Here is a 65563-nt window from a genome sequence, read left to right as displayed (position 1 = left end):
ACAATGGAAGGGCTTATACCTTTGATATTAGCCATGGTCCAACCTAGGGCTTCCTTATTATCTTTTAACACTTTAAGTAACTCCTCTTCCTGGCTAGAAGTCAAATTTGAAGAAATTATTACAGGAAGAGTCTGGTCAGGCCCTAGGAAAGCATATCTCAAATTAGATGGCAACTCCTTAAGATCTAGCTTAGGGGCCTCAACTATGGAAGGTTTGGGAATGGAATTGGAAAGGGGTCCTAAGGGCTCCACAAGTGTGTGAAGACTCAAGACTTCAGAAAAGAAATTTTTACTATCATCATCCAACTCATCCATACACTCTTGGAATTCTGAATCAAAATCAATATCAAAGTTGGTAACTAAATCATCAGAAAAATCCAAAAAATCCTCAAGCATATTGATCTCTTCTTCCATATGTGGTTACTTGCCAATCCTAAACATGTTAAACTCAATAGTTTGGTTACCAAAAGATAATCTTAGGAAACCATTCCGGCAATTGATTAATGCATTACTGGTAGCCAAGAATGGTCTTCCTAGAATTATCGGGATCTCATCCTTGGTTGAGAATGGCTTAGTATCTAACACAATGAAATCAACAGGGAAAATAAATTCCCCCACCTTTAGTAAGACATCCTCAACCATCCCTTTAGGAATCTTAACAGACCTATCTTCCAACTGAAGAGTAGTTCCAGTGGCTTTCAATTCTCCCAATCCTAGTTGCTTGTACACATGGTAAGGTAAAAGATTCACACTTGCGCCAAGGTCAAGTAAGGCATGCTCAATATAGGTGTTGCCTATGACACAAGATATGGTAGGGCTCCCTGGATCCTTATACTTGGCTGCTATAGGCTGAGTAATTATGAAACTAATGTTACCTGCCAAGAACGCCTTTTTGGGCACACTAGTGATACGTTTGTGAGTACACAAATCTTTCAGTACCTTTGCATAGGCGGGGATCTGGGATATGGCATCCAAAAGAGGGATGTTTACTTCTACATTTTTGAAGACTTCTAAAATTTTGTCCATGGAAGCAGTCTTCTTTTTGTTTACCAAGCGATTAGGAAATGGGACAGGATGAACATAAGGACTGTTAGGGATTTGCCCCTGTTCAGAAGAATCATTTTTTGTTTCCTCAACCAAATCATCTTTAGTTTCAGAAAAATCTTTAGGTTCATCAGACGAACCTGGAACAAGAGGCACATTTGTGTCCTCAACTGAAGAAGAGTTAACAGGAGTAATAGATGGGGAAGATTTAGGAACGCTCTGTAGGTACTCTCTACCACTGCTAAGGGCATAAACAACATTACATTGGTTAGAGGGCCCTTTTTGAGTCTGACCTTGTACTATATTCAGTGGTGCATTAGTTGGTCCTTGTGAACTAACAGGTTGATGATGCCTAGGGTTAGGCTCTGGTTGACTGGGTAAAGTTCCCTTCTCCCTCTCACGCATAATTGAGACAACTTGAGTAAGTTCTCTCGTAAGATTTTGATGGCTTGTCATGAGAAGGGCCATATTTTTTTTCAAGTCACTAATTCTACTTGCCTCTCCAGTGTTAGTAAACCCAGGGGGTTGTTGATAAGATGATAGGAGAGGGGCCCTAGGAAAACTCGCCTGAGGTCCTACATTTGACCTAGGAAAATTATTTTGAGAAAAAGATTGTTGTGCAAAGGGAGGCCTTTGGGGTCCAGGTTGACCTTGATTATAGAAATTGGAAGGTCCTGCTTGGTTGCCCTGATTCCAAGAGAAATTTGGATGATTTCTCCATCCTGGATTGTATGTGTTACTATATGGATTATTCTGGTATAAGGCATTAACACTATCATTAGAAGTGCCCCCAGAGGTGTTGGGGCATTCTTCTATGACATGTCCAGGGGACTGGCACCAAGCACAAATCTTAACCAAATTGACTAATGATGGCTCTCTAGGAACAATAGCCTCAATCCTCTTGATTAGGCTATCCAAATGGGCTTCCTTGGCTACTATCCCATCCACAAAATATCCTTTTCCTCCTATGGTTCTTTCACTCTCTTGGGTTGATTCCCACTCACAGGTTTTGTCAGCTAAGTCAAATAAAAATTCCCATGCTTTTCCTTCATCTGTAAAGGATGTGAATCCCTCAGGGCACATAGACTCTATCATTTGTTTAGTTGGGTAATCAATACCCTCATAAATTATTTGACATAAATGCCATAGGTCTAGGCCATGGTGATGGCATTTTTGGAGTAGATCCTTGAATCTCTCCATAAGCTTGGAAAATGACTCACTAGGCTTTTGCCTAAACTGAAGGATATCACTTCTAAGCTTATTGGTCTTGTGAGTTGGGAAAAACTTCTTAAGGAAGACAACTGTGAACTGTTCCCATGAGGCTATGGAATTTGTGGGTAAACCATACAACCACTTCTTAGTTTGGTCTTTCAATGCAAAAGTGATAAACCTAAGCTTAACAGCATCATCAGAAAGCTGTTGGATCTTAATTAGAACACATACCTCTTCAAATTCCCTTAGAAATAGGTATGCATCCTCAGAGGTCAACCCATGGAAGTGGGGCAACATAGTGATGTATTGAGATTTGAGTTCAAAATTATTGCCCTGGGCTTGTGGTAGAACTATGCAGGAAGGTTGGGCTGTTCTAGCAGGGTAGAACCTATCTTTCAGAGATTTAGGTGAAGGGTTTTGCTGTTGGTCTCCCATATTGAAGGGTTTTAAAGAGAGCAAACGTATAGGGTCACTACTTGTTGGATCTCTTCTTTCTAACCGATTCTTAGTATTACGTACCCACCTAACACTCATGCAACAGAAAACTACCCGCAACTAAAGTAAGACAAGCACAAAAGAATGGATAGCAAAACTTTTTTTTTAATGATTTCTTTTTATTTTTTTTTGATTTTTTTTTGGCTTTTTGGGAGCTTACCGGCAGGGATCCGGGGTTGCTTAGGTCAATTCCTGAGGTACTGCTACAGGGCGAAACCTGTCTTTATCATACTGTGAGGCATGGCGACCTCCACTGATACAACTATTATTGCAAGTTGTTCTTCTCAGGAATTCAATAAAGGAAAAGGAAAAATATAAAACAAAGCAAACAAAGCACTCCGATTTACCAAAAGAAAGTGAAAAATAACATGGAACTGTCTCCCCGGCAACGGCGCTAAAAACTTGTTTGAGATTTAAAATGTAACCGCAAGCGTACGGATCAGTGTAGCTACGGGTCGAACACAGGGAGAGCAGCCACTTTATTTTTTATTTCTTTTAATTATGCGAAAGTGAATTGATTAATGGTTGTGATCTAATTCTAATTACCATCCTAAAAATAACGTCCTAACCATTCGTCATCTAAGAATTTAAAGACGCAAGCCACGCAATTAAAATTAAATAAATAAATAACTAAAAATAAACAACCCACGTAATTTAAAAAAATAAATAAATAAATAAAGGAAAAAATGCTGAAATAAAAATAAAGTAAAAGAAAGAGGATAAAGCTAGAGAGAGACTCACAAGTAGGTTTCTCTACTTAGCCCGAGGGATGCATCATAATATGAGCTTCCCTACTTGATCAAAGAGTCACTCTTACAAGGGTTTCTCTACTTGGCTTTAGGAAAAGGGAGACAATTAAAATAAAAGTAATAAATTGATGGTTTTATGGCTAGGAGGGGCAAAGCCAACACATACACTAGCCATGAACCTTGGGGGAAAGGGATAGCAATAATGTAATGACTGAATAAAAATCCTAAATTAAGAAAGAAATGGTAGTCAGAAGAGGGAATGAGAGGGGGGAGAGAAGACTACTGAAGGAGCCTACTTACTTGAATCAATGCTTGAACTTGAAAAAAAAAAATTGCTCCACGGCTCGTGATCTTGTCACCTAGATCTAAGCCTAGAACTATAACTTAAAAAATTACAACTCAATTGCATAAATCATAAACATAAAAAGAACTGAATAAAAATAAAAGAGTACTTGCATTAATTGACATAAAAAAAAATATTACAAAAGTGATTAAAGCAAAAATAGAGAAGAACTAGAACTAAAGAGAGAAAGAGAAAGAGAGAGCAACTAAAAAAACTAGAAGAAGAATGAATTGTGTCTCTTCCTCTTACATGAGTTGTATTTATAGGGAATGGAGAGGTAGGGTAACAATTTTCTCTTTCCTAAAAGAGAGAAACCCACAATTGATTGTGAGATCTTTTGAGTCAAAAAGTGCTAAGATGGAGGAGAGAGAAGAGAGAAATAAATTTTGAGAAATTTCCTATAATTTTTTGCTTATTTTCTTTCCTTTTTTTTTTCTAATTTATTTTTCTTCTTTTTTTTCTCTCTCCTAGGGACGATTTTTTTTTCTTCCTTTGTGTGATTTGGACAATCTTTGGTGATGATGTGGAGGAGAGAGAAGATTTGGACAATTTTTGGTTCTCCCCTTTTTTTCTCTTTCCTTTTTTTTTTTCTTCTCTTCTTGCTTCCACGATTTTGCTTGCTTCTAACTTGATGTGGAAATCCCCTCCATGCCCTTAGTGCTTTAAGTGAGTGAAAAGCAGGAAATCTTCAACAAAATCTTCTAAAAAAAACAACCATAAAATTCGAACTTGAGACCTCTTGGTGAGCAAGGGAATTTTGTACATCATAGCTCACCAACTAAGCTAGGTAGTTGTTGTTACCAAAAACAAATCTTTAATCACTTAAAGATGTGGTCCATCGATCCTTGTTGGCATTTGGAGTATTCCTTGTACCTCTGGGACAATTGCAAACGGGCTGGTTCTGCATCTCGGTTCAGTTCTGATCCATTATTCTTTGGGTAATTTACAACGCCACCCCCTGGAGAATGCCAATATTAGAGGGACACCCCCTCTCTTTCACCAAATTGGACTTGGACCCCCTACCGTCAGTCAACGTTACATAATATACCAAGAATGCTGATATCAGCAGTTAATATTTTTTCTGAATTCCATTTTGCCCTTCAAAATAATGGAGTACCAAAATTTCCCTTAATGGTTCTATTCCCAAGTCAGCCTCAATGAGTTGAGAAGAAGAACGGGTAGGCTTGCAGATCGGCGGCTGCGAACACTCTTTCGACGACGGCGACTACGGCAGCGAACCCCCTCCAGCGACTACGGCGGCGAACCCCCTCCAGCGACTACAGCGGTTGAGGTGGAAGCATAAGCAGGAGTGGGACGATGGGAAACGAAGCGATCTTCATGGAAGAAGCAAATAAATGGTTAGAAGAGCTTGGGCGGAGACGCTTCAGCCAAGATATCCAATACACATCGCTTAAAGGTCTCCAGATCGTGCAAGCCCAGAAGGATTCTTTACTCCTCAATCACATCCTTCACAAAGAATTTGCAGTAAATCTCATATCATCTCACCCTTCTTCTCTCTCTGAGCTCTGTAATTTATTGTGGGTGACCTTATTTCTTCTTAATTTGATTCATTTTTTGGTGGGTTTGGGGTGGGGGTTTCACAATCTGCAGGATAGAACAGGGAATTGCCATGTGGGAGCGATAGCTTGCATAATCGATGCAGTTGGGGCGGAAGCTATAGCTACTTACACAGGCGACCTCAAAGTCTCTGTTGATTTCAACATTTCTTACTTCTCAACTGTTAAAATTGAGGTTTGAATTCAATTGAACTGTGGTGCCCAATTGATTTTTTTTCTGAGTATGATGGGGCTAGACTTTTGATTGAAACCCATAACCCAATTGATTTCGTACTAAATGCAGGAAGAGGTGGAGATTGAAGCTAAGGTAGTAGCACACAGAGGGAAGCTTTCATTGACGACAGTGGAGTTTCGGAGGAAGAAGGATGGAGTGGTGGTTGCTTTGGGTAAGCAATGGATGTCTCAAGTAAATGCCTAATTTATCAGTTTTTATTCATAAGGGCAAAAACGTCATTTCAAAGCATCATATAACGTTGACTGACGGTAGGGGGTCTGAGTCCAATTTGGTGAAAGAGAGGGGGTGTCCCTCTAATATTGGCATTCTCCAAGGGGTGGCGTTGTAAATTACCCTTATTCTTTTTCTGACCCGAAAAAGAATAATCATTCGTACGGGTGACCAAACGAATGTGTACTTTTAATTGAACACGTCCATCTTGCTCAGAATTTCGTCCTCTTCGCAACCATGGAAAGAAATAGGACCTCTTTACGTGTAAAATTGAAGATATAGCACCTGATAATCCTTAAGGCCTTGAAAATATAAAACTTGCAAAAAGAGAGTAAAACCCAAGGTAGCTCCATTCTAAATATGTAAAATGCATGTTTTACTACCCTAGATTTCACACATAAATGTGCTCATCAGTTCCACAGTCATTGGTGATAGGATTTTAGTATCCTAAGATGCGAGGTAATTCGCAGTCTATCAGGGGTGGAGAAGGCGAAGAGTATGAGAATAAGGGGAAATCCGAGAGAGGGAGGGATAGGGACAATTGTGGTGCGATGGTGTGTGTGAGAGAGAGAGAGAGAGATGTAAGGGTTTGTGGTTCGATGGTGAGCGAGATATAGCAGAGAGAGACGTATTACAGCAAATAATAAAGGAATTAAATTTATAAAGTATTTAATTGAAAAAGGATGATCGAGATTTACTTCTGGTATTTGGAATTCTGCTCAAAAGAATTACAATACCATCAAAAAGGAAATTTTATCAATTGTTCTCTGCATTCAAAAATTTCAAAATACATTATTAAATAAACCATTTTTAGTTCGTGTTGATTGTAGCGCAGCTAAATATGTTTTACAAAATGATGTTTCAAATCTTGCATCAAAACAAATTTTTGCCCGATGGCAAGCTTTATTATCAATTTTTGAATTTCAAATAGAATATATTAAAGGAGAATCCAATTCAGTCCCTGACTTTCTTACCCGTGAATTCTTACAGGGCCAGACTCCTCAAACTAACCTTATTCGGATGGCTCCCCCTAAGGAGTCCATTTCCTCAAATTCTGTTGTCAAAACCAAATCTAGCTATGGTGCTGCTGCTGCCTCTGCTGCACCATCTCACCAAATTGTTACCCGTAGCCAGACCCAAATGGCTACCACCAAAACACCTTATTCCCATGCTGTGGTAGTAGGCTCTACCGCAGGATCCATCCAACCCACAAATAAGGCTAGTTCCAGCCTCCAAACTACACAAGCCAAACCTCTTCAAACAGCACAAGGTTCCAAACTCAAAAGCCAATATTATGAAAAGCCCTGCAAAGAAGACCTTTTCACTATTGAAGAGCCCTTATACAAATATCTTGACTCGCCAATCATGATGGCACAAGCAGTTTTCTACAAAGGATGGAATCACTATTCCAACTCCCAGGCAAAACATCAAGAATATTACGAGTACATTCTCGTAGAAACTGATTCTGTCAGATTCAAACTCAATTATGACAGGACCGACCCAACTCTGGTTACACATACAACTGTAACCATCTGTAAAATCCTGTCTCTCCAAGACTGGGGGACTCATCCCCTAAACCAAAGAAGCTTTTCAAATACTTTTTCCCCACAAAATTATACATACATGGATTACCAGGAAGCCTGGTTCAAAGCTTTCACTTTTCAAAATAGAACCAACCGCCACTCTTGGTTCTTCTGTTTTGAATACAAATTTAACAACCAAACTCCCAATTGGTTTCCCAAATGGTGGGACCAATATGGTCCTATGGAGGAAATCCTACCTCCTCAAATCCAAGATTCCTTCCAAACAGACTGTAGGCACCATCACTGGAGCCTTCATTGTCTTCATTGTCTGAGTCGGAACCGAGTTCTGCTAGACGAGCACGAAGGGCTTCCTTCTCACTTTTGGTGCTTGATTTGGAGGAGCTTTGAATTTTTGGAACAGGCTGGAGACCTGTGAGGCTTTTGATTAAATATGAAGTCTGGTTTCTGGCAGATCCAAATCCATGATAAGGATCGTTATAAAACCGCCTTCACAACCCCCTTTGGCCTATATGAATGGAACGTAATGCCATTCGGCCTCAAAAATGCTCCCAGTGAATTTCAGAAAATCATGAATGACATATTCAATCCCTATGGACAATTTACTATTGTCTATATTGATGATGTCCTGGTTTTCTCAAATTCTGTTGAACAACACTTCAAACACCTAAGAACATTTTATCAAATCATTAGATCAAATGGTCTTGTTTTATCAAAGAGGAAAATGGAATTCTTTCTTACCAAGGTTAGATTTCTTGGGCATTTAATTGAAAAGGGTACTCTTACCCCTATTGATCGTGCCATTACCTTTGGTGAAAAATTCCCTGACCAAATCCTTGATAAAACTCAATTACAAAGATTTTTAGGAAGTTTAAATTACGTTCGTGATTTTCTTCCCCAAATCAGTAAGATCGCCGAACCTCTTTATCTTCGGCTATCGAATTTGAAAAAGATTTTTGCTTGGTAAATTCTTTGTAAAAGGTCCTTTTGATTTGGGATTGGATATCTGACCCATTGGAGGGCATCATTTAAGGGTTTGTAATTAACTACTAGTCGAGGAGTACCTCTTTCTATTTCAGCAGCCTTATTGACATAGAAGGCTGTGCAACTCCAAGGTGAGGTACTGGGTCGGATAAGTTTTTTGGCTAAGAGATCATTAATCTCTTCTTTGCAAGTCTCAAGAAGAGTTTGATTCATTTGGGCAGGTCTTGCCTTAGTGGGGATTTGAAGATCTGAGAACCCAGTAGCATAAGGTAAGGAAACCAGATGCTGCTTACGGTGCCAAAAGGCATCAGGAACATCAGAACAAAGATTGGATTCAAATTTTGATTTAATTTGATTAATCTGTTGGACGGTTTTTGGATTTTTAAGATGATCAGAGATTCTTTCATGAAGAAGCTCATCTTTGAGAAAATTTAATTGTCTAATTTTCCTAATACTTTGGTCATTGGAATTTTGGGCTTGTAAGAATGGGAAGACAATTTTTTGTCCTTAAAACTTAGTAGAAATCCCATCTTGGGTTATTTTGAATGGTTTGATTTTTTCTAAAAATGGTTGACCGAGGATTATGGTTTGGTCAAGATCTTTAGCAAGGATAAAAGTTTGGGGAAGGCAAAGGCCTTGGTTACAAACATGGGTGTTTGAAAGTTTATATTGAACATTTAACCCAGATCCATTAGCCGTGTTAAGGCGTTGGGTAGTTCTTTCGTAGAACTGGGTAGGAATAGCACCTTCGTTGATGCAATTGGCATTTGCACCAGAATCAACTAAGGCAATAGCTGAAAATTTGAATGAAGCATTAATAACTAAGGTTATGCGTATGTACCAATTTTGATAGGTTATGGTAGCCACAATTTTGATATGTTTAAAATACTTAAAGTTGAGGGAAGGTTTTATAATGCTTCACACTCAACTTTGGCATAAAACAAAACACTATTATTTAATTATGTGATAATCAATATAGACTTATAGAAATAATGAAGCATCAACAGACATGGGACTGATAATTCTTAGGCTCCGTTTGGTATCGTTTCTGTTCCAGAAACTCTATTTCGTGTCAAAAATGGAAATTTCAGTTTCTGTGTCGAAACGTCGTTTTTAAACAATTTAAGACTGTTTGGTGAATCTATTTCTGGAACAGTTTTAGAACAGAAAACCGACAGTTCTGCCATTTGGTAATGCTTGTTTCAGAAACCTTTTTTTTTTTTTTTTTTTTTTTTTTTTTTTTTTTTTTTTTTAAGTCAATAATTACAGAAATAACATTAAAATAGGTTTAGAAATTACTAATCCTTTGGGACAATAAATTATTATATACCAAATAGAAAAAAATGGTTTCAAAGGACGAATAAAGTACATAATTAACAATGCCTTGTCCAAGTTAATTATTACATAATTCCCCAAATTTTCACTTTTTATCCAAGTCTAAGGACTTGAATGCATGGAGGATGTCTTTCATCTTATTTGTTTTGTCCTCTAATCCTTTAAGTGTCATTTCCAGATATCCTTTCATGTACTCGTTCCAAGTGGACGATAGTGTGGGATATTGATGTTGAGCTTTCTGAACATAATGTATGTTGTATGGTAGAGATATGTGTTTCATCTTTCAACCATACAAACATACAACATCCATGGTTATCAGCCTATATCAAATAATAGATGTGATTAGGGTCGTTGAAATTTAACATCGAATTAAAAAAAATCTAAAATTATCTATAGGTATAGATCAATCGTAGAAATAAATTACCCCATTTGAATTTGGGCAACATAAAAAATATTGTCCCTTGTTTGGACCTTTCTTTGCAGTTCGTACATTGCATTGACCTTTACCACGTCTACATAGATGTAGTTGGTCTACCTACATGAAAAAATTACATGAATCTTGATACTTGAAAAATTCTCTACTAATATTTTTACCCGACTTGGTTATATATTTAGCACAACTCTTCTCGCAAATTTCACAATTTGCTATGAGTGGGGGTATAGAAGAAGTCATCTATAACAATAATTTAAATATCAAAGAAGTTAATATAGCATCCAAATATATGACATTCATAATAATATATCAACTTGTACCACATACATAAATGTAATATAAAACAAGTACTACATCACTTCCAACATCAATTTAGGTTTTCAGTTTTGTCAAAATAGTTATCAGTTTTAGTTTTCAACTACTTCAGGCATCCTTTGCTATTTAACCATTGCATTTGTAATTCTTAGCCTAGTGGAATTCATCTCTTTTGCCCTATTCTGTTGACTTGATTATGTTGTAGAATGATCAACGAAATCTTCATGTGGCGGATTCAAGTCATCTTCTGAAATTTTTAAATCATCACTGCCCACGAATTCAACATCAACAATATGCTCTTCTCGAATATAGTTGTGTAGCCACAACATGCCAGTATGATTGATGCCTAAACTTTAACTAGAAGCTAGTGCATTAGCCTTAAAATTTGAAATTTGTTCTTCAATACCCCAAATATACGTTCAATGACATTCCGAAGTGATGAACAGAGTCAAGCAGAGATGAGCAGCGGAGTTCTCCCTTGAGAAGAACGATACAAGAACCTTCTGATTTGTAAAAAACCCAAAAAATGTTAGGGTTTGTGTGAAATAGAGAAAAGCAAAGAAGAAGAAGAAGAATGAAGGTCAAGAACAAAGAAGAAGAACAAAGAAATCGTACCTACTGTGTCAAGGATTGAAGGTCGAGTTGCTTCTTCTCCTCCAATGATCAGTGTTCTTCTTCTCCAGCTCTGTGTGCGCAAAGGTGAAAGGGAGAGGTGTAAGGAGGCTGCAACACAAAGTGGGTGTTGGGGACATAGTTTGAGGAATCGGATCTGATGGATTGAAATCAATTAGATTGAGGAAAAATTCTCTTTTATCAAAAAAAAAAAAAAAAAGAGGTTGCTGATGCGATCATGGTAGGGGAGGGAATCTTCTACATTATATTAATCAAATGTAGAAAATGATTTCAATAATAGAGGACCCACATGATCAAGGAGGAAAAAGAATGTAAGAATATGAAAGAGACTAGAAAATCATAACCACATTGATAGTGTGTTGGACTTTCACTAAAAAAAATATCTTTATAATATTTTCTTAGGAATGATATACAAACTTGAAAAAAAAAAAAAAAAAAAAAAAAAAAAAAAAAAAAAGGTCACACATTGTATGAAATCTTATTTTACAGGAGATTTAATTTTTTTTTTCCTTGCTATAGACTATGTTTGGTTATAAGGGGAATTAAAAGGAAGGGAAGTGAAATTTTCATACTTAAAAAAGAAATATATGTAATCATTACCCATCTGATTTTAACATTAACTTCAAATCATTCTATATTTGATTATAAAATTTCACTTTTTTTTCTTAATAGGTAGGGAAGGAAAGTAGGTTACAGCCTGGAGACTCGAACTATGTTAGGTAGTTGTTGTTTATAAAATTTGACTTTACTTTGCATCCAAAACCCTTTACTATAACATGTAAAATATATCATTACTAAATATGGTTAAGAAAAGTAAGTGGTTTATTGATGAGCACATTTATGTGTGAAATCTAGGGTAGTAAAACATGCATTTTACATATTTAGAATGGAGCTACCTTGGGTTTTACTCTCTTTTTGCAGGTTTTATATTTTCAAGGCCTTAAGGACTATCGGGCGCTATATCTCTAATTTTACACATAAAAAGGTCCTATTTCTTTCCATGGTTGCGAAGAGGACAAAATTCTGAGCAAGATGGACATATCCAATTAAAAGTACGTATTTATTTGGTTACTCGTACAAGTGATTATTTTTTTCAGGCCAGAAAAAGAACAATGGATCAGAACTTAACCGAGATGCAGAACCAGCCCATTTGCAATTGTCTCAGAGGCACAAGGAATACTCCAAATGCCAACAAGGATCAATGGACCACATCCTTAAGTGATTGAAGATTCGTTTTTGGTAACAATAACTACCTAGTGTAGTTGGTGAGCTATGGTGTGCAAAATTCCCTTGCTCACCAAGAGGTCTCAAGTTCGAATCTCATGGTTGTTTTTTTTAGAGAATTTTGTTGAAGATTTCCTGCTTTTCACTCACTTTAAGCACTAAGGGCATGGAGGGGATTTCCACATCAAATTAGAAGCAAGGAAAATCGTGGAAGCAAGAAGAGAAGAAAAAAAAAAGGAAAGAGAAAAAAAGGGGAGAAATAAAGATTGTCCAAATCTTCTCTCTCCTCCACATCATCACCAAAGATTGTCCAAATCACACAAAGCAAGAAGAAAATCGTCCCTAGGAGAGAGAAAAAGAAGAAAAATAAATTAGAAAAAAAAAGGAAAGAAAATAAGTAAAAAAATTATAGGAAATTTCTCCAAGTTTATTTCTCTCTTCTCTCTCCTCCATCTTAGCACTTTTGGACTCAAAAGATCTCACAATCAATTGTGGGTTTCTCCCTTTTAGGAAAGAGAAAATTGTTACTCTACCTCCCCATTCCCTATAAATACAATTCATGTAAGAGGAGGGGAGACAATTCATTCTTCTTCTAGTTTTTTTTTTAGTTGCTCTCTCTTTCTCTTGTCTCTCTTTAGTTTTAGTTCTTCTCTATTTTTGCTTTAATCACTTTTGTAATAGTTTTTTATGTCAATTAATGCAAGCACTCTTTTATTTTTATTCAGCCTTTTTATGTTTATGATTTATGCAATTGAGTTGTGATTTTTTAAGTTATAGTTCTAGGCTTAGATCTAGGTGACAAGATCACGAGCCGTGGAGCAATTGTTTTTCAAGTTCAAACATTGATTCAAGTAAGTAGGCTCCTTCAGTAGTCTTCTCTCCCCCATCTCATTCCCTCTTCTGACTACCTTTTCTTTCTTAATTTAGGATTTTTATTTTCAGTCGTTACATTATTGCTATCCCTTTCCCCCAAGGTTCATGGCTAGTGTATGTGTTGGCTTTGCCCCTCCTAGCCATAGAACCATCAATTTATTGTTTTTATTTTAATCGTCTCCCTTTCCCTAAAGCCAAGTAGAGTAACCCTTGTAAGAGTGACTCTCTGGTCAAGTAGGGAAGCTCATATTATGATGCATCCCTTGGGCTAAGTAGAGAAACCTACTTGTGAGTCTCTCTCTAGCTTTATCCCCTTTCTTTTACTTTATTTTTATTTCAGTATTTTTTTTCTATTTATTTATTTATTTATTTTTAATTGCGTGGGTTGTTTATTTTCAGTTATTTATTTATTTAATTTTAATTGCGTGGCTTGCGTCTTTAAATTCTTAGATGACGAATGGTTAGGACGTTATTTTAGATACATATGTTTAGGACGGTAATTAGAATTAGATCACAACCATTAATCGGTTCACTTTCGCATTATTAAAAGAAATAAAAAAATAAAGTGGCTGTTCTCCCTGTGTTCGACCCGTAGCTACACTAATCCGTACGCTTGCGGTTACATTTTAAATCTCAAACAGTCACCCTTCACCACTAAGTTGGTTAGAGATTTATTTCCTGATGAGCAATTATTTATGATTTCTCATATACCTTCTCCTTGGTTTGCACATATATTGAACTACCTAGCTGTTGGGAAGCTTCCTGATGGTTGGAGTAAGCAAGAGAAAGATACATCTTCTCATAGCTGAAGTTCTATTATTGGGAGGATCTAGAGTTGTTTAGGTATTGTCCTTACCAGATTATTCGACATTGTATCCCAAAGAGTGAGTTTCATAGTATCCTTACCTTTTGTCACACTCTTGCATGTGGGGGACATTTTAGTGGCAAGAAAACTACTGCCAAGGTTTTACAGAGTGGTTTCTTTTGACCTACTATCTTTAAAGACACCCATGAGTTTTGTCATAATTGTGTTTAGTGTTAGAAAGTCAAAAATATGTCTCGTAGAGACATGATGCCCCTTAATCCTATTCTTGTTGTTGAGATCTTTGATATGCAGGGCATAGATTTCATGGGACCTTTCCCTTCATCTTTCGGCTTTGAGTACATTTTAGTTGCAGTAGATTATGTATCCAAATGGGTAGAAGCAGTGGCCACGAGAACCAATGATCACAAGGTGGTAGTTAAGTTTGTATAGAGTCACATTTTCAGTCGCTTTGGATTTCCACGAGCCATCATTAGTGATGGTGGCTCCTATTTTAAGCACTGAAATTTTGGGGCTCTACTATCATCCGCAGACTAGTTGTCAAATAGAGGTGTCTAATAGGGAGATCAAGCACATTCTTAAGAAAACAGTTAAGCCTGATAGGAAAGACTGGTCTATGAGACTAGATGATGCATTGTGGGCCTACCGTACTGCTTATAAGACTCCCATTGGCATGTCCCCTTACCGATTGGTATTTGGGAAAGCTTGTCACTTACCTATTGAGTTGGAACACCATGCTTTGTGGGCCATTAAAACATTTTAACTTTGATATGGTCAAAGCTGGTTCCAACCGTTGTCTTCAACTCTTGGAGTTGGAAGAAATACGCAATGATGCGTATAAGAGCGCACATATTTATAAGGCTATGAGAAAGGATTTTCATGATAAACATATTGTCTGGAAGTCTTTCGAAGTTAACCAGAAAGTTTGGCTTTTCAATTCCAACCTACCCCTCTTTCCTTGTAAGCTTCGCTCTTGATGGGATGGCCCTTTGTGGTCACTAAAGTGTCGAACCATGGTGCTATTACAATTGAAGATCCTAAAACGGCGCATACTTTTCAGGTTAATGGGCAATGCCTTAAACTTTATGTGGATGGTATTACTGATGGCCAAGTTGTTTAGTCTATTGATTTGATTGATCCGGTTTATGATTTATTTTGAGTTCCACTGTTTGTCTGGCTGATGACGGTAAACTTAGCGCTTGTGGGAGGCAACCCACCATTTTACTTCATATTTTTATTTAGTTGTGTTTTTCAAGTTTAGTAGTGGAGCGTAGCCATGTTGGTGCAGATGATAGTAGTAGCACTTTACTACTTCTCTTTGCTTTGTTCCCCTTGCTTTATTATGCTTTATTCTTTCACATGCCATTGGGAACAATGTTATTTAAGTTGGGGAGTGAGGGTGAATTTTTATTGAATGAATAATTTGAACTTGAATTCTGGTATTGGTTGCATATTTCTGCTTAATTTTTCTACTCTAGAACTTTTAAGGTCTTTGTCAAAGAGTTATAGCATGTGATTTTTAAGTGTGTTGATGTATATAACAGTTAGTTAAACTTAGAACAATATTACTCTTCCATGTTGGTTAAGTTTTTTCTTTAAATCTAGAATTGCCATTTTAGTGAATGTTTATGATGATCTTTGTGTAACTATGCAAGCCTTATGTGTTAAAAATGTTTAAATCATACATTATGACTTCCTTCCTAGTAACCAGGTTTCTTTGCCACAAGCATAGAGTGTCACATAAAAAGGTTGAACCGTTTGAGTAAAATTTGAGAACTTTGATCTAGTCTTGGCTTGTAGTCTATTTGGGTTAAGTAAGTCCGAGGGGTATTCTACACCTAGTTCCTTAAAGCCATCTGGCTTGAGAGCAACTGATAGAAAGCTTGCTACATAGCCCATTTAGCAAGCTTCACTACATACCCCATTTACCAAGCTTCACTACATAGCCCATTTTGCAAGCTTAATAGGTCAGGACATTGCACGGATCAGAGTAATTGTGAAAAAAAGAAAAAAAAAAAAGCATGATCTTAGTTGCATGACAAAAGTGGTGGCTTGTATAGCACTTGGACTTCATAACTTAGTTATGATGGTTGATTTTGAATGTAAGAGTAAAAGTTGCATAGAGTGGACGAGGATGTTGTTCTTTGTTTAACTTTATGTTGAATTGTTGGCATATTTAGAATTCGTGTTATTGATTCATTGATGATGCTCTTACTTGTTTATGAGTGGTTACATTAAGCTAATGGCATGATAATCAGAGTAGTTTTTATTGTCTTTTACTCGAGGACGAGCAAATGTGTAAGTTGGGGAGTGTGATCGGACTGTAATTATTCATGAAATTAATATTTAATTGTTAATTTTAATATGAGTTTCATGATTAATTTAACTATATAATGTGATATTGTATGTTTACAGGGTTTTCAAGAGATGTGCATAGTTTGATGCTAAATGGACGGATATGGTTCAGTTTAGAAGCAAGGGCAAAGGGTCAAAGATAGAGTTGGAATTTCCAAGAAAATAAGAGAATATAAAAAATAAAAAAAATAAAAAAAGGGAAATTTAGGGAGAGAGAAAACCCCATGGTTCTCCCTCTCTCCCTATTCCACACATTCTCTTCTCCCTCTCCTACTTTCTCTCATGTTTTTCTCTCTCCTTGTCCTAACCATCTCCTAAATGCCCTCATATAGCCGATCTCTATCACTTTCTCTTTCCTAATCCCACACAATCTCTACCATTCCACGCACCTCTCTCTCTCCTAATGTCCTTTACCACGGTATCCCTATTTTGTCTCCCTATCGGCTAGCATGCACCCTTATATATCCGATCCCACATTCTTCTAAAGGGGCCCCATCTCCCATGCACCATGGTTCCCTCTCCCTCTTGGAACTTGCTACACATACTCATTCTCTAGGACAGGATTTTCAAGGACAACATTGCACACGGAGGATTACCATGACGCCAAGGGTTCATCGCCATCATCATCATTGCTGCCATGAGGATTACCATGAGCGGCTATGTTCCTTTCTATCTTTAGATTTAAATGAAGTTTTGAGTTATTGTTATTTTATTTTTTGTTTAAGTTCATACTTGGTTGTTTGATTTCAAAGACCCCTTCCCATTGTGAATGATTTTTAATAGTTAAATTAATTTAAGATAATTGTTTCTGTGATTCAATTATTTTATTTAAGCAATAGTATTTCATGTGATTTTTGGTATATACTAATGATAGCCTTTAACCAATCAAACTAAGCGTGCTAAGCGAAAGCGATAGACGATAGTGTTTGACAAGATGGGTTATGCTTAGTGTAGTCAAAGATTATCTTTTTGTGGTTTCATTGGAACTTATAGTTTCAGTGAACCGAAGTATGAACCAGAAATTGGTAATAATACTAAAACAAATTCAAGACCTTGGGATAGCTTCTCATTAATTCTTATTCTTGTTACTTTAAATTCTGAATTTTACAAAATTGGTTTTCAAAAACAACGTTCAACTCAATTTTAGTAGATTTAGCCTTCTAGTTCTCTGTGGGTTCGACCCCTTTCTTACCACTATCTCATAGTTTAGTTAGAGTTTATTTTGATTTGTTCACGATAGCGATCAGAATCTCTAAAAGCATGGACAAAAAAAACTCCTTTCTTACCACTAGTAGCCACACCTCCTTGTACCACATAGCCCTCACTATAATCATCTCTAGAAAGCTGCAAAGCCGACATGGATGAAGAAGAAGGACCAATAGCCGAAGCTATTGGCCATGCATTCCCCCCACTAACCCAAATTCTACTCCCCACCCCCAATAAAAAGCAGAAATGCTACCTCGACGTCAATATTAAGCTTATTCCATCTTAGACCTTGGTTCAGGTCTTAACCACTTTTAACTCGTGAACATATAGAGGAGGTACTAGAGATGACTTTATAATAATCTTTAGTCTTTTTGCTAGAAGGAAGTCCTCCGTTGGTTTTGATTCCGTAGGCATAAGCACAACTGCATCCTTGAGATCCTTTGAAACGTTAACTGATTTGAAAACTAACTCAAACCATCTTCAAATAAGGCACACTTTATTATTCTCTAAGACAGCGAAGACCTAGATGCAAAAAGGGATCCCCTTTGCCTCCATCTCATCAATCGAAAACTTGTAGGCATAAGAGAGAAGATGACACATTTGCCATGTTGAAAGTAGCAGCTAGGAACCACCTCTACCGCCTTAAACTCATGATTGTTCATTTGTCACTAAAATGGTGAAGTGTAAAGTTGTGTCTTTTTTCTTCTTCTTCTTCTTTCTTTCTTTCTTTCTTTCTTTCTTTTCTTTTCTTTTCTTTTCTTTTCTTTTTTTTTTTTTTTTTTTTTTATAGGATTCTCAAAATAATTTGAACGTAATTTATCTTTAGAAGAAACAATGCTTCTATACTGCGTGTTGCATGCTAGCGTTTCCTTTTGTCTCTCTATTTTTCCCTCCTATAAAATGGCATATATTCCTCCTATTATTGGAGAAGCTAGATAGATACATGGAGCCACTAACGTATTGTTATAACCTTTTTCCACGATATGTATTTGATCTATTTCTTTTTTCTTTTTCTCTTTTTTTCCCAATGTGTAGGGCACAAATGGCAAAACATAGTGTCAATCAGGGTTAGCCCAACCCTAGCAAAATTTAGGGATAACCAAGCCCAATCAAAGTGAATTAGGGTTGGATTGGGTTGGCATAAGGCAAGTAGGGTTGGGCCTAGGCATGGGCTACCAGGTTTGGGTTAGGGCTAGGGTTAAGTTTTGGGGACTCAAGGTCGCCAACCCGATCCTATTTCTAGGGATGTCAATTGGTTGGGTCAGGCCGATACCCTTGCACCATGACATGACTATTTAAGAAATGAGTCGATTTCAATCGGTCACGTGTCGAGCTCAGTCAGGCTCCGGGCTTTAACCAGGCTAATCGGGCCTAAACAATGCAATGTATCAAAAATGCCTTAACCGTGCCTTAAACGGTATTTCATTATCTTAGATTTAAGAAATTCTAATATATTTTATTATATGATCAGCAATTTACAAAAAGATACGCTTAGCTACATTCAAAAATTGATAAAAATATCAATATATACCCTATTCTATCCTTAAAAAAAAAAACAAAATATACATATATATGGTCGGGCTAAACATGTCGAGCCATGTTAGGCTTCTTGTAAATGAGCCAGGCTAGTCGGACATCTGTCCTTCTTACCCTTTACACTGTATACTACATGTTTATAAACGAGCTGAGCCTGAGCCCGAAAAATTTAATCGGTTGCATGCCAGGCGGCCTTTAAATGGTTGGGCCCAATTGATCCAACCAGTGCGGTCTTAGGATTGACACTGACTGTCAAACAGCCCCAAGTGTGCGCCTAAATAATTTGACCTTTTATGGTGAGATTAATAATTTGACTTAAGTTTGAGGCTTAATACATGTGACGATTCCTAAACTCACTAGAGAAGGCACTCAAATTGTTACTATATTAACCAAAGGATATTACGACCCACTTAACCCCCTCCTCTCTCTCTCTCTCTCTCTCTCTCTCTCTCTCTCTCTCTCTCTCTCTCCCTTGCTTCACTCATCCCTTTTATCTTTTAAATCAACTCTTACCTCTTCTTTTTCTACTTCTTCACACAACACCGCACCACCTACAATGTCGGCCTCGGCAACACCCGCTCTTATTCCTCACCCTGCCCTGGATGTTAGGCATAAACCACCGTAGTGTCTCATAGAACTGTAGATACATATTATCAAAACTCATGTAACAATATGTAACAACATGTAACAACTCACGTGAGAGTCGTAACCATCATCTCAGGATGGATATATATATATATATATATGTGTGTAATCTCTTGATCTGTGAATATATGAAAAACAGTTTCTCCACATGGTATCAAAGTCGTTCTTGCTCTAGCGAGCTTTCTTCCTCCTTCAAGATTCTGGTTTTCTGCTTAACCTGGTTTTCTTCTTCTTGTTTTTCTTGTGCTCAGCGTTAATGGCGTCTTCGCCGGCTGACACCAGTTCCCTTTCCGAAGGTTGTCCGGTCTCATCTCTTGTAGCTCCAAACGTTTCTCCCCAACTTTCGCTGAAACTAACTAGCTCCAATTACCTGTTATGGCGAGCTCAGTTCTTGCCGCTACTCAGAGGATATGATCTTTTGGGATATGTGGATGGTTGGTTTTCGAGACCGACACTCACCTCTGCAACTTCGTCGTCGGAAATCACAACTATGCTGTGGGATCGGCAGGATCAGTTGATCCTTTCTTGGATCATATCATCTCTCTCTGAGAGTGTTGTTTCACATGTTCTTGGTGCTGCTACAGCCTCTGAGGCTTGGTCGACACTTGCGCGTGTCTTCGCACCGTCCTCAAGAACAAGAATTATGAATTTAAAAGATCGTCTGTCTTGCCTGCAAAAAGGCTCTAGTTCTGTGACAGATTATCTTCTTCAGGTTAAGTCTCTTGCAGATGCTCTAGCAGCTATTGATCAGCCACTACATGATGAAGATCTCTTTCTTGCTGTCTTACGAGGTCTTGGATCAGAGTTTAAGGACTTTGCTACAATTGTTCGCCTGCGAGCCGATCCTGTCTCTTTCGTTGAACTCTCAGGCTTACTCCTTAGTCATGAGAGTTTCCTTCAATCAGCTATGCCTGATGCATCCTCTGTGATATCCATTGCAAATGTAGCCTCGAGCGGTTCCTCAATTGCTTCTTCTAGATCTCGTGGGAATCGTTCAAATTTCAACCATGGCTATCGTTCTCGGTCTAATTAGAATCGTCGATACTGCAATCAAAATTGTGGCAATGGTCCTAACAATGGAGGTTCTTGCTCTGGTTATGGTTTTTCTCTACCACATAATCAAAATCGTGGCTATGGTCGGTCACAGAATCATTCTCCATAGGTTGGCTCTTCCTCTGGTTCTGGCTCTATGGAGTCTCCTCAATGTGAGCGTTCCTCTTCTCCTACATTTACAAATCAACCTCACACTTGTTGTCAAATCTGTAACATTGGTGGTCACAGTGCTATGCATTGCCCTCAACGTTTTAATCAGGCATTCCTTGGTATGTCAATGACAACAACTTCTTCCTATTCTACTTGGTTATTTGATTCTGGTTCTAACAACCATTTGACTACAGACATAAGCAATTTGGCCTTAGGCAATCCATACTCTGGACCTGATCAGATTATTGTTGGGAACGGACAAGGTCTGCCAATCACTCACATTGGTTCTTCAATTTTTCAATCATCTTCTAGTACATTTCAGATGTCAAATATATTGTGTGTCCCACAGATTCATAGAAATCTAATCTCTGTCCAGAAGTTTGCAGTAGAAAATAAAGTGTACTTTGAGTTTCATCCTCACATCTTCTTTATCAAAGATCAGGTGACCAAGAGGACAATATACCAAGGCCAGAGTGACAATGGTCTCTATCCAATTCACCTCTCACCTTCAGCATCCTTACAGTCGTTTGCTCTTGCCGGTGTTCGTGCTCCGGCGGTTGATTGATCTGTGAATATATGAAAAACAGTTTCTCCACACTGGAACCCCCACCCCATCCTCACACCGGCTGCATCCCCACCCTCACCTCCTTCTCTTTCCAGCATCTCCAGTCATGATCTCCCACCGCAACTCATAACTACTCCCGCCCTCCCTTTCTCTACCCCTTAATCCCCCACCTCCACCTCCACCTCCACCTTCACTCCCACTTCCACTTCCATCTTGCCTTCCCTGCCCCAATTCTACGAAACCATTATTGAGGGGTCAGATCAGAATCTAAAATATATAAAAGTGGAACCATAGGAAAATAGCACAACTATTCCAGAGGCCAGAGAGAGAGAGAGAGAGATACTAAACTGGGTACTAAACTGGGACCCCGAACTCTGTAATCTTCAGGAAGCCTCGTGACAAGCAATGATCCAACATAACCAACAGCTCCAGTCACTGCTGCCCGACACGTCCGAACTCTGTAATCTTCAAGTAACCTCATGACTCTAGAAGAATGGTTTTTCATATATTCACTGATCAGAGGATTACATATATATATATATATATATACACAGGTGATGGTTAAGACCCTTAGTACTTAACACTCTCACGTGGGTTGTTACATGAGCTTTGATAATATGTATCTACAGCTCTTTGAGACACACTACGGTGGTTTATGTCTAACATGCCCCCATGTGCACAGTGGTTGGTCACCAACATGAAGCTTGTTTTTAAGAAACTGAAACCGTAGTCTAGACAACCCTTCTGTAAAAACATCTGCCACCTGATCAGACTTTGGAATATAACGAACAATCAGCTGTTGAAGAGCAACCATATCTCTCACAAAATGAAAATCGATCTCAATATGTATCGATTAAGTGTGAAATACTAGGTTCGCGGTTAGGTACGTCGCCCTGATATTATCACACCAAACTACAGGAGGGCCATCGAGAAAGACTCCAAGCTCATGCAACAACGACCGTAACCACACAAGTTCTATAGCGACTAAGGCAATAGCCCAATATTCAGCCTCTGTTGACGAGCATGATACAATCCGTTGCTTTCTTGAAGACCAGGAAACCAAGTTTGAGCCAAGATAAATTGCATAACCTGTCATCGATATTCGATCATTGGGACATCCGGCCTAGTCGGCATCCGAGTATGAGTATGCTTTTAGAAGAAGAGGTGATTTGCATAAACGAAGACCCTCAGTGATTGTGTTCTTCACATAGTGTAAGATACACTTAACTATAGCCCAATGAACATCTGTTGGGTAATGCATGAACTAGGAAACTCTATTAACAGCAAAGCTAATATCTGGACGAGTGATGGTTAAGTATTGAAGAGCGCCCACTACAGGACGATATTCATGACCGTCGGATAATAGAGAACCAGTGGTCACAGTAAGAGGAGTAGACGAAATAGGTGTATAAACAGGCTTTGCACCCTCCATATTTGTTTTATGTAGCAAATCTGAAATGGATTTCCTTTGACAGAGAAACAATTCAGTTGAAGTGCAGGAGACCTCAACCCCGAGAAAATAGCTAAGGTCCCCAAGATCCTTAAGAGCAAATTCCTTTGACAATGACTTAACCAAAGCCCATATTGCAGAGGTAGAGTCCCCTGTGACCACAAGGTCATCAACATTACACCAAGAAATACAAGATAACACCTTGAGACTGATATATGAAAAGAAAAGTGTCAGTTTTAGATAACCGAAAACCTTGCGAAATGAGAAACGTGCTCAATCTGTTGTACCAGGCATGAGGAGCCTACTTAAGGCCATATAAAGAACGCTTTAGAAGACAAACATGATCAGAGTGGTCCTTATCAATAAAACTAGGGGGTTGGGTCATAAACACTGTCTCCGATAATGTGCCGTGGAGAAAAGCATTTCGGACATCAAGCTGCTTTAGTGGCCAATCATGTGTGAGAGCAAGAGACAAAACAACCCTGATAGTAGAGGATTTAATTACCAGACTAAATGTTTCGTTATAGTCAAGTCCCGGCCTTTGATGAAAACCTTTAGCTACAAGACGAGCTTTATACCGCTCAATCAACCCAGCCAAATGTCTCTTAAGTTTGAATACCCACTTACACCCGATAGGATTTTGAGAACCAATAGGTGGAACAAGCCCCCATGTTCCATTTTGCAGAAGTGCATTAAATTCCTCTTCCATCGCTTGTCGCCACGGAGCAAGTTTCATGGCTTGAGAAATTGAGGTTGGTTCAATTGAATCTGCCAAGAGATACTTAGTTGTAGAGAGATTCAACCGAGATGGTGGTTTTAAAGTCCCTGTGCGAGATCGTGTAACCATATGATGGTGAGGAACTAAAGAAGTATCTTGATGCTAGGGTGAGGAAGACAATGAACTGGAGCGGGTTTGCGGAGCAGGTACGTGAGTAGAGTCAAAATTGGGAGTGGATCGATCCTGAGTGATATGGGTTAATGGGCTTGATGGGCTTGTGGAAACAATTTGTGGATCAAATGTGGGAATGGAGTTCATATTGGAAGTAATGGGTGGATCATGAGACGTATGAGTTGATGGGCTTAGTGAAGTTGTGGGAATGAGTGGCTGAACTCCAAGTGATGGACAAGTGGTTTCTGAAATGGGCTGGCCCGCTGGAGTAGTCTCAGTAATGCCTTGTGATAAGAGAGACCTGGGTGAACAGGGAAAAATAATAGGCAGAGCACTAGGCAACCATGATAAGGCATCCACATGTCTTGAGGAATTAGAAGGGAGAGTAGAGTATGGGAAAATAGTTTCTTCAAACTGAGCATGACGAGAAATGTAAAGTTTGTTAGAAGATGGGTCAAAACACTTGTAACCTTTATGCTTAAGTGAATAACCTAAAAAGACGCATGGCTTGGAGTGGAGTTCTAGTTTATTACGAGCATATGGCCGAAGCCATAGGTAACATAAACATCCAAAAGTTCGCAGAAAAGAATAGTTGGGAGAAGTGTTGAACAGACGTTCTAAAGGACTAATATGACCAAGAAGAGTGGGTAGTTGATTAACCAAATAGGCAGTAGTAAGAAAAGCATAACTCCAGAACTGTGTAGGTAAGTGAGCTTGGAATAACAAGGCTAAACCAGTATCGATTAAGTGTTGATGTTTTCTCTCATCTCAACCACCCTATTTTGGGCCTGAGTGTGAGGACATGAAAAACGTTGAGAGATCCCATTAGAACATAGAAAAAGAGTTATTTTTTGAAATTCGCCCCCACAGTCACTTTGAACAGCTTTTATCTTAAAAGAGAAATAGGTCTCAACATAGGCTTTAAAATAAATGAAAATAGAAAACACATTAGATTTAAAAGCTATTGGATAAATCCAAGAGTACCTACTATAATCGTCCACAAACATGATGTAATGTGAAAATTTATCATGAGACATAATAGGAGTTGGCCCCCAAATGTCAGTGTAACAATTCTAAAGTGTAAGATCAAACACCAAAAAACACGAATAATAAAGAGACAATAAATCCGTACGACACAGAGATTTAACGAGGTTCACACATCAGGGTGGTGTGCTACGTCCACGGGCGAAGAAGAAGATGATTCACTATGCAGAAGAGAAATTACACCCTAGCAGCGGCGAGAAAAATCTCGCCCTAAAACCCTAGCTCGAAAAACCCCAAAATACAATGAATTTCTCAACAAGCAACAGTACATTATATATACTCCAAATCACGGGTCGACCCATCGGGTCACGGTCGATCCGGTAGAACCATACCCCACCGGCCCATCACTGATCTCAGAAAATTTTCCATTTGGGTCGCCACCAAAATATGTCGGATCAGGTCAATCTTCAAAACGGGTAAAGAATTCGAGACAAACTTAACATAAAGGAGAGGAACTTATTGAAAAAGAAGGTTGAAATGAAAATATGTGGCTCTTACTTGTGACAAGCATCACAAGCAGTTGGATGTTTGTTGGAAACAGGGAGCTGAGAACGAGCAAGAACAGAGCGCACTATCTTGTAGAAAGGATGACCAAGACGGTTGTGCCAATCAACCGCCGGAGCACGAACACCAGCAAGAGCAAATAACTGTAAAGACGTTGAAGGTGAGAGCTGAATTGGATAAAGACCATTGTCACTCTGGCCTTGACATAATGTCCTCTTGGTCACCTGATCTTTGATAAAGAAGATGTGAGGATGAAACTCAAAATACACTTTATTTTCTACTGCAAACTTCTGGACAGAGATTAGATTTCTATGAATCTGAGGGACACACAATATATTTGACATCTGAAATGTACTAGAAGATGAATGAACAATTGAAAAACCAATGTGAGTGATTGGCAGAACTTGTCCGTTCCCGACAATAATCTGATCAGGACTAGAGTATGGATTGCCCAAGGCCAAATTGCTTATGTATGCAGTCAAATGGTTGTTAGAATCAGAATCAAATAACCAAGTAGAATAGGATGAAGTTGTTGTCATTGACATACCAAGGCAGGCCTGATTAAAACATTGAGGGCAATGCATAGCACTATGACCACCAATGTTACAGATTTGACAACGAGTGTGAGGTTGATTTGTAAATGTAGGAGAAGAGGAATGCTCACATTGAGGAAACTTTGTAGAGCCAAAATCAGTGGAAGAGCCAACCTATGGAGAATAATTCTGTGATCAACCATAGCCACGATTTTGATTTTGTGGTGGAAAAAAAACCATAACCAGAACCAGATCCTCCATTGTTACGACCATTGCCATGATTTTGATTGTAGTATCGACAATTCTGATTAGACCGATACTGATAGCCATGGTAGATATTTGAATGATTCCCACGAGATCGAGAAAAAGTACTTGATGACCTATTCAAGGCTACATTCGCAGTGGATGTCAGAGAAGATGCATCGAGCATAAATGATTGAAGGAAACTCTCATAACTAAGGAGTAAGGCTAAGAGTTCAACGAAAGAGATGGGATCGGCGCGTAGGAGAACAGTTGTAGCGAAGTCCTTAAACTTCGATCTAAGACCTCGTAAGGCAGTAAGAACGAGATCTTCATCATGTAGCAGTTGATCAATAGTCGCAAGAGCTTCCACAAGAGATCGAACCTGAAGAAGGTAATCTATCACAGAACTGGAGCCTTTTTGCAAGGGAGGCAGACGATCTTTTAAATCTATAATTCTCGTTCTTGAGGACAGTGCGAAGACACACGCAAGTGTCGACCAAGCCTCAAAGGCTATAGCAGCACCAACAACATGGGAAACAACACTCTCAGAGGTGGATGATGGTCTTGAAAATGAATCATCCACATATCCCAAAAGATCATATCCTCTGAGTAGAGGTAAGAACTGAGCTCGCCATAGAAGATAATTGGAGTTGGTTAGTTTTAACGAAAGTTGGGGAGAAACGTTTGGAGCTACAAGAGGTGAGGCCGGAGAACCTTCGGAAAGGGAACTGGTGTCAGCCAGCAAAGACGCCATTAACGTTGAGCACAAGAACACCAGAATCTTGAAAAGAAAGAAAAAAAAAAAGAAAAAAAAGAACCAGAATCTTGAAAACAAAGCTCGCTAGAGCAAGAAAAGCGCTGATACCATGTAGAAGAATGGTTTTTAATATATTCACTGATCAGAAGATTACATATAACTACATGTAACAACCCACATGAGAGTGTTAAGTGCTAAGATATATACACAGGTGATGGTTAAGACCCTTAGCACTTAACACTCTCATGTGGGTTGTTACATGTAGTTACATTTTGTCACATGAGCTTTGATAATATGTATCTACAGCTCTATAAGACACACTACGGTGGTTTATGTCTAACAATGACAAGCACTGAATCCAACATAACCAACAGCTCCAGTCACTGCTACCCGACCCATCATTTCACCGGTACAGCCTCTCTCTCTCTCTCTCTCTCTCGTCTTCAAAGTTCAATTCTTTTTTCTTTTCTTTATCCCATTGCGACTATCCTAGCTTAAGTTACTTCAATTTCTAACTAAATTTGAAGGATAATCCTGGGAAGATATCTCAGAACAGACCATCCTTAATTCATCCTAAATTTAACTTTTTTTTGCAGCTAATCTCAAGAAGATAAAGCACTTGTTAGACCCACCAGAAGCAAGCGAGTGATTGACGCTCAGGAAGGCAGCTTCGACAAGGCATTGAAAGGATGCACTGGAGTTTTCCATGTGGTCACCTCCGAAGGACTTCCAATCAAGAGACCTGAGGTAAATTACTACATCCGAACTCTCCTTCCATTATCATTGATGGAACTGAACTTTGTCCCCCATTGTGTAACTATAAAATGTTAATCCAATAAATATAGAACAAAATGATCAATCCCGCAATCAACAAAGTTCTTAATGTAATGAGATCATGCAAGATAGCAGATGGGGTTAGAAAAACAGAACAGGGGTGGGGATGCAGAAACAGAGCAACATGAGATTGGAAAAACAGAGCAGAGGTGGGGGTGGGGGGGGGGGGGGGGGGGGGGTGTAGAAACAGAGCAAGGGTGGAGGCCCTTCTGTTCAGATAGTTTCTTGAAGTAGCTTGCATCGAACAATGCCGTAGACCCTTTGTCATCGAGGGACACTGTGTCATCTTCTCCTATTACAAGCTACTTCAAGAAACTAAATCAAAAGAAGAGACTCCTGCAATCAAACCAGGAGTTATTGAATTGAGGTATTGCATTAATTGAAGAGATATTTTTGACGTGGTCACATGAATCTTAACTGATTCTCCTTTACATTTTCTAAGAAAGATCCATAATTTCTAATAGCTCCAGATGACAATAGGAGTTCTTACATTATGTTTCCCATCAGACCACAACACCCATGTAGAGATGATTTTATCTTTGCCAATCCCTGGCCCTGTGACATGTACAGTGAACTGCTTCTTCTCATACACCGACTTGAAATATAGAACATTAGGTTTAACAGTAACATTTACTAGTTTTTGTGGCCCAATTGTCGCCTTGTATGTAGAATTTGGTAATCCGACATTCGTAACTGTCCTTGGGAAATATCGATCGATGAGTTCTTCGGGAGAAACAGAAGCACCCAAAGAAGGATAGTTTAAAACAGCATCTGTACCATTTTCCTTCACACAAGTAACATTCTCTCCAGCAATGATCTTAATATCATCAGGTTTATAACCCAAGTTGCACAACACTTGTATATAGTCAGCTTTCAAGGTATCATACACAAGACCTGGATGGACAGCCTTCAGTGGATCAATTTGACCAGCACCATAAGCCAATTCCGCTTCTTTATGATAGGAGGCATTAATGGGAGAAGCTGTAAGATTCAAACAGGAAAAAGAATTGAGTGAATTAAATACTTAAACTTAGTTTTGAAACTTCAAGTACTTTTTAACTCTTAGTAGGGGAAAATGGGAAAATGGGAAAATCACCTGTTGTCATGAGAGCAGATTTAATAGCAGCAGGAGACCATGAGGGATGAAATGTTTTGGCATAGGCAGCAGCACCAGTTGCATGTGGGCAAGACATGGATGTTCCAGATATAATGTTGTACATTGAGGAGCGCTTGTCGACTGTGGAACCTGAAATTGTGGCTTTCGGAGACCATGCAGCTAAGATGGTTACACCCGGGGCACTTAAGTCTGGCTGCAATACAAAAAAAGAAAAGAAAAAAAAGACCTTGATGCTGCTTAAGTAAATCTATATATATATATATATGGAAAAAGAAAGCTAATCGGTACTGCTCCCTACACCCTCTCACTTGGTTGACTGAAATGACCCCTTGCCCTTACGTGCATGCTGTTGGATACCCGTTTGCACTCCCCCATTGGATGAATCTTAGTACTTTTAGTACAATTTATTATGTAAAGTTGGAAGTACCTTGAGGATATTTGGTGAAATTGGGTTCGGTCCTCTAGAAGAGAATGAAAGCACAACCGGAGCTTTAGGATCACGAATTGATTGACTTTTGTAGATCTTCGCCTTGGGGTTTCTGCAAGAAAGTCGAAATATTGACCCCATTAACACAAACTCACTTCTGCTAAAATGTCGAGGCACAAAATTGGAATTATATAATTAACAGTGCATATCTCTCATGTGACCTAGTAGTATTCAAATATTGCTTTAATTTTTTGCCATCAGCAATGCTGATAGCCGTTGCGGGTAAAGGATAAGAGAAGGGTGTATCATCAGATCCAACATCATCTACCATCACCATTCCTTGAGCATCAGCAAGGAAGGGCCCGACACCACTATTGGCCATGTCGCAGAAGACAATTTTCCCTTTCACTGAATCTTTGTCCAAAGAACCAGCATTACATGCCCTGAATGAAGAAAGAAAACCATATTCATTACAAACTCAAAGAGAGAAAAGGTAAAAAAATGGCATCAATGATATGGCTTTTACCTTGCTTCTACACTGCTAGAGTTATGTGCAGCATGATCACCTCCATATATAATTTGGGATGCATTTTTCTTAGTTTGGAAAGTGTTGATAGCATGTCCCTGATTATCAAAGGACATTAATACTGACAACATATACAATGGAAATGGTAAGTAATAAACACAACTTATTATCCATAAAAATAAATAAATAAAATTCACAACTGAAAACTCCCTGGCAGCTGAACAAAGGATTATTCTAGAGTATTTAATGGCTTATCCTTCAAAAAATTTATCCATAAAGAGATATTATAAGCATATTAGATAGGATTCAGTTAAATAATTTACTCATTACCCAAAAAAAAAATATAAATATAGTTAAGATAATTAACATGAAATCATAGTAAGGAACCTTATGAGTCATAATAGTGAAGAAAAAGCATTCTCACCATCACCACCTTGGTAATCTGATTGCCTGTTCTGACTTTGCTTATGATCCTACGATCTGTGTTGCTTGCTGCTACAGTTAACATCCATGGGGCAAGATTTTTGATACTAACCATTTCTGGTCCTTCATTTCCAGCAGACACAGATGTAAGGATGCCTTTCTCCATTGCATGGAATGCTCCAATTGCAATAGGATCTTCATTGAAAACTATAGCAGATGAACCCCCAAGGGAAACTGATAAGATATCAACACCATCTTTAATTGCATCATCAAATGCAGACAGGATATCATGGTCAGAGCAACCAAAATTCCAGCAGACTTTGTAGACAGCTATCCTTGCAGAGGGAACAGCTCCTCTTACTGTCCCTTTAGCAATGCCAAAAAGGCTTGTATTTTTAACTTCAACACCTGCTACAGTAGAAGCAGTGTGTGTTCCATGTCCTTCAATATCACGAGGGGACTTCTCTTCCTTGTCTTCATAGTTATTCTCGCCATTATAAAATCGTGCCCCAATAATCTTACTGTATTTTTAACATTCAAAGAAATGTTGAAATCAATCATCACCTTCTTTTCACTTTCTTGAAGGAATCTTATGTAGAGAAGAGAGAATTGTTTGAAGAGAGTTCTTACTTGTTACAGGTCATGTTTTGGCAAGCACCCTTCCATTTGCTCGGAGGAGGACTAAACCCGTTATCAGTGAAGCTCTCAGATTCAGGCCAGATTCCACTGTCAATCATGCCAACAATGACATTACTCTCAATGGTAGGCACTCTTCTTACAGTGGTTGGGAAGCCCAAGAAATCCCATGATCTTGTTGTGTGAAGTTTAAGGGTTCTACTTGGAAATACAGAGACTACACCTTTCATGCCTGCAATTTTGTGTAGGGTAACATGATTTTACTTTTCAAACTTTGTCTATTACAAATAATTAAATAGAAAGGGAGATAGAAGTACCTCTTAGCTTTCTTTGCTCTTGTTCTGTGAGCTTAGCTGCAAATCCATTAAAACTGTTTTTATAGCTGCAAACTAAGGATTCTCTAGCTGAGCTGCAACAGAAAAATTAAACATGAAAATTTGCTATCAAGGTAAATCCAAATTATGTAGAGTTAAACCAAATATGGAAAACCAGAAAACATTTATTCATACCTTCTCTCAAGGACTTGTTCTAAGATGTTCAAATGGACAGTTTCTATGGAGTAGCCATCCTCAGCATTTGATAGTGCACCCATATATACAATATAAACCTGTGCCAAACATAAGATGCTCAGCATATCATCATCAGTAAGAGATACTCAGAATTAGATGTAAATATTTCCTGACTTTGTTTTTGCTAGTAACTGGCTTTATTCAAAGTGAAATGCTGAACTATACCATCTATATTAAGATCATTCTTCTTGTCAGAACTTATGGTTGGATGATGGTGTGGAATTGTACACAAATTTTAGATGGTAACATACACAAACCCTTTTAGTGGTTACATGCTTCCTCACCCCCACATATTTCAAGATCTTAAAACATAATATTATTTAAAAAATAAATGAATATAGATATAGGATCCAACTTAGTAGTCTAGAAATTCTAAGTACGCAAAATGAAAACTAAACAAAACAACATTTACCAAAGTGATAAAACAAACATGTCATGAAAAGTTTTACCTTTTCTTTTTTGTTATATAAAATTTTATTAAAACCAAGGAGGAAAAAGACTTACACAACACCAAGCTGTGAAAAGATCCCAAACAAAAACAAAGAAGATACAAGAGGAGGGGGGGGGGGTGGGCAAGGACTACATCAGCCTAATAAGCCATGAATTGAAGAGAAATTGAAAGGGCTTGCTGCTGCAGCTCAGAACTGATAGAAGACCAGATCTGCTAGTAGGAACATAAAAAGCTTGTCAATCTCCTCAAATATCTCTCCATACAAATGAACAGAGAGAATGGCCTAGGTCAGCACTCCCTGTGTCTCTCTCCTCCTCCAAACAAGTGGTAGGGATATATTTCCACAAAGGGAGTAGAGAGATAAACACACAGGAGTTCCTCAACACAGTTCTTTTTCCCAAATCTAAAATAAAATGATTTAAGGTTACATTCTTAGCCCCCAACCCCCACCACACCCGAGAAACAAAAATAATTATGGGTTCTTTCAAAAAGAAAAAAGAATGACTAAGATAGATAATAGCTTGCCTTCTTCTCATTATCAGCAATGACAAGAACACCATTGAGAGAGGCCGAGGCGACAATCAGGAGAGTGATTAGCCATGAATGAGTGCTGATCAAGCTACACGAGTTAGCCATTGGAGATTAGTTATTAGGACTTTGTAACTGTTGTGATCTTTATATATATATTGTATAACAGAGAGAAGCAATATCTCTTGTGCTATATAACTAAAGTCTGGAAATGGTAACACTATAAGGTCGTATATTTATCTGGCTTCAATTAAGCTAACTATTGCTGTCATTTTCATCAGATCACTACGGGCTGGAATGTATTAAGCAGATATATGGACCAAATTAAAATTCTCTTCTTACCAAAAATAAATAAATTAAATCTGTTTCCAAATATGATTAATTACCCATAATTAGAGACGAATAACTACTCTCTCTCTCTCTCTCTCTCTCTAGGATAGAGCTGGATCCCGTTCTCTCTTATAATATGCCTTTTTCTTTTTTTTATGGGAACTGAAAGCTGGCCATATCTGATTTCACTACTGTATCAAATTAAAATTCTGGGCGTGCTGTTGTGGATACACCTTGGAGGAAGGTAGAAGAACCAGTTAACTGTGGCTCCCTGCTTCAACGTTGCGGGGAACGCACGGCACATGATTGCATCTGTGGCATCTGTGGTCCCTAGGATCAGCATGGGAGATTTGAAGTAGTTTAAATGATCCTAAGGATCTGAGGAGCTGTTTTACAACTCGAAGGTTGGGAGCTCGAACCACTGGGGAAGGGGTGCCCCTCATGATCTTATTAGATAATGGTGTCAATCGATGGGGCTTAGCCAGGCTTGATCATTTGTAAATCTTGCATCGTGAATGCCAGTTTAAGTAAACAGTTCTAACTTCAGGGGGCATGCTACTGTTTATAATCGGACTAGTCGATGTTAGACTTTATCGGGCTACATTAAACGACCTTAACCAGGCTACGGACTTATTTAAGTCTAAACCGGCTTTTAAACATGCCTACACTAAAATTCTTTAACTAAGTGAATATTTTCTTTTTTTTAGTAAAGTTCCCTTAAGTGAGTTGAAAGCCGAGAAATATGTGATGCAAATTAGGGTTGTTAAAAACCTAGTCCAACCCCTAAAGTCTTTTCATTCAACCCAAGCCCAGCCTAGCTCTAAGTCATATCTCAGCCTGGGCCCAACCCAACCCTAATGGATCCTGATTGGATCGAGCTTAGTCCAACCCAACCTAATCTAGTACTATTGGCTACTTGGTTACTTATTTTGATGCATTGGAGAGGTCGAAGACGATTTTGTATATATGTAGATTGTGAAAAACGAAATAATTTTTGTAAAACTTTTTCTATAAGTAGCAATTATAATTCTCAGCCCAGGCCCAGTCCAACTTGGCATTGGGCCTGAAATTCTTAATCCAAAAAACTCATTTGGTTGAAATCTCAGCCCAGGGTCTTGTTTGGGATCAATCGAGTTTTAGACTTTAATTGAACTTCTCTTAATTGGGCTAATTGAGCGGTAATTGGGTCTTAAACCGACAATGCACCAATAAAGCTTAAAACGATCCTTAATTGTCATAGATATAGAAACTTTAATATAGTTTATTAAATCATCAATAATTTAGAAAATAATTTACATTTAATTACATTCAATAATTGATAAAAGTATCAATATATACCAATATTTTACCCAAAAAAAAAAAAAAGAAGTATATATATCATACTATTATATAAGTGCATGCACTCTTTATCATTTCTCTTCATCTTTATTTTTTTAGTACCCTCGATTCTCTCAAAATCATTAATCTCCAAAAAAATATCCCATTGAGGGAAAGCACCGCTTAGAAGTAAATCTACGTTTCTATATTCGCTATATTCGCTCGAACTTTCTTCTAAAGGGAAATCACCCATCGCAGGGGAGAAGTTGGTGCTTAACGGATTCCACCCTAGGCCCTCTTGCCTATATTAACCGATTCCCTATCAGTTGCTCTGAAACCAGTCCTACTTGAAAATCAAGCTGCTGGAGCTAAAGGAATGCTTGCCCTCTCAAGAAGCTAAAACGCAATGCCCCTCCAACTCCTTCTCTCCACCAAGCATGGCATTGGTGGTGGTTCTTATCGTAACATTTTTTCTCTATGTATGCCTTCTTCAACCACTACAAAGTGGGGGGGGGGGGGGATTTACTTCGTGACTGGCCCTCCTATTGTGACGTACCCGTCCCGTTGAATCAAAATCCCTCTTGCACCATGATAAGCACAATGGTGCCTTACACGGTTACACCACTCTTCAGTCCTCCATCTATAAGGCCTTCATTGACTCTTATGTTGAATTGGCAAAGAAGGATGGGAAGAAGTGAGTGGCGTCCGTGAAGCCTTTTGAAGCTTGCTTCAGCACAAGGGGTATTCCTGATATGTTTACATGTTTCTTTGTTGTTTCCTTGCAATCAGATGGGTTTATGTGGTTTATATAGTAATTAGCTGGTGGGAATTGTTAAGAAATGGTATGGGCTTGAGATTAGACGCAGTGGTTGATAATTTGCAAGGTTTATGTGCTGTTAATGGTGGCCATTGTTCACAGGTTATGGATGGTTGCAGAAAAAATTGAATATAGAAATAAGAAGAGGAAAATAGAAGCAAAAATCTAGGACTCCATCTTCATGCAGTGAGTCCACAATTTAAGAGCTGTCTAGAAAAACTATGATTCATTTGTCTGTCAAAGTTACATGGAAACTCTTCATTAAATTCCTAATCACTTAAATCTGAAATAAGCTGATAACAAGGAAAATGAAATGTGCTGGTGTGGAACAGATATAAGGTGTGACAGAGCTCTCTGTTTTTCTCTAATTTTTTGGGTTCTAACTCTTCTTTTCTCACTTAGACTTATTTTTCTTCAGCAATGGATTATGGGATTTTCACTACATTGTGACTGAGATCTCCTTGATCTAAATTGCTTGTCGCAGGTTTTATTTTCTTTTATTATCTTGTTAATCTGGTTCATCAATTACTGGTAAATCTTTAAACCCTTTTCTTTATGAAGTTTGAGCAGTGAGTGTGCATCTTCTTCAATGGATTCACGAATTTGCTTGATTACAATGTTTCCCTTTATATTTGATTTGGTTTGTAATAAATCTCACCCCCAAGGCCCCAACCATTCTCTATTGCTTCTATTTGACGCCTATGATTTCATTGACACTCATAAGTGAATTCAAGTCACAAAACAAGGTTTCTTTTTGTTTTGATTTCATACTTTTGACCGTCTTATCATACTTAAATTTTATGGTATTTTTCTTTCTAAGTTCGATAGTAATAATATTTGAATCCTGAAATTTAGGTTCAGTCATCTAATTGATAACGGCATGTGCTTGATACATTTTATTCTGTGAATTTTCTATGAGTATGACAATTAGCAGAGGTACGGTGCTCCTCTCTCTCTCTCTCTTTCTCTCCTTCTGCAATTTCGATCTGTTATTGTTATTCTATTCATATTCAATTTTTTTAGGGCTCTTTGATTTGGATTTTGGGTCATTGTTTATGTTACCTTGAGATTTCTATCTATTTGAGGGATTGCTTTAGAAAAATTGATCGCTCCACAAGGTGTATAGTAGTATAGGATGACAAAACACATATCTTTTGATGGACCTACCGACACCAAAAATAAGAGAGCTTGGGACAGGAGAAGAAATCTATTAGGTCCTTCAAATAAGTTGTTTATTTGAAGACACAAAGCTAAAGTGAACCTCCTTATCATGGATCTGACATTATCTTTCAGTACTGCTTCACCTTAAAGTACTGCTTTTGATAATCAGGTATTCCCATGCTCATTTTTTCCCTGTAAGAACCCCACTACTCATGGAAGTTATGATGAAAATGGGTCCTCTATTTCTATTGGAATATGCTTTACTGGGTAACCAGGTAAACTGATTATTACCACTTGTATATTTCTCTCTGTGGTTTGAAAACCCGTTCATTTGATCCTTTTTAAGTTAGAGATGATTATGTGGTTATTAATCTCTTTTATGTAAGCTGCAGGAAATTGTTCAATATATATATATATATATATATATATATATTTTTTTTTTTATGACTAATGTTCAATATTTTGGTTGGCTTGTATTTTGAGGTATTTTAGTTTTAGTGACTTGGCTAGGTAACGTGAACACACCTCACACCAATTTGGGTATGGCTTGATATCTTTTATTGTAGTGTCTTTCTCGCTGGGATCTATGCTCCAGGATGAGATTGGTCTCATTAAAAATGCAACTGACTACTGTAGGCTGGCATTTTTTTTTTTTCTGGAATCACTGAATGAGTTTATTTGTTATTTTTTGCTCCTTTGATTGCATCATGTACCTAATGTTTAACATTTATAAGTATTTAAAACAACTAAAATGGTTCTTATGTTCTATGTTTAAATTGGGATTCTTAATTGACTTCCTATCCGATGCTGCCATTGTTGGGTTTGTGGGAGGGGCTGCCATTACATTACACTTCAACATAAAGAACTTGTTTCAGTCATGCGCTCAGCATGGGGCTTAGTACATCATGGTGGGGTAAGCAATCTCTCACTCTTTCATTCTTTAATGTACCAGCTGAATTATTTATAATTTGATCTATGTATTATCCATTTGATCCATAGTTTCAAATCAAAGTAACTGAACTTTATTTCATTTTTTAGTGGCACTGGTAGAGAATACTCATAGGGGCATCAATTTTTTGCTTTCCTTAAGTTTTCCAAACACGTTGGAAGTCTCATTCATATACCTCTATTTACCTAGATTTTATAGGGCTGAAAGTCCTTATCTGACCCTTACGTGGTTTGATGCAAAACAGGGAAAAAATGTTGAGTTGAATAGTTTGTTGTTGAGAGAATGTTATGAGTAAGAATTTTTGGAAGCTACTAATGGACATGTTGAGAAATTGAGTTGCTTCATTCACTTCATATTTTTCTATTTTGCTTTATATAATTATGCTCTATCATCCACATTGATGCTTGATGGTTGATACTTCTTTCACTCTGTTCTGTTGAAGCTATTGTTGTTTTTAATTGAAATTTTATTTTAATTTGATAGTTAATTGCCTTTACTATGTGTTCCTAGACTAATATGATTTTTAAAATGAATTTTGAATCTTATAAAGAGAAACCCAGTGCATGATATTTTCAGTTTATAAATTGATGTTGACAATTGTTTAGGTATTTTCCTATTCTGATAGATTGGATATGACAAGCTAGGGATGCTTATTGGCCTTCAATTTATTAGGAGACCATGGTCTTCAATTTGTTGTGAGATCATGTGGAGGACAGTGTGTACGGATACTACTTTGTTGGAAGTCGTCCAGCCATCCTTTTGGATTATTTCATGAGGCAATGGACACTGATAGCGAAATGTAGGGGGACCCCCCCAAACAGACTTACCATTTGGAACTAATTCGGTTTCTTCTCTCCCTACAATTATAGAGTTGAAAATGGACAAGAGGTCGGGGGGTCCTAGCCTTGCCGGTATTGGTGGTGTTCGTAGGGATTGTGAGAGGGGGCCACTTAGCACCTCTGACTCTACCACAATAGAGCTTAAAGCTTTCAATAAATGAACGGAGATCTACTTCTCTAATGGTTGGTTTAACATTATCATCGAGGGAGACTCCATTACGATGATTAGGTGATTATAAGGCCATTCCAGTAGAGAGTGATATATAGATGGCATTACTAGATCGGGTACCATATTACTTAATATGCATGTATATTGTATTTTTTAAATATTCACGCAATATGGTGCATCTTTCACAGATACTGGAATTTTTCAATTTTTCCTTCACATCGTTTACAAATTTCTGGTTGTGCAAATGTAAATGAGTAATTAATGTCATGTACATATGGAAAAATGTAGGGAACTTGGCTTCTTTTGCACATCACTAACCCCTACAGTTTTAGTGAAGAAAGTGATGGAATAAAATTGTTTTTTGGGTGTGAGGTGTGCTCATGTTGTTTTCTCCTCTCATCTTTGTTTGCCTTTCTTCTTATTTCTTATTTCTTTTCCTGTCTCTTCTATTTCTTTCAAAGCGAATCAATCCTATTGTTATAATACCGAGTTACAAATTCAAACCCTATGTTCTCCTACACCAATGACAAAAATGGTACTCCAACACTCCTCTCTCTCTCTCTCTCTCTCTCACTCACCACACACACACCTCCACTAATATAATTGTCACAATGTCAAGACTCTGTCTTGTAAATAGAACAAGATTATATATGAGTTGGGATTTTTTTATTTTGAATATTAATATTTTTCCTATTATATTAAAATAAAGCCGGTTGTTCATAACCCTTAACATATATACACTTGTGACTATATGATTAAGTAGTTAAGTTAATTTTGGATCTATGTAAAGATGATCTCTTATTTTTCAATGTTCATATCTTCTTTAATGTTTTATTTATCCTCAATTTTTTCACATAGAGCTGCCTTTGTTTATAGCAATAATTCAGACTATGAATAGTCATTAGTTCTCTCTCTCTCTCTGGTATTGAAATGTCAGTGCTCTCAAGCTCTAGAATTTGACCTCCAAAAAATAAGGGCGAAATGTAAAGTCCATACTAAGCAGCTTCTTCACATTAAACAATTAATTAGTATTACTATCTTCATCTGTTATAGGAGTCTCCCAAACTGAAGTAACAAATTATTATTATATAAACGAAAAAAAAAAAGTGAGCTTGTCTTTCAAAGTAAAAGTCAGGAATTGAATTCGATGATGTGCAGTGTGAGATAAAAATTACCATGGAGATGGCATGCCTCAGATCTTCAAGCTTCACGGGCTGCTCAAACATCACCCAATCACTTCTCTTGGGCAAGAGGCTTCTGACCCAAATCCATGACCACTTCAATCAAATTGGCAATCTCAGGGTGGAGGAGTAGTTCCTTGCGTATTCTCCAAGGAACTCCAGGAACAAATCCAATTCTGACGCAACGTCAGACATCAAAGAGGTCGAAGTGGAAGTCGAAGGCAAGGGTAGGATGAGCTCATTTGCAGGAGAGAATTGATCACTGGGCTGATGAAATTCAGGAGATCGAAGCGATGAAGATGAAAGACCAATCCCAGGGATAGAAGATGAAGAAGTACCAATTCCATTATGGGAACGACGCGTTTGATGAAATAAAGAAGAGACCGAGGAAATAAGGTTGGAATTTTGAAGGTAAGTGAAGGCAGATAGAGGAATCTGGTTCGCGGACTGCCATGAGCTGTGCAGATCGATCAACATGAACTGTGAATTCAAAGTTCTATCTCTCTCTCTCTCTTTCAATAATTGGATAGGCCTTTCCTCAGCACTGACGACAATTCTATCTCTCTCTCTCTCTCTCTCAATACCAGAAAATAGCAGAGGTAAAGATCTCTCGGTGGTGGCGGAGGTGGTTGTGGCTCGGTGGTGACAGTGGTTTTTTTTTTTGGTCAAGGGCAATGGTATGTTGGAGAAAAGAAATTTTAGTAAAAATATCAAAACATGTAAGTTGATGGAAGAGAATCATTGTTTTGAGTAGTTTTATAAACCCAAACATGATTTTATGTTTTTTTGTTAACTAAAACACAAGTTGGGTAATTTTGAAAAAGGAAACTCAAAAGTGGGAAATCATGTACCACACTGTTTGATAACGTTTCTACCGTTTCTGTGTCTAGAAACAGCAAAAACGGATTTTCACGTTTCTAGAAACAAAAACTGTTTTTTTGGTGTTTTGATGAACCTGTTTCTCAAAACGTTTTTTGCAGACATAATGCCATTAAAAAATCCAATAATATCATCGGATGCCCAAAAGGGAAAGAGGGTTTGGTTGCCTCTTTTTAGGTTTAAATAATTGAGAGATTTATCGGGCACGATAACATTTTTTTTTTTTCTCTCAAATTCGTTTCTAGAAACGACGAAACAAATCAGACTTGTTTTGTCAAAGTCGTTTCTAGAATTAGAAATAGACATACATTTTGATTTATGTTTTTAGAAACGGGTGAAACGGAACAACTTTATCAGACTCTTTTTAGATTGTTTCTCCATTTCTAGGAACAAGAAAACGCAGAAGCGGCAGAAACGAAACATTGTCAAGTGGTGTCTACATTTTCACAAAATATAACTCCTTGTTTTTACCGACTTAACCCATCCACCCCCTACTTCGACCCAAACCCGACACCTTATCTCAACCTAACCCACTTACCTCTCCAACCTCCTTAGCTCCATCCCCAAAACGCATAGGAAGGCTGGAGTTTTTTTTTTTTTGGCTGAAATAGGAAGGCTGGAGTAGAAAACCTTTTTCCGTGACTAAACGGATCTGGTTGTTGAATGGAGGATGTTCAGGCGGAAAAGGAGCAGAGGTCCTGAGGTGATATCTAACACCATGCTCAAAGCTGCGGAATTTACTGAACTATAATTAGGGGGAGGGAAAGAAATCCTCCCTGGGGTTAGCTTCTGACAGCTGCAAGAAATAAACAAACAAGGGGAAATATAAGTTCAGGGTAGAGAAATGAGATCCAAAACAGGTTTTTTTTTTCTTTGGGGTGCAGATCCAAAACAGGTATTAATACCTCAGGAGATGGACCTCTAATAATGTTGCTTTGTACTGTGAAGGTATTTCCATCAGAGCTGCCAGAGCAAATTGTGCATCCTTCTTAAAAGTTGGGAATTTTTCTTGTCATAAGCTCTGTAAAATTTACAAACTGCATATGACACAGGTAAAGATAGAATGACTTCAGGAAATTATCGCGAGCACAACTTATAACGCAAAGGATTTTCATTTTCGCCTTACAACCTGAAAACTATCAAATGCCCAAGAGGGAATATTTTCGTCAAACTTTAAGACATGGGGAGAGAGAGACAAAGGAAATGCAGTGGCCAGCAGCAGAGAGAAGGGGAAGATATAGAAGCCTGGTTTGCAGGGCAACTGGGAGATGAGGAGATTGGAGTGGGAGAGAGAGAAAGGGGTTGCAGCGGCGACCTAGGGTTCCATTTCTTCTTTCCTGGGTGGGTTAGGTTGAGTTAGTTTGTCGTGTATCAATCAAAATAGAAAGTGAATAGGTTAAATGGGTAAAAATAATTATTCTTTTTTTTTTTCGGTTACGATTTCTAGATTCGTTTCATCCATTTGCGCATCTAGGCCTCTATGGACACTTTATGGGCGATGCGATGCGTTCAGAGAAGATCAGGATCTAAATCGGGGCTTAATTACCAGGAACCCTTTATGTGGTGTGGCATGTGGTGATGTTTTAAGTATACTTCTATGCTGGTCTTGAACATTTATATGTTATTGGGGAAAAGAACATTAATGGATCCCACCCTTTAGTCTCTTAACACTTGCGGTGTGAAAGGAGGATCTGGATCCTCCGTAGCGTGGGGGTGTGTTATACATTGTATAATGCAACACCACAAATCAACACGTGGGATATCTCTAATCGAATGGCCTAGATCGCTAAGAGTGCATAGACCGCATGCGAAAGGTCTGGTTTTCCTATGCATAAGTTCGTTCACTTCTGGTTTTCACAGCGCCGACGAACTCTCTGCTCAAAATCCATCGGCAACAACATTCTCGGATAGTTTCACCTTCTATCACTGCCGGCAACCTCTCCCTTACTAACATCACCTTCCATCTCTTATCGTTTCCAAGATCTACCCCTAAAAAAAGGGGGGTGGGAAATGTTATTTTTATAATCCGAGAAGAAACGATAGTGCTTCACTCAATTTTCACTGTTCATTTGAAAATTTTCAGTCTTCTACTCGTAATCGCAGAGAAATTTCGGAGTACATTAAAGACCTGCAAGAATCCTTTTTCCTACCGATTAGTGGAAGAATTTTCCTGTCCTCAATGTTCTATAGAGACATAACGGCTCAGATTTTTTCCTCTACCCAGTTTGATTTTGATGCTATAGCTTCATCTTTGTATTGAAGAAGAAGAAAGAAATAACTGATTTTCATTCACACCACCCCTTATTGCAACTGATCCTGCAACCATGGCCCTAGGGATCAACTCCCGGATCCTCAACTCCCCTTCGCATTTGGATTCTCAACGGTTGTGGAATCCACCTAAATTGCAGCGTGGACGATGACGTCCAGATCTGCAATTCTCCAGCCCCAAGCGTGAAGTATTGTGGGATTTCTTTTTCTATTTACCTTTTGGGTTTGGTACCAAATGTTTCGCTTGTCTATTGAACCCTATGTGCTCTTAGCAATCTAAGCCACTTGATTAGAAATCTCCACGTGTCAAATTTTAATGTCACCTGTGCTACAGAGGATCAAAATCCGTGAAAAGATCGCCTTAACCCCTTGTGGTCGATGCCTCTGCCTATTGGCCCTTGCAAAGTTCAGCGTTTTTTTCATCAGTAATCAATATGCAAAAGAAAATGATTGCAAGAAGTTATGGATTGAAAGAGATTCTATAGCTATGATCTCTTGCATCACAAATAAATACATCCCATGGATTTTCAAGCTGTTACATACCATTTTCAGCTATAATTTTGTTTCTGTTTTTGTTTTTGATTTTTTTTTTTTTCACTTTTTTTATTGTTTTTTTAATATATATATATATATATATATATATTTGCTTAAAGTTTTTGTGGTAATGCCGAATGTGGTTCCTTAGTTAATTTTGGGTAAAGTATTGTTTTGCGATGGCAATGTCAATGTGAAACTTAAGATTAATTTTTAATCTCAGTCTTATCATGGCCATGGGGATACCCAAACCTTAATCTTGTATTTTTATTTTCCAACCCTCCAACTACCCTCAAACGATCAATCTAAGGATTGGGAGGGCTTGGTCACACATCCCAACACTTGCCAACACCTGTGGATACGTGTCCAAGCACTTCCGACCCTTTGATGAATTGTTGGAGGGTCGGTGGTGTTGGAGAGGATCTTTTTCTTACTTTAATATACTGATTTTCTGATCTATAGAAAATAATAATAATAATAATAATAATAATAATAATAATAATAATAATAATAATAATAATAATAATAATAATAATAATAATAATAATAATAATAATAATAATAATAATAAGAGAGATGAGAAAAATGAGATTTAGAAACATGAATTAAGAGAGGTAGTTTTAGAGAGAGAGAGAGAGAGAGAGAGAGAGAGAGAGAGGAGCTAACACAATAAAGTGACAAGAAGCACCATATAATATCTTTGATTTGGGAACAGAATTTTAATTTGATAACATTAACGATATCAGATATGACCAGCTTAAGTTTCCATATACTTCTACCAAAAAAAAAAAGTTTCCATATACGTGCTTGATACATGTCAAGATGCTAGCTGGCAATTCTCTCTCCTAATTGTTCCCAAATTCTAATATCCAAAAGAATTCTTTAGTTTTTCCCATGGCTACGACAGCGGCAGCCTCTAGTGATCTCATGAAAATGACAGTCAATAATTAGGGTAATTGAAGTCAGATATATAAACTGAATATACGACCTTATAATTTTACCATTTTCGGAATATAATTACGCTAAAAGGTTTAGTATGGCACTGTGTCTTTCTTTTTCCTTTTTTGAAATGATCCTCATATCTTTCTATATGATACCCCATCATATGCCCTTATAGTATTATCCGCTTAATGTATGCGGGTGGCGTACCTATCTCTCTCTTATTATGGGAAAAGATACTGCTTCTCTTTGTTTTACAATATATATAGGGAGATCACAAGAGATGGTGAGGCATAATTCAGTGCCATAAACGGTGAATGAGAAGATTTGGAGTGTAATCTTCAATGGCTAACTCGTGTAGCTTGATCAGCTCTCAATCATGGCTAATCACTCTCCTGATTGTCGTTTCGGCCTCTCTCAATGGTGTTATTGTCATTGCCGATACAGATAAGAAGGCAAGCTCATGCTATTTCCATGGTTATTCGTTTTTTATTGTTTGAAAGAGCCCATAATTAGTTTTTGTTGTTTTTTTTTTTTGGGGTGGGTGTTAGGTTTGTTTTGCTTGCATTAATAAGAATGTGACTTTTTTTTTTCTGCACTAAAAGGTCTTATATATTAAAAAATTTTAAAACCTAGATCTAAGTACACCAAAACAAATACAAAATGAGGGATAAAATCCGAGATTATTCCTCCATCTTCGGCTTGACCACCAACAAGAGATGAGATTCACTACTCCATAGAAAACCTAAATTTTGATTTTCCATCACCATTTACCCTAAGCTCCTCAAGAATTGAGCTCGGGAGCCTAGGATTGATGATTGACTAAAAACTTCGAGTAACACTTTTTCACTAGGAAATCTGCAATGGGATTGGTTTCTACGAAGCAACGAGAAAGCTTCGACATGATTTTAGAAATATAAGGCTGCAAAAATTGTCATTCTTGCAAATTATACTATGGTAATGATTTTTTGAAAACAACCATTGTAACAGCCATCAAGTCAATCCACAGATGGTCAATTCTTAGTAGTTTAGCAAGCATGATACCATGGATTAACCAAAGATTTCTGCTTCATAATTTGTTCTAACTCCTAGATAGGACCCAAAAGAGAAACTACGATAAAGTTATGATCTTGGATAATCCCACCAGCACCCACTCTCATAGGATTACTAAAGGAACATCTATCAATGTTCAGCTTGAACTAGGGGTGTCAATTCCTAAACCGAACCAGTAAAACCAGCCGGACCGAACCGATAACAACACGGACCGAACTGAACCGAAGCCTTATTGGTTTGGTTCGGTTTCAAGTATTGCAACCCCAAAACCAAACCGAACCGCACCAAAAACCGGATGAACCCGAAACCAAACCGAAACCGGCTCAAAATCCGGACCGAAACCGAAACCAAACCGGTAAGAAACCAAAACACTCCAAAATTCATTAAAAAAATCAAAATTTGCATAGTTTTGTATACATTTGTATAGAAATTCAAATCCAAACTAGACCAAAAGCCAAAACCAACCCGGTTACAAATCGATTTAAGAAACCGAAGTTCAGCAGTTCAGCATTTGGTTGTTTCCCAATGGCTCCATACCGGTTTAAAAAACCGATCCAAACCAAAATGAACATGATAAATCCAAACCGGTACCAACCCGAACCCAAACCGCACCGAAGCCAAAACCGGACCGAAACCGATAAATCTTTAATGGGTCGGTTTCGGTCAGTTCCAAAGTCACACCGAAACCGGTGGAACCGGACTGAAACCGCACCAACCCGGACCGTTGACACCCCTTGCTTGAACCATGTCTGAGGAAGGTCACACCACACTACTTGCAAAGGAGCAGCAACCTTTAAAACAGACTTCTTATCGAGAATAAACTTTTTGTGACCATTAATCAATTAAACATTTTGTTTTAGATTAGGAAAAAAGAACTTTGTGGGGAGCCCCTGTGTGTTTATCACTCTCCTCTCTTTGTTATTAAAAATCCCTGCCCCTTGTTTAGGGAGGAGAGATAGACATAGGAACGCTGGCCCTAGGCCTTTCTCCTAGACAGAGATCCACTTTCCGATTGATTTATAGGTTCTCCACATTCACACTATTATATCTAAGGTGATTTATGAAAGTCAATTCTATTACCAATTTCAATCTGGGAGAATATTGTGGCCAAATGTCGGCCTTCTAGGCAGATTAGGTCTTTCCATAGAGAGAGGAAGTGGATTCTCTCTCTTTCAACTGGAATTTTGTTTGCGATCCTATAGGCAGAATGAAGTTTTGTGCTGTCAACTACTATATCTGGTGGGAGAGAAATTTGAAGAGATCGTCCAGCTCTTCACATTCCAACTCTCGTCAATATATTTTTTACCCCTCCCCCCTCCCCTTTTTCCTTGTATCTTCTTTATATTAAAGTCTTGAACTCCTTTGTATCTTCTTTATATTTAAGGACTTGAATTTAAGTGGGGTGAGGAAGCATGCAACCACTAGAATGGTTTGTGTCGGTTACTATCTAAAATATGTGGACTTTCCACATCATCATCCAATTATAGTTTCTAACAAGAATAATGAGTTTCAGTTCCACTTCATCATGAATCATAATAAAATCATTATATTACAACAAAGGAAAGCCAATTAGTACCAAAGACAACGTCAGCAGGAAATATTCACATCTTATTCTACGCATCTTCTACTGATGAATAATATCATATGGTTGGCATAGGTTTATATTGTATATATGGGTGCACTATCAAAAGCTGAGGATGGCTACTCCATAGAATCTGTCCATTTGAACATCTTAAAACAAATCCTTGAGAGAAGGTATGTATAAATGTTTTTTACCTTTTAGTATTTGGTTCAACTTTAATGTGAATTTTCCCTCATAGCAAAGCTTCAAGTTCTAATTTTTCTAATTTTGCTGCTGCAGTTCAGCTAGAGAATCCTTAGTTTGCAGCTATAGAAACAGTTTTGATGGATTTGCAGCTAAGCTCACAGAACAAGAGCAAAGAAAGCTAAGAGGTACTAGTTGCTGAACATTAACCTCTTTGTATCTCTCCTTCTAGTTATTTGTTTTTAATAGACAAAGTTTGAAAAGTATAACCATGTATGTTACCATACACAAACTTGCAGGCATGGAAGGTGTAGTCTCTGTATTTCCAAGTAGAACCCTTAAACCTCACACAACAAGATCATGGGATTTCTTGGGATTTCCAAGCACTGTAAGAAGAATGCCTAACATTGAGAGTGATGTCATTATTGGCATGATTGACACTGGAATCTGGCCTGAATCTGAGAGCTTCAATGATAATGGGATTGGTCCTCCCCCGGGAAAGTGGAAGGGTATTTGCCAAAACATCACCTGTAACAAGTAAGAATTCTCTTCAAAAAATTGTCTCTTCCCTTACTACATAATTAAGATTCCTTCAAGAAAGTGACAAGAAGGAGATGATTGATTTCAAAATTTCTTTGAATGTTAAATACAGTAAGATTATTGGGGCACGATTTTACAATGCCGAGAATAACTACAAAGAAGAGGAAGAGAAGTCCCCTCGTGATATTATAGGACATGGAACACACACTGCTTCTATAGCAGCAGGTGTTGAAGTTAAAAATACAAGCCTTTTTGGCCTTGGTGAAGGGACTGTAAGAGGAGCTGTTCCCTCTGCAAGGATCGCTATCTACAAAGCATGTTGGAAATCTGGTTGTGCTGACCATGATGTCCTGGCTGCATTTGATGATGCGATTGAAGATGGTGTTGATATCTTATCAGTTTCCTTGGGTGGTGAATTTGCTAGATTATTACTGGAAGATCCTATTGCAATTGGAGCATTCCATGCAATGGAGAAAGGGATTCTTACTTCTACATCTGCTGGAAACTTTGGACCACTAACTAGTAATATCGCAAATCTTGCTCCATGGATGTTAACTGTAGCAGCAAGCACCACAGATCGTCGGTTCATCAGCAATGTCACAATAGGCAATCAGATTACTATGGTGGTGAGAGTGCTTCTTCATGTTACATTTTTTTTACTATACCTGTTCTTCATGTTGCATTTTCTTCATTGGGACCATCTATTAGTGTACTTAAAATTGTAACTTTCTTTTAAATGTCCATTGTCTTATTCCCAATTGTGATTTAAGTTGAGTGTTAAAAAGAGTATTTAAAATAACTTTAAAATGACTTATCATTATACCATTACAAAAGTGTTATTATTTTGTATTTTTTTTTTTTAATATTTAAGTGAATGCCTAGGTTTGTCCTCATTAAACAAATATTGTACTAAAAGGACAAAAAAAAAAAAAAAAAAAAATAATGTTCTAAATTTTTTGACACCTCAAGGTGTGTCAACAAGTAAATCCCAAATGACGGGGTTATTAGGGACCAAGATGCCAAAACTTTTTTTGAAATTATATTGTAAATTTAAAATGGACCTCATTTTCCAACATCTTTTTTTTTTTTTTAAGTATTTGTATTAAATGTATAAAATAATTTTTTTTTATTTATTAATTTACTTATTTTTAATGATGTAATTTTCTTTTCTTCTAGTCATTTATTGTGGTTATTCAAGACAATGTACTATTCACTAAAAATCAAAACAGTATATTATCTATTATCTAACAATAAGAAAATTGTCACATCATCATTCCACACAACACAGTGAAGTGGGTTGCTTTGGTAAGCTTATAACTGAGCATGATTAAGTTTTTTCTTACTATGACTTTACAAGTGCTTTACTATGATTACATGTTAATCATCCTAACTAAACCCCAATCTAACCAAAATTTCTACCAGGGTCAATCCACTTCCTACAAAATGCTTGTGACATCTCTTTATAGAAAAATTTGTTGACGGAATAGCCATTAAATACTCTAGAATAAATCACCTATTTAGCTGCCAGTGAGAATTTAGTTATTTGTCTATTATTATTTTTTTATGGATAGTAAGTTTTGCTTATTACTCACCATTTTCATTGGATAATATGTTGTCAGTATTAATTTCCTTCTTTGATAATCAGGGACATGCTATCAACACTTTCCAAACTCAGACAAAGTCATCCCCTATTATATATGCAGGAGATCATGTTGCACATAACTTTAGCAGTAAAAGGGCAAGGTAAAAGCCATATAAATGATGTCCATTTTTTACCTTCTCTTTCTCAATATGTATTTTAGTGAATATGGTTTTCTTTCTTCATTCAGGGCATGTACTCTTGGCTCCTTGGACAAAGATTCAGTGAAAGATAAGATTGTCTTCTGCGATACATACTCTGATGGTAGCGGGCCTGTCCTTATAGATGCTCAAGGAATGGTGATGGTAGATGATACTGGATCTGATGATATAGCCTTCTCTTATCCTATACCAGCAACGGCTATCAGCATTGCTGATGGTGAAAAATTAAAGCACTATTTAGATACTACCAGGTTAAATGAGAGACATACACTGTTACTTATATAGGTCAATGGTTGTGCCTTGACATTTTAAAGACATAGATTTACTAGTGAGTTTGTGTTAACGTGGTCAATATTTCTACCTTTGTACAGAATCCCTGTGGCAATGATCTACAAAACTGAAGCAATTCATGATCATCAAGCTCCACAAGTGGCTTCATTCTCTTCTAAAGGACCCAACACTCTTTATCCAGATATCCTCAAGGTACTCCAAAACTTTACATAATAAAAAATTTCTCACAGTGAGAGTATATATATATATATATATATATATGGGAAATGAAAGCTCTCTTATCGCTTGGCCTAGAGTCTAGACATAGAGGGTGGTGAAATGACCCCCCCACCCTTGTGAAACTGAACTTTTTTCTTTGGGGTATTGCAGCCAGACTTAATTGCCCCAGGGGTAGACATCTTAGCGGCCTGGTCTCCAAAAGCCACAGTTTCAGGCTACCAAGGTGACAAGCGCTCTGTAATGTACAACATTATATCTGGAACATCCATGTCTTGCCCTCATGCAACAGGTGCTGCTGCTTATGTTAAAACATTTCATCCTTCATGGTCCCCTGCTGCAATTAAATCAGCTCTCATGACAACAGGTGATTTAAGACTTCTAACCAGGGAAGTACAGAAGTCTCAAAACTAAGCTTAACCCACTAAATTATTTTTTATTTTGTCTTGCAGCTTATCCCATGAATGGCTCCTATCCTAAAGAGGCTGAATTGGCTTATGGTGCTGGTCAAATTGATCCACTAAAGGCTGTTAATCCAGGTCTTGTGTATGACATTTCGAAAGCTGATTATATACAAGAGTTGTGCAACATGGGTTTTAGTGCGGATGAAATTAAGATTATTGCCGGAGGTAATGTTACTTGTGCCAAGAAAAATGGAACTGGTGCTCTTTTAAACTATCCTTCTTTGGGTGCTTCAGTTACTGTGGGATGGAAAATTGAAAGATATTTTCCGAGGACAGTTACCAATGTTGGCTTACCAAATTCTACATACAAGGCCACAATTGGACCACAAAAACTACTAAATGTTACAGTTATTCCCAATGTCCTATCTTTCAAGTCTTTGAACGAGAAGCAGAATTTCACTGTACATGTTACGGGGCCAGGAATTGACCAAGCTTCAATCATCTCTACATGGTTACTGTGGTCTGATGGGATACATAATGTAAGAAGTCCAATTGCCTTCTGGGCCTCTTTTTGAAATTATTAATCTTTCTTCAAAAAGTTATTTAGAAGAAAAATACTATCTTTATGATCTTTGATCTCTAATTGTGAACCATTTGTGTTAAACTTGTTCCAATTTACTAACTATAAAGCAATCAGTCACACTGACTGAAAGCTACAACCATTATAATAATTTTGGTTTTTTTTTTTTCTTTTCTTTTTATTTTTTTTTTTTTTTTTTTTTTTTTTTTTTTTTTATTTTTTTGGGGGGTGGGGGTGGGGGGTTAAACATTCACTGAACATCAGCACTTGGGGACGAAACACCTAGTTGATACAAGTAACCATGAACAGAAAACAAAAAGTTTAGTGATACCGTAACTGAGAAAGAACTAGGTCCCCTGATGGTTTTAGTTTTCGATTCTACCTTGCGGCTAGGAAGTAAAACCTGGTAAAAGCATTGCATAGCTTTTTTCTGCAATCCTAAAAAGATTAGCTACATTAACCAGAACTTTATTTGCTTGGTTCCAAAGCTTAAGGGGGCAGACCAGGTTTCCTTCTTTTCTCCAATCTCTCTTGCCAACCTTCTTTATAAGTTTATTGCAAAAATATTTCAAATAGGCTTAAGATAGTTATTGATCATCTGGTGAACTATAGCTAGGTTGCTTTTATCCTGAGGAGAATTGTTATTGGCAACATCATTCAATGCCATGAAATTTTTAGAGGCTTTGATAGGAACTCCTCTGTTCTCCTCAAGCTAGATATCCCCAAAGCATTTTTTTTTTCCGCCAAAAATCCAAATTTGTATTAAAAATATGAAAAGAATACATCAAAAGACTGAAGAGCTAAAACCCCCACCTTCGGCATTGCCATTAGCAAGGGCACTCAACAGCCACTAACAAAACCGATATTGAGGTCTGGCTTGAGCATCCCTAACCGCCTCTTCCTGAATATGATATGGAAGATTTGGACAAGTTTCCCACAGTCCTGATTTAGTTGTTGCTTTAGCAAAGAAATCAGCAATCACATTTGCTTCTCTGAAACTATGCGTTAACTTTCATGAGATAGCTTGAAGATAGTGATAAACTGCACTCCACTCTTGCAGGACAAACCATGGAGTGATATTAGCTTGCACCACTGCCACTACCAACTCTGAATCAGTCTCAATCCATAAAGCCTCAATTCCACTGATTTTGCTCTCCATATTCCTTCCACCAGCCCTTTGAATTCTGCCATATAATTTTATTGTATTCCTAAGAAAATATTAAAAGAGTCAGTAATGACTCCCTTGTGATCTCGAAGAATACCTACTGCACCAGCTCGTCCTGGGATACCCAATGAAAAACCATCGTCATTCAATTTATACCATCCAACCATGGGAGCACACCAATGTACTTTAAGAATATGTATTTTTTTCCTTTGGGAGACCCTGCAAACCCAGATTTTTGCAATAAACTAGATCATTTGCGCATCGAATAGCACCTTGCATATCTGGATTACTTTCCTTCAATTCTCTGAGAATCACATAAAAAACTTGACTAGTGAGCTTGCTCCTATTACCATACCGCCTCCCATTCGTCTCCCTCCAAATATTGTCCGCCACTATGACAAGCCCTGCAGTCCAAAAGCCTTTCAATGCTAGAATGCGTGCTTTCCTCCAGATTACCAGTCAATGATAGAATCTTGTCTACACCTACCCATCACAAAGATGCCACAAATGGTTTCCAAATCTCCACAGAATAATTGCACTCAAGAAAAATAAGATGGAAGGACTCCTTAGATATTCCACATGACTACACTTTGAAGCTAGTAAAACTCCCTTAGCACATACTCTTTTATTTGTTGGGATCTCTATGAGCCAATCTCCAACCAAAAGTAGCTTGCCGAGGCTGCAGTTGCTTATCCCATATAATTTTTGGCCATAGAATTATTGGATTTCTCTTTCGGATTTCATCTCACGTAGAAAAAGTGGTAAACACCTCAATGGACGAACAACTCCAAGCACATCTTTCCTCAATGGAATATTGGGGAGGACAAACTGAGGTAGCTAACTCAATGAAATTTCGCAAGAAGGCCAATCCAATCCTTAAAAATGACCACTAATTATTTAATATGAAATTAGAAACTTTTGTGTTTGCTTTTGCAAAAACATTATCATCCAAACCAAACTTCTCCATTATTAAAAAAATCATCCAGCCATCTATCTTTCCAAAAGCTGATAGATCTACCATTGCCAACAACCCATCTTTCTTTACTTGCCACGAAATTCCAAACCCTCTGTGTCCCAGTCTAGATAAAAGAAGCTTTATAGGATTTCTTCATAGCACCATTACTTGATGTGAACCTAGATTTGAAGAACCTACTAACAGCTGATAAACCATGCTTGATGTGCCAAACCTGTTTATAAAAGAGTGCTTTATTTATATTACGAAGATGACAAATACCAAGCACTCCTTCTCTTTGGGCCTACAGACCGTATCTCAGCGAACTGAGATTGCCTTATCGGAATCCACATCTCCCATCCAAAGAAAATTCCACATTTATTTTTCAGCTAATGAAAAAAGAGAAGCTGGCCACCAGTACACAAAAAAAAAAACTATGAACTGGTACACCAAGAACAACAGACCGAATCAGCTGAGCTCTTCTTGCCATTGACAATAATTTCCCTTTCCAGCTAGCCAATTGTAAGGGAAAATACCTTTTTCCTCTTTTTTCTACTATTTTCCTCCTTCTCACCTAGTCTGCCATGCAAGGGTGGTGAATCATCTCCAAACATGTTTGGCGACTATGGGGGGAGGGGGAAAGCAGGATTTTTTGGAGTTTCCTTATAGGATTCAGGGCCTAGAACCCTATAGTGAAGCCCAATTTTGATTGAGAGATGGAGCTCGAATAGACGGTTGGATTCCTATCAAAGGAAGGAACCCCCGAATTTGACTTCATATTTTAGTCTATTCCAGAGATAGGGGTTCGTGTTAGGTTATGAGTGTGGGAAGGTGTTAGGCACCCACCTCACCCAGAATTTCCAGTCTTTATACCAGAAGCTTGGATTTCGAATATTCTTCCCCGAGAATTTTAATAGCCTAAGCTAGCATGGAAGTCCTATTACATGAAATAACGCAAACATATATATATATATATATATAGATATGCATGAAAGAATTGTTGGAAATTATTGAAATATCATATGAAATATAGATCTATATTAAAACCACATGAAATAATAAAATCTACATAAAATAGTAGAAAATGCAATTATCCTGTCTACATATCCATAAGATGCCCCATGACATATATACATTTACAACGTTATTTCATATGAGGAACACAAGCGATAACACATAAAATGATGAAACATGTTACATTTAACATACAAATGCTAAAATTAATACATGAAATAATAACAATAAATCATTATTTTATGCAATAGACACATAAAATAATATATATGGAGATGAGGTATGTATTATTCATGCAAATGGAATTACGATGTAATATTTACATGATAACGACCGATGAAAATGGTGAAATTTCTGATAATTTTCCTCGACTTAGGGGCAACAATTTAATTTTCTCCTCTCTTTCTTGGAGAAATTAAAAAACTTCCAGCACTTAGGTAAAAAAAGTTGACATGATTTCTTTGCTAGGGTATGAACATGGGTTCTAGTTTCCGAGAATTTGAGCAGGGCTTCCACACTATATTCCTAGGGTTGGAATTAGCTTTGAAAATTTGGGCACGGCTTCCGCGCCATATTCCTAGTGTTGGAATCAGTTTTGAAAATTTGGGCAGGGCTTCAGCGCCGTATTCCTAGGGTCGAAATCAGCTCTGAAAATTTAGGTGGGGCTTCCGCGCAGTATTCTTAGGGTTGGAATCGGCTCTGGAAATTTAGGCAGGGCTTCCATGCCGTATTCCTAAGGTCAGAATCAGCTGTGGAAATTTGGGCAGGGCTTCCACATCATATTCCTAGTGTCAAAATCAGTTATGGAAATTCGGGCAGGGCTTTCACGCCATATTCCTAGGGTCGGAATCAGCTCTAAACATTTGGGTAGGGCTTCCACGCCTTATTCCTAGGGTCGGAATCAGCTGTGGAAATTCGGGCAGGGCTTCCATGCCGTATTCCTATAGTCAGAATCAGATCTGAAAATTCGGATAGGACTTCCGCGTTGTAATAAAAATATTGAAATTAAATAAAAATAACTTAAATAGAAGTTCCATACTGATATGGCCAACGTGGAATTCCGAAAATGGGGTAGGACTCCATTAACTTCAGTAAGCTTGGCTCAGAATTCCTACAGACTTTCTTTTTTTTTTTTTTTTTTTCAGGGTTTTGCAGTGACTTGGGGTCACTATTTATAGAAGGGAGTAAGAGCAGCCATGTAAAATGACCTAAGAGCGTGTAAAGGGGGGTCACATTTGTGTAAGCCCCTTACACATCTGTGTAAGGTCTTACACGGATCCGCGTATGTGTAAGCCTTAAACAGATCCCTCCCCCTTTGTCACTATGTTATGTATTGAAAAAATACGTGGCACCTTGTTATGCATTAAAAAATTCTGTGGCACCCCGTTACGCCTCCAGATACTCCCATAGGTGGGAGGCTACCCTGTAGACTGGGCGGCAGTAGCCTTTGTGGAAATCTTATCACGACAGTAGCCGTAGGCTGGGTGGCAAGTTTTGGATAGTATTTGGTTTAGGGTTTGGTCCGGTTTAAGTTTTGGTCTGGGCTAGGTTTTAGTTTAGGGTTTGGTTTAGGTTTACGGCTTGAATTGGTTTAGAGTTTTGGTTTGGGTTTAGGGTCTGGTTTAGGTTAGGGTTTAGGGTTTGGTTTAGGCTAGGGTTTTGGTTCGGTTTAGGGTTTGGCTAGGGTTTTGGTTCAGGTTTAGGTTTTGGTTTAGGTTTAGGGTTTGGTTTATGTTAGGGTTTTGGTTTGGGTTTAATGATTGGTTTAGGTCAGGGTTTAAGTTTAGGTTAGGGTTTTGGTTCGGGTTTAGGGTTTGGTTTAGGTTAGGGTTTTGGTTCGGGTTTAAGGTTTGGTTTAGGTTAGGGTTTTCGTTTTGGTTTAGGGTTTGGTTTAGATTAGGGTTTTGGTTTTGGTTTAGGTTAAGGTTTTGGTTTGGATTGGTTAATTTGGTTTAGGGTTTGGTTTGGTTTAGGGTTTTGTTTGGTTTAGAGTTTGGTTTGTTTAGTGTTTGGTCTGGTTTAGGGTTTGGTTTATGATTTGGTTTGGTTTAGGGTTTGGTTTGGTTTAGGGTTTGGTCTAGTTTAAGGTTTGGTTTTTTCGTTTGGTTTAGGGTTTGGTCTGGTTTAGGGTTTGGTCTGGTTTATGGGTTTGGTTTTGTTTGGTTTAGGGTTTGGTCTGGTTTAGGATTTGGTTTGGTTTGGTTTGGTTTGGTTTGGTTTGGTTTAGGGTTTGGTCTATTTTAGGGTTTGGTTTTGTTTGGTTTGGTTTAGGGTTTGGTCTAGTTTAGGGTTTGGTTTGGTTTGGTTTAGGGTGTGGTCTGGTTTAGGGTTTGGATTGGTTTACGGTTTGGTCTGGTTTAGGATTTGGTTTGGTTTGATCTAGTTTAGGGTTTGGTTTGGTTTGACTAGTTCAAAGTTCACGTCGGCAATACGGCACATCTAGGTATCTATTTTTTCGTACAAGATATCGATGGGACGGTATTTTCGAATGCTATCCAATGATACAGGAATCGAGCACATGCTAGGCTCGATTTTCGTATTCTGGAAAAAAGTAATAATGCCCATTTTCGGTCACCTTTTCCATAAAAAAATATTGGGCTAGACTCCTAACCGGTCTTACACTCGATTGTATTCTACCTGTTCTTACATAGCGGCTTTAGGTTGGGATAGATGGGATAGTTTGGACATGTGCCGAAAATTGGATTTCTTTCTAAAAGAGAGAATACATGTTTCATCATTGACCGTAATTCATCATTGCCGAGGGGGGAAAAATTTGGTGTCTACAAAATGCCCCTCTTTGGCCGAGATTGTGCAACAATCGAAGGACAAAGAAAAGAAATTTTTTTTTGTCACCCTAGAGCATGTATTGCTATTATCCTGCTCAGGAATAGCGGAGGTGCAATGCAAAAGCCAAGCGCGTGGAGGTGCAATACAAAAGCCAAGCAATTAAACTCTAGCAGTAAAATTCGATGAAAACAAGAAATTAATATGACAGTACATCCAATTGACTAGTATCGGTATATCAAGCCACTAGAACTAGATCATACATGAAATGTTCTGAACTTGGCCAAGAATGCAAGTATGAGGGAATTATCTAAAAGTATAATTATATTCTAATGAGAAAGAGAATACATACCTGAGAGACAACTCATTGGAGAAATTGCAAGGATATCATTCTTATAACGTACCTCAGCTCTTCTGATAAAATTGACCTTTTCGAACATTTCTTGATACTTCTGATCTTATTAATGTCTTAACAAGACAATTGACGCTGAGATTAATATTTTCCAGTATTGTCATGGAAATGAGACTAAAATTGGCACTTTCTGGCACTGTTGTGGAGATGATATCATCCGGGCAATGCAATGGGCACTTTCTAGCGGTGTTGCGGAAAAAATATTTTTCATATGCATCTTAGCACTGTCGGGGAAACGTCATTCTTATAATGGCCTCTTGAAATGAAATTGGCAATTTCTGGTACTATCGTAGAAATGACACTCTTTTTACGACACTTGGAAAAAAAGCTAACTAGTAATTAAGGTGCCAAGTGGTGAGATGATGATCTTAAAGCCTTGCTTCCTTTTCTTGGACACTCGAGACTAACTCTGGATCTCTTTTTTTCCTTTTTTTTTTTTTTTTTTTTTTTTTTGAATCAATGCCCTAAGAATTTTTTTTTTTTAAGAGTTTGGTACATATGAGACCGCACTCGAACATGCCGACTTGCCTATGTATCCCTTGTGAGGAATCAGGTCAAATGTAGTTCAAGTGGTTACCCTGAACTTAAACATAATATTTTTTTAATTGATCCATATTAATCAAACCTGACAATTCATCTCCATCCAAATCCATGAGTAGTACGGCTTTCCCTAACAAGATTTTCTTTATTGTGAATGGACCACTCCAATTTGGTCGAAACTTTCCCCGAAGATCTTGTGTAGACGCTCTTTGTTATCTGAGAACCAAATCTCCAACTTCAATTTTGCGAGGACAAAAATTTTTATTAAATGCTCTTGCCATTCTCAACTGATACTTTTTAAGATTTTTCATAGTCTTCATTCTTTTTTCATCCAATACATTGACTCCATCATATTTAGCCTGTACCCATTCTCCTTCTGGTAACTTGCTTTCTATGAGGACTCGAAGAGAGGGGACTTGCAACTCAATTGGCAACACAACTTCCATTTCGTATACAAGGGAATACGGAGTTGCCCCTGTAGAAGTGAGAATCGACGTCCTATATGCCCATAGTGCGTATGGTAAGTGATCCGCCCAATCTCTATTTGTATCTGCCATCTTTTGGAGACTTGCTTTGATATTCTTATTAGCTACTTCCACTGCCATATTTTTTTGTGGACGATAAGTGGTGGATCTATGCCTTCTGATCCTAAAATTGGTGCAAAGTTTATCGACTGGCCCTCGAAAATGAGTGCCCTGCTCAGATATTAGTTGTTGCGGGATCCTATGTTGACAAATGATGTTCTCTTTAATCAACTTGGCCACCTTCGCTGCAGTGAGGACTGAATATGATTCTTGACCATTTGATGATTTAGGAATAACTTTTGCTATAACGTCAATACCCATGTAGAAAATGGCCAAGGGGAACTGAGCGAATGCAATTTTGTTGGTGGAATATGTATGACATTGGCAAATATCTGACATTTGTGGCATTTCCGAACGCAATCTACACAGTCTGCCTCCATTGTGTGCCTGTAATATCCTAATTTCAAGATTTTTTTGGCTAGCATTCTTGCATTTATATAAGGTCCACCGCTGCCTTGATATATTTCTTCTATCACAGTCTACGCTTGTTCTTTATCCACACAAAATAGATGAATTCCATCAAACGATCTTTTACACAACAAATCACCTTGTAATGTGAATTGAGTGGCATATTTTCTGAGAAACTTCTTTTCCCTTGATGTTGCTTCCATAGGATATTTCCCTTCATTGATGAAGTCCAGATTAGAAGTAAATCAAGATATTCCATCTGTTATCAAGGCATTCACTGAACTGTGGTAGATGGGCTTTACCTTTCTTTCAATCAGAAAAGGTCTTACTTGGGCCATAGGATCACACTCAACCATTGATGCTAATGTTGCAAGAGCATCGGCGAACCGGTTGCTATCTCTTTGGAAGTACTCAAAAGAGATTTCTTCAAAGTGCTTAGAGACCTTCTCTAGATATTCTTGATAAGGCTTCAATTTCTCATCTCTGGTCTTTTATTTCCCTACAATGGATGAGTCACTAAACACTTGGATTCTTTTTACTCCAATTGTCAGAGCTATCTCTAGGCCGATTGCACATGCTTCATATTTAGCAATACTATTGGTGCATGAAAAATCAAGTCGAAAATATGAAGGAAAATACAGCTCATCAGGTGTTATTAATAACACTCCTGCCCCATAACCTCTTTGATTGGCTGCTCCGTTAAAGTATAATTGCCATGTGTTAACAAAGTTTTCTTCTTCAATCACCATGATTTCCTCATCTGGAAAAGCATCATCTAATGATCTTCCATCCTCTGTGGGGTGTGCCGACAAATGATCTGCAATTGCTCTGCCTTTGATAGACTTTTGATTGACATATATAATGCCAAATTCTGAGAGTAATAGCAACGACCTTGCCATTCTACCAGTGAATATGGGATTTTCGAATAAATACTTAATAGGATCCATTCTAGAAATCAAGTGAATGGGATATGCCACCATATAGTGTCATAACCTTCTTGTTGCCCAAACAAGAGCTATGCAAGTCTTTTCTAATGATGTATACCGAACTTCATACTCCAAGAATTTCTTGCTCAAATAGTAGATAGCATGTTCTACTCATTTTGCCTTATCTTTCTAAGCTAACATGGACTCCATCGAGAATTTTCCTACTGATAAATATAACAGAAGTGTTTTTCGCTTTACTAGTGGCATAAGAACTTGTGGATTCAATAAGTAGTTCTTGACTTTGTCGAAGGCTTCTTGACATTGGGAATTCCATTGTGTGAGCTGATCCTTCTTCAACAATGTGAATACTGGCTCACAGATAGTGGTCAATTGGACTATAAAATAGCTAATGTATTGGATGTGACCAAGGAATCCTCATATTTCCTTTTCAATCTGAGGTGCAACCATATCCCTGATTGCTTTGATCTTGATAGGATCCACTTCTATACCTCTTTCACTTACAAGAAAGCCTAATAAATTTCCTGCCTTCACACCAACACACACTTCTGAGGGTTCAACCGTAATTGAAATTTCTTGATTCTTTCAAAAAACTTCCTTAGTGCTGAGATATGCCCCTGTCTATCGATAGACTCGATAATCATATCATCGACATAGACTTCCACTTTCTTGTGAATCATATCATGCAAAATAACAGTAGCGGCTCTTTGATATGTGGCTCCAGCATTCTTTAGACCAAATGGAATTACTTTATAGCAATATGTCCCCCAAGGGGTGATAAAAGTAGTCTTTTCCATATATTCAGGATGCATGCTGATCTGGTTGTATCCTGAAAATCCATCCATGAATTACAATAAAGCATGTCCTACCATACTATCAACCAACACATCAATATGGGGCAAAGAAAAGTCATCTTTAGGGCTGACTTTATTTAAATATTTGAAATCCACACACATTCTGACTTTTCCATCCTTATTTGGAATTGGAACAATATTGGCCAACCAACTGAGGTATTTTATGACTTGCAAGAATCCTGCATTCTATTGCTTTATTACTTATTCTCTAATCTTTTCACTCCATTCAGGCCGCATTCTTCTAGCCTTTTGTTTGATAGGCTTTGCATTTGGATACGTAGGAAGTCGATGCTGCACTATTTTTGGGTCAATGCCAGGCATGTCTTTATAGGACCAAGCGAAAACCTCTGTAAATTCTTTTAATAGGCTAGCCATTTGTGAGGTTTCTTCTTCATTCAGGGTTGCACCAATTTTTATTTCTTTAAGGCATTGATCGGATCCTAAATTAATGAGTCATGTGTCCTCACTCATAGGTTTAACTCTTTTTCCTTTTGATTGTTTTAGCAAGTCATGATATTCATCAGTTATTTTGTTAGGATCATCATCAGAAAGAGACAAATCATACTCGAAATCAGAATTTTTATTGATAGCTGGAAAGACTATAGACTCAACATACTGAAAGTGTAGAATTTCATTAATAGAAGGAAATTCAGAAAAAGTACAAATAAAAGGAGACTAGATAACAGAAAGGGAATCTTCAGTGTACTGTGTGGTGATTTTAGAACCGATCGGACCCTATGTCTTAATGACCTTGAAGTCACATCCTGCACTGGTCCAGTTGAATAGTGGTTCGCAGGCTGGATGAATCAACAGAAATGGCATTGGCCCTTCCTCTACTTCTTCAGTGGTAATAACGTCTACGTCAAGGGTGTTGTCGACACCACTACTTTCACCTTCTTCATGGAGCTACAGATGCCCCAGTTTCTCTTGGCAGAAGAGTTCAGACTCAACTTGCTTATTCTTGGCACTTTTTGCGTTAAAAACAAGTCGATCAATCTCATGATCCGTAAATCGAATTTCCTAAGAGATGCACTTCGCCCCACGCTACTTAGCCTTCTCTCCAGAAAATCTAACTTCTCAAGCCTATTATATGAGGCAATCCCCTTGCCACAGTCACAATGTTGACCTTCATCTCGAATGTAACCATTTCAGTTGCTTCTAGCACAGTAAGAGCAGATATTCATCCTTTTAGCTTTTCTTTTTCTAGCATATGAACTGCTCCCACAAAAAGAGCGGTACTGCCCCTTTTTTAGCTCCTCCAGATACATCTTTCACAAGAAGGAAGAGATGTGAGCTCGCATCTCTATTGGAAGATTGAGATGCCAAGTAGCTCTTAATTTATGTTGCCAAACTTCTTTTAGAGTAAGACGAGGCTTGAGAACCTGTGATGATCGAATCAGGGATGCAGGGTCAACCGTAAATTCTTCCTCAATTGTGGCAATCACATCTATCTCAAAGGTATCGCTGATATCATTATCTTTACTCTCCTCCTTAAATGGTAGATGCTCCAGCTCATAAGTGATCTAATCAATATGATCTTGATAGATGACTTTGAACTCAAAATCTGCTTTCTTTTCTTTTTTCTTAGGTTGAAGGTCAAGAACCTCATAACAGGAAAAATCTTCTGGTTCCTTCACAAAGTACTTTTCTAAAGTAAGGTAATTTGTAGCCATTTTCTTGCAAGAGAATTCCTTCCTTTCCAGTACGAGCATCTTTTGATTTTCGACCCCTCGATAAGCACTTGCTCCACCTCAGCCTCTCCTTATATCTTCTAGCATCTTTTGTTCTTTCTTATGGGAAAACCCTAAACCACACATTCCGGCAGTGTGAGGGAATTCAGGCAACCTTGTAGGTCCTTGTTGGTATTTTTCCAATCCCATTCCATGAAAATAATATGCATCTATTTCATCATTCAACCAACAGTAGTATTCCACATGCCCTCATAGGACATTGGAATATTCTCCTTCATTGGCTCTTTAACAACAGAAGCACAAACTTTTTCTAGTTCAAAGCCACTCAGACGTACCTCCTGCTATTGAGTGTTTCCAACTTCAACATTAGCCAATGTGTTGACTAACTAAGGATCTCCAGAAATAGTAACTACCTTTTCATCATAGATAAATTTTACTTTCTTGTGTAGAGTAGATGACACTACCCTTGCCTTATGAAGCCATGGACGACCCAGAAGCATGTTGAAGGAGGCTGGGATATCTATCACTTGGAATTCAACACAAAACTTAGTTGGCCCTATTATCACCATCGCTGTGAGAATTCTGACAGTATTTCTTCTAGTGTTGTCGTAAGCCTTAATGATTTGGGCCAAGGGTTTGAATTGGTCGAGATTGAAGCCTATACATTGGCAGCCCTCAAGGGTAGAACATTCAGATCCGATCCATTATCCCACAGTGATATATAAAGCTCTGGTGTGCTTGATACCCTCTGAAGATAAGTCTATATCAGAGAACATCAATGCTTGAACAACATATGTGGCTTCTACAATCTGAGATAATCACAACGGATCCTTCTCGATAGGCACTTGCACACTTGTGAGGGACTTCAATACAGCTTCTCTATGTGCAGGAGATGCCATTAACAACCCCTGGATGGAGATGTTGGCCTGCACCTTTTTCAATTGGCTCAATACTTGATTCCCAAGTTGTGGCTGCCTGTTACATTGCCCCATCTCTGTGACTATTGGTTGTTCCACTATCAACCCCTTTGCTTTGTAGTCTTTCCCACTTCTAGTGGCCACCACTTTCTTAAATCCTTCAGGCCTCTTTTTGATGAGAATATTATAAGGGTATTTACTCTCATCATCATTGTTTGTATCAACAATCATGCCAACCATAGGTTCTTTAATCCCTTCTTCATATGCAGATGGTGTGATTGGACTTGGAGGACCCCCCGAAATGTCGACAGCATGAGCTTTAACTATTTGAATAATGTTATTCAAATGCAGAATAAGCCCTTTGAGAAATGGTATATTCTCAAAATTAACCTTAAGGTTTTCACAAACTTCTTTGACAGTTTCTCGCCGGATTGCCACTTTCCTCAACATTTTTTCAGTTATTAACATATCTTCACACATTTGCTTCAACAAGTAGAGCATGTTGTCATAGGAGGGATTCTTTTCTTCACTTTCAACAAAATATTCACTTTTCGACTCATGATTGTCTTCACTTCCTTTAACAAGATCTTCCTCTAGATCTTCACTTTTTGATTCTTGACCATCTTCTAAATCTTCATCTTTGTCTTCTTCAACAAGATCTTCCTCTAGATCTTCATTTTCTGATTCTTTACCATCTTCTATGTCCTCATCCTTATCTTCTTCTTCCTCTGAATCATCATCAGAAGGAAGAATAGGGCGAATGATATCTGTTGGATCCACATCAAGCACATTTCCCCCAATAGCATTCACTGTCTCACCAACTTGTTTAGTGTCTTCAGTATCACTGTCACTCTCTCCACCTATATGGATTAGGTGAAATACATCTGAGATTATTTCTCCAATAGCCATTGTTGTCATTGCCGTGATCATGTCTGGTGTGACCTCTTCTATGACATGCACTTGAGGTATTGCTGGTACAATGAGAGTTGCAGGGTCAATCTGGGACTCTTCTTCCCTGTCTATGAGATTCATTGATCTGGTAGAGAAGTAAGTGGGAGTACCTGGATCCATTAACATATCAATCCAAGAAGTTCCATTCGGCTTAGGAGTACCTGGATCCATTAACATATTAGTCCAAGAACTTCCATTCGGCCAATCTGCCTCTGAACACAGATGTTGGCTCCCTTCTTCTAACCATCCGTTCATGGGAAAGTATTCTGGTGGTGGTGGATAAGGATATAGGTAATACAAAATGGGTGGGAGGTAAGATTTTGTGTGAAATGGTGGAAGTGACGGAGGATATGGGGTAAGATTATATGATGATAATCCTACCTGAGGTGGAACAGAATAGTCTAGTGTTGGATGGTAAGATGGAGATGGAGGGTATGATGTGGGGTGGTAGGATGGAGATGGAAGGTATGATGTTGGGTGAAATGAAGGTGATGGAGGATGTAATGCTAGGTCATATGAACGTGATGGAGGATGTAACTCTGGGTGATAGGAAGATGATGGAAGGTAAGATGCTCGGTGATATGAAGGTGATGGAGAATGTGATGCTGGGTGATATGAAGGTAATGGAGGATGTGATGCTGGGTGATATGAAGGTAATGGAGGATGTGACCCTGTCTGAGGAAGGGTAAGATTGCAGGGTGGGAGACTTTCATCTTCCCAAGAACGGATTTCTTCAATTCTCTTCCGATTCTCCTCCTCTTTTGCTTCCAAATGCTTGGCTTTGAGTATGGCTCGGTAAGTTCGGGCATTAAGACGCCCTCTCTTTGGTACAAGTTGAATGTTTTGAGTAGGATTATTCTCATCTGAATCACTTTGTAACATTCAACCGTTCCATGATTTGGAAGTGGATTGATAGTCACATTTAGCTAGCTCTTCAATTCTAGTTCAATCTGCCCTGATTCAATCAAATCTTGTACTGCATGCTTCAAGGTGATACACTGGTTGGTGAGATGACTCTTTTGATTATGGAAAGAATAGTATTCATTGTCCTTATACCAAACAGGTGGAGGATCACTGATTGGACGGACAGGTGTCGTACTCAAGAGGCCTTCTTTCTTCAATTTCTCATAACATACAGATAAGGGCATCCCTAAATTTGAGAATTGCCTCCTCTGTATTGAACCTTTTTGAGCTAGAAGACTTAGCTTAATGAAAAATGGATCGAGTAGGCTTAAAAGTTACTGTATGCATTGTAGGTTGCTAGTCGGTGCTTGCGGCAGTCATAGTGTTCACCTCTATATTACGTCCTTTCCTATACCTTGTATTCTTACTCTACTCCGAGGAAACCTATGGACTATTCCGGTGTTGTGCTTCTCTAAAGATTCGGTTTTCAACCCTTCTCCCTATTGCTAACAACTTTGAGAATGTCTCGATGTGCTGACTGTATAACACATCATAATAGGGATTTGCCAAGTTATCTAGGATCATTTAAACTTACTCTTTTTCAGTAGGTCGAGATATCATCATGCCTGCCTTATCTCGAAACCTTAGGAGAAACTCAGTGAAACCTTCACCTAGAGCCTATCAAACAGTTTCTAACTCTCATCGAGTTATATCCAGTTTAATGTTGTAAGAGTACTGCTTGGTGAATTCTTTCATGATTGGTGACTAATTCTGAGTCTGGGAAGGATCTAACTGAGTTAACCAATAAAAAGCTGGGTCTGAAAGAGTAAGCAAAAATGTTTGCCCCATTTGTTCTTCTGTAAATCCCCATGATCTGAAAATATTAATGAAGACCTTCAAGTGCGTCCTCGAGTCACCTTTTCCGTCAAACTTATCAGTGTTCCAT

General features: G+C 38.0%; 3 protein-coding genes and 1 non-coding gene across 4 annotated transcripts; 3 read left to right on the top strand and 1 right to left on the bottom strand.

Annotated features, from left to right (window-relative positions):
- Positions 1 to 2196: 2196 nt before the first annotated feature.
- Positions 2197 to 2303, top strand: LOC122062187. The gene has a single exon (XR_006134817.1). It is a non-coding gene; the product is annotated as a small nucleolar RNA R71 (small nucleolar RNA).
- A 2788-nt stretch (positions 2304 to 5091) lies between these two features.
- On the top strand, positions 5092 to 5852 carry LOC122060885. The gene is made up of 3 exons (XM_042623993.1): positions 5092 to 5327; positions 5454 to 5594; positions 5703 to 5852. Exons 1-3 carry the CDS (start codon positions 5160 to 5162, stop codon positions 5835 to 5837), a joined length of 444 nt encoding a protein of 147 aa, XP_042479927.1. The 5' UTR covers positions 5092 to 5159; the 3' UTR covers positions 5838 to 5852.
- A 22380-nt stretch (positions 5853 to 28232) lies between these two features.
- On the bottom strand, positions 28233 to 31522 carry LOC122060836 (subtilisin-like protease SBT4.3). The gene is made up of 9 exons (XM_042623926.1): positions 31428 to 31522; positions 31236 to 31327; positions 30913 to 31150; positions 30284 to 30803; positions 29860 to 29957; positions 29534 to 29776; positions 29334 to 29445; positions 28886 to 29099; positions 28233 to 28770 (listed from the first exon to the last, which is right to left on the bottom strand). The coding sequence occupies exons 1-9, from the start codon at positions 31508 to 31510 to the stop codon at positions 28247 to 28249; spliced, it is 2124 nt and encodes a 707-aa protein (XP_042479860.1). The 5' UTR covers positions 31511 to 31522; the 3' UTR covers positions 28233 to 28246.
- Positions 31523 to 46564: 15042 nt separating this feature from the next.
- Positions 46565 to 50649, top strand: LOC122062179 (subtilisin-like protease SBT4.13). The gene is made up of 9 exons (XM_042625888.1): positions 46565 to 46657; positions 46764 to 46855; positions 46967 to 47204; positions 47320 to 47833; positions 48853 to 48950; positions 49037 to 49258; positions 49379 to 49490; positions 49668 to 49881; positions 49967 to 50649. Exons 1-9 carry the CDS (start codon positions 46575 to 46577, stop codon positions 50491 to 50493), a joined length of 2100 nt encoding a protein of 699 aa, XP_042481822.1. The 5' UTR covers positions 46565 to 46574; the 3' UTR covers positions 50494 to 50649.
- The last annotated feature ends 14914 nt before the right edge of the window (positions 50650 to 65563 follow it).

This window comes from Macadamia integrifolia, chromosome 14 (assembly GCF_013358625.1).
Source record: "Macadamia integrifolia cultivar HAES 741 chromosome 14, SCU_Mint_v3, whole genome shotgun sequence".
NCBI classification, from domain to species: Eukaryota; Viridiplantae; Streptophyta; class Magnoliopsida; order Proteales; family Proteaceae; genus Macadamia; species Macadamia integrifolia.
This window is presented reverse-complemented; position numbering and strand designations above follow the sequence as displayed.

What these genes read in the sequence shown, in the direction of transcription:
- LOC122060885 (XM_042623993.1), top strand. Translation starts at nt 5,160, where the DNA reads ATGGGAAACGAAGCGATCTTCATGGAAGAAGCAAATAAATGGTTAGAA. An exon ending in TCCTTCACAAAGAATTTGCA is followed by an intron (nt 5,328 to 5,453) that starts GTAAATCTCATA and finishes CACAATCTGCAG; the next exon opens with GATAGAACAGGGAATTGCCA. An exon ending in TCTCAACTGTTAAAATTGAG is followed by an intron (nt 5,595 to 5,702) that starts GTTTGAATTCAA and finishes TACTAAATGCAG; the next exon opens with GAAGAGGTGGAGATTGAAGC.
- LOC122060836 (XM_042623926.1), bottom strand. Translation starts at nt 31,510, where the DNA reads ATGGGTGCACTATCAAATGCTGAGGATGGCTACTCCATAGAAACTGTC. An exon ending in AGAGCAAAGAAAGCTAAGAG is followed by an intron (nt 31,151 to 31,235) that starts GTACTTCTATCT and finishes ACAAAATTGCAG; the next exon opens with GCATGAAAGGTGTAGTCTCT. An exon ending in TTTCACCAAATATCCTCAAG is followed by an intron (nt 29,100 to 29,333) that starts GTACTTCCAACT and finishes TTTGTATTGCAG; the next exon opens with CCAGACTTAAGTGCCCCGGG.
- LOC122062179 (XM_042625888.1), top strand. Translation starts at nt 46,575, where the DNA reads ATGGGTGCACTATCAAAAGCTGAGGATGGCTACTCCATAGAATCTGTC. An exon ending in AAACAAATCCTTGAGAGAAG is followed by an intron (nt 46,658 to 46,763) that starts GTATGTATAAAT and finishes TTGCTGCTGCAG; the next exon opens with TTCAGCTAGAGAATCCTTAG. An exon ending in TTTATCCAGATATCCTCAAG is followed by an intron (nt 49,491 to 49,667) that starts GTACTCCAAAAC and finishes GGGGTATTGCAG; the next exon opens with CCAGACTTAATTGCCCCAGG.